Source organism: Pleurodeles waltl, chromosome 1_1 (genome assembly GCF_031143425.1).
Source record: "Pleurodeles waltl isolate 20211129_DDA chromosome 1_1, aPleWal1.hap1.20221129, whole genome shotgun sequence".
Classification (NCBI taxonomy): Eukaryota; Metazoa; Chordata; class Amphibia; order Caudata; family Salamandridae; genus Pleurodeles; species Pleurodeles waltl.
This window is the reverse complement of record NC_090436.1, coordinates 544,091,253-544,163,341: the sequence shown is the minus strand read 5'-3', so window position 1 is coordinate 544,163,341 and position 72,089 is coordinate 544,091,253.

Sequence of the window (72,089 nt, the reverse complement as noted above, 5' to 3'; positions counted from 1 at the left end):
CGATATCTGCACACATGGATGTCACAGGAGCCTTACTAGGTGTAGTTGGCACTGTACCCAGGTGGGATGGGGTGTCACAAGGTCTGCCTGAAAAAGGGGACTTAACTAGCACACTCGCCCTGGCCTAGGGAAACCCACAGCCCACCTCCCCCATCCAGATACCTCCACTGCGCGCTGAATCAGCAGAATGAGAGAGTACTCACCCCCTTGTTGCTGCTGTTATGCCCTCAAGCGCCCATCCAACTCCGGGTACGCCACCGCCAGGATCCTGAACATCAGCGGGGTCATGGTGCAACGGCCACCCCTCCAACGTTGGGAGGCCATCCACAGCTGGGCCTCCCCCGTCTTCTTGCTCCAGCGGCAAATGTCCTCCCATCTTTTCCAGCAGTGGGTGCTCCGTCTGTGGTAGACCCCCAGGGTCCAGACTTCCTTGGTGATGGCACGCCAAATATCCTTCTTCTGGTGGGCGCTGACCTACATGAATTGTACAGGGGAAAAAGAGAAGTTATTACCAACTGCACCGTCACAGTCATTGGCCCGCATCCCTATCCTTGCCATGTGGCACATGCACTCACCATTGTTTCATGCACGCATCATTCCCCCCCCCTATCTTTCATCCACACCACTCCACACAGGCATTGCCCATACAGCATGCTCCCAGTGTACTTACCTGTTTGTCTGGAGGACCGTAGAGCAGTGTGTACTGGGGGAGGACCCCATCCACGAGTTTCTCCAGCTCCTCCGATGTGAAGGCAGGGGCCCTTCCCCAGACGCACGAGCCATTGTCTCTTCCAGAGTGAGGTCACAGCAGCACTTCCAGTGTAGGTCCTCTCCTGTCGAAGATCAGGTATCGAGTGATTGAACAGATAGAAAATGGTGGTCACGTCCACGGCGGTGCGTACCATCACCGCCGGGGTACACCGTCATTGGCTCCTGGGACCCATAGGGTCCAATGTTAACCATTGCAGAATTGCGCCACGGTCTTCGACCGCCTACCGCAACGGTGTACAAAGCCAGCGCAGTTAACTCACATCCCATTGTCCCACTTTACAGGTCAGGCAGCCGCCATTTCAGGGGCCCACATGGCTTTAATTTTTAACTGCGTCACACATACCTAGGCCTTGCCTCAACACTCATACAGGCAAAGTTCGGGTTATGAATGGTTTTCTCAGTAAGCTGTGTTTACGTACCTCTGAGTTGGTTGACTCTGTGCTCGTTGTTGTCCTTCATAGGCACCGTCCGCTGAGACATGTGAGGAGATGGCGGCATCCTCCGGTGTACAGACCACTAGTGGACCTGTGGACAATGGAGGAAAGACATGTAATCATCACCTACAGGCTTGATCGTGCCACAATCCTGGAACTGTGTGCCCAGTTGTAGTCAGACCTGATGTCAGCTATCCGCCATCCCACAGGAATCCCCCCTCAAGTGCAGGTGCTGTCAGTACTCCATTTCCTTGCAAGTGGGTCTTTTCAAACTACAGTGCCCATAGCATCAGGGATGTCCCAGCCTATGTTTTCCAACGTGTTGTCCAGAGTGTTGTCTGCCCTGCTGAAACACATGCGGAGCTACATCGTTTTCCCTCAGGTGAAGGATTTGCCTACAGTGAAAGGTGACTTCTATGCCCTGGGACATATCCCCAACATCATAGGTGCCATTGATGGGACGCATGTGGCCTTGGTCCCCCCGCAGGAGTGAACAGGTGTACAGAAACCGAAAGAGTTACCATTCGATGAATGTGCAGATGATGTGTATGGAAGACCAATACATCTCCCATGTTAATGCCAAATTCCCTGGCTCAGTGCATGACGCTTACATCCTGCGGAATAGCAGCATCCCTTATGTGATGGGGCAACTCCATAGGCACCGTGTGTGGCTATTAGTTGAGCACCTGGAGCCATATCAGTGGGAATAGTTGTCTGGGTCTGGGTATATCCCTACAGGTTAGTGTGTGTCTAACAGTTGTCCCTCGCCATTTGCAGGTGACTCTGGCTACCCCTACCTCTTATGGCTACTGACCCCAGTGAGGAATCCCAGGACAAGGTCAGGGGAACGCTACAATGAGGCCCATGGGCGAACTAGGAGGATTATAGAGCGGACCTTCGGCCTCCTGAAGGCCAGGTTCCGGTGTCTCCATATGACAGGTGGTTCCCTATTCTACTCACCAAAGAAGGTGTGCCAGATCATCGTGGCCTGCTCTATGCTTCACAACTTAGCTTTGCGATGACAGGTGCCTTTTCTGCAGGAGGATGGTCCAGATGGAGGTGTTGTAGCAGCGATGGAGCCTGTGGACAGCGAAGACGAGGAAGCAGAAGAAGAGGACATCGACAACAGGAACTCTGTGATCCTGCAATACTTCCAGTGAGACACAGGTAAGAATACAAACCTGCCTACTACATGTACCTTAACACTACTACCTCTTTACTGTCTGTCCTTTTCACCCAGTGTATGGTCACTGAGTTGTCACTTTCCCTTACGATTTCACAGATGTGGGTCCCACTGTGTGACATCTGCTTTGTTTCCTCATGGACTAGAGCTGTGTGACATAGGTATGTTGACATTACAATTGAAAGAGAATTTTGTCACTGTAATTGCTAATACACTATTTCAAAATCACAGATAGACTCCAGATTGTTTTGTGCTTTAAGGGTGTTTATTTAAGTGCTCAATATTGGAGGGTGTTGTGAAATGGTGAGGGGTGATGGTGGAGGAATGTCTATTAGTCTTACAGGTGCATTGTCCAAAGGGGCATAGGAAGTGGTCTGGGGCAGTTTGAGGATGGACAGGGTGACAAGGTGGGACAATAGGATGACATTCAGGGCGGTCTCATTTCTTGGCGGGGGTCTTGGCATCGTTCTTTGTTTTTGTCCCGGATCTCAGGGACCATTTGTGGGGTGGTTCTCCCTCTGCAGGGGGTGGGGTGCTGGTGTGGTGGTCCTGTGGCAGTGCCTCCTGTCCACTAGCGCCGGCGGAGGTGGTGGGCGGTTCATCGTCCAGGCTAATATCAGGGGCCCCTGGTTGTGCCACAGTGTCCCTCCTGGTGTTGAGGACTTCCTTCAGCACCCTAACGATGTTGCCCAGGGTGGAATTGATGGATCTGAGTTCCTCCCTGAAGCCCAAATACTGTTCCTCCTGCAGCCGCTGGGTCTCCTGAAACTTGGCCAGTACCGTTGCCATCATCTCCTGGGAATGATGGTAGGCTCCCATGATGTTGGAGAGGGCCTCGTGCAGAGTGGGTTACCTGGGCCTGTTCTCCCCCTGTCGCACAGCAGCCCTCCCAGTTCCCCTGTTTCCCTGGGCCTCTGTCACCTGAACGGTGTGCCCACTGCCACTGCCCCCAGGTCCCTGTTGTTGTTGGGGTGGTGGGTTAGCCTGGGTTCCCTTTAGTGGTGGACACACTGCTGGTTGATGTGTCCTGGTGACAGAGGTATGGGCCCGCTGGGTGGGTGCTGTGCTGGTGTTTCCAGAGGGGGCAAGCTCTGTAGTGGCCTGTGCCAGTGTGAGGGGAACCGACTGTCCTGAGGTCCCAGATGGGCCGGGCTGGTCGTCTAGATCCAGTTGGACAGAGCTGCTGTCATCACAGTGGGCCTCTTCTGTTGGTGTTGTGGACATGTGTGAACCGTCCTGTGCGGTGATGTTGGGTAGGGGTCCTGCAGGGGTGTAAAAGCATGATTATTGCATCTGTGTGTACCATGGTGTGCAATGGGTGGGTGACCGTGTACCCCAGTGCTAGCATTCCTGTGTGGGACCTTGTGTGATGATGATTTAGGGGGTGTATGTGTATGTGCAGTGGCCATGCATTGGTGATGGGTGTCCATGCTTTGGTGTTGCATGCAGGGCTTGGTGTTGGAATGTGTGGTTTGTGATATTGGGACATTTGTGAGGAGTAGGAGTGATGGGGTGAGGGTGAGGGTGGGGGTATGTGATGGCATACAGGTAGGGTGGGGGATATAGTAGTTAAGGTTTGACTTACCAGAGTCCATTCCTCCAGCTACTCCTTCGAGGCCCTCAGGATGCAGTATAGCCAAGACTTGCTCCTCCCATGTTGTTAGTTGTGGGGGTCGCCGCCAGTCCTCTGAACCGCAAGTTGGTGTCTTGAGACCACGGAACGCACCTTCCCCCGTAGGTCATTCCACCTCTTCCTGATGTCATTCTTATTTCTTGGGTGCTGTCCCACTGCGTTGACCCTGTCCACTATTCTTCGCCGTAGCCCCATCTTCCTAGCTTATACTCTCCCTCACCAAGGACCCCGCCAGCGCTAAGACCAACCTACAAGATGGCATGAAGGACGTCGCGGATTGGATGAGGCTCAGCCGCCTAAAGCTGAACTCTGACAAAATGGAAGTCCTCATCCTCGGCAACACCCCGACCGCATGGGACGACTCCTGGTGGCCCATGGCCCTTGGCACCGCACCGACCCCCTCAGACCACGCCCGCAACCTCGGCTTCATCTTGGACCCTCTTCTCACCATGACCAAACAAGTCAACGCCGTGTCCTCCGCCTGCTTCCTCACCCTCCGCATGCTCCGCAAGATCTTCCGCTGGATCCCCGCCGACACCAGAAAAACCGCGACCCACGCCCTCGTCACGAGCCGCCTGGACTACGGCAACACCCTCTATGCTGGAACCACCGCTAAACTCCAAAAATGTCTGCAACGTATTCAAAACGCCTCGGCCCACCTCATCTTCGACGTACCCTGCAACAGCCACATCTCCGCACACCTGAGACACCTGCATTGGCTCCCAATCAGCAAAAGGATCACCTTCCGTCTTCTCACCCACGCACACAAAGCCCTCCACAACAAGGGACCGGAATACCTCAACCGTCGCCTCAGCTTCTACGCCCCCACCCATCTCCTCCGTTCCTCTGGCCTTGCGCTTGCTGCCGTCCCTCGCATCCGCCGCTCCACGGCGGGTGGGAGGTCCTTCTCCTACCTGGCAGCCAAGACCTGGAACACCCTCCCCACCAGCCTCAGGACCACCCAGGACCACTCCGCATTCCAGAGACTCCTCAAGACCTGGCTTTTCGAGCAGCAGTAACCCCCCCCTCCCCCTCGCACCTTGAGACCCGCACGGGTGAGTGGCGCGCTTTATAAATGTTAATGATTTGATTTAGCTATGGAGGTGTGCTGCACCTGTGATCCGAATAGCTGTGGCTCTACCCGGATGATTTCCTCCACCATGACCCTGAGCTCCTCCTCAGAGAACGTGGGGTGTCTTTGCTGTGCCATGGGGTGGTGTGGGTGATGTGTGGGGTGGTGTGTGTTGTGATATGTGGGGTGATATTTAGTGGTGTGTTGTGTGAGGTGCGTTGTGTACCTGTGGATGCTTGGTTGTAGATTGTAGTGTCTCTCTCTGGCCTTCTGTCGCAATTGTGGTCGTAAGGGTTTGTGGGTGATGTAGGTGTGTGTTTTATATTGTATTGGGTGTGTGTGAGTGGTGTGTGTATGTGTATCAGGTGTTTGTATTTGGAATTGTCCAATGTGGTAGTGTTTTGTAAGAGTGTGTGTATTTTGAGCGCGGCGGTGTGTACCGCCAATGGAATACCGCGGTTGAAAGATTTGCGGGTCGTGAATGTATTCCTGTTGGCATGACGGTGGAGGTTTTGTTTTCGCCAGTTTATCACTGACCTTTGGTGTGGCGGACTTATGTGGGTGTCTAAATTTTGGCGGATTCTGAGCTGTGGGTCATAATGACCGTGGCGGAATTCCGCTGCTGCGGCGGTGTGTTGGCAGTCTTCTGCACGGCGGTAAGCGGCTTTTACCGCCAATGTTGTAATTAATTGCTCAGACACTTGAATAGAAGTACAAACTAATAGTGATGATGAAGAAGAACAGGTGACTGACGGGGTGATCAACAATGCTAGTGAGGAATACCCATTGATTGAATTCTTCCCATGTTTACTGTGAGAGAATTGCATGCAGACTTACAGGGAATGGTGAAAGAAGAAGTTGGGATCTGGCAGGTAAAGAAGTGGGTTTGATTAAAGGAGTGGAACCGATTAAGATCACTCTGAAGCCAAATGCAGTATTTCCACAACTTCCATAGTATAACATGCCACAAGATGTTCTGATGAACGTAGCACAAATAGTTGGAGATTTTCTAAAACAATGAGTTTTGAAGGAAGTGTTGAGCAGTCCATGTAATTCACCAATAATGGGCTTAAAGAAGCCATAATGGAAAGTGTGCATTGTGCAGGACTTGCGAAAAGTGAACAATTTGGTGGTTAAATGTTGTCCAGTGGTGCTAAATCCAGCAGTGATACTGTTTCAGATTCCTTTCGATGTGGAGTCGTTCACAGTGGTTGACTTGTCACAAGCTTTCTTTTCCGTGCCTCTTCATGAGAATAGTCAGTTTATTTTTAGTTTCAAATTCCTAGACAGAGTCTACAGCTGGTGCAGGCTTCCACAAGGGTACACGGAGTCACCATCACTGTTTAATCAGGTTTTGAAAAAGAATCTGGAGTCATTGGAATTACCATACCAATCAACTCTAGTACAATACATTGATGATTTGCTGATTACATCCAGAACAAGACACAAGTGTAAGTATGACTCGATTGCCATGTTGAACCATTTGGGAAATTTTGGACATAAGGTGTCACCTGTAAAACTGCAGTATTTTAAAAAATCAGTGAAATACTTGGGACATCAGATTGAAAAAGGGTTAAGGAGAATCTCCAGAGAAAGAATTACCATGATATTGCAGAGAAGTCCTTAGACTTCGCAGAGAGATGTCAGAATGTTTCTGGGAATGGTGGGGTACTGTAGACAGTGGATCCCAAACTTTGCTGAGATTGCGAGACCCCTACAGCAGTTGACTCACAAGGAAGTTACAGATCCCATTTCCCTAGATGAAGCCCAGATGAAAGCGTTCACTGAACTGAGAGAGAGTTTGTGCAGGGCTCCAGCGCTGGGAATGCCTGATTACACGAAGCCATTCACATTGTTTTGCCATGAACGTGATGCTTGTTCTTTGTCTGTTTTGACACAGGTCCATGGAGGTGCTTATCGCCCACTAGCCTATTTTTCAGCTACCTAGGGCCCGGTCGCAGAAGCTTTACCAGGTTCTCTATGTGCAGTAGCCGCAGTTGGTCAAAGTCTTTCTCAATATGAGGGGGTAGTCATTGGATACATTTTGACGGTAATGGTACCACACTCTGTTGAAATTTACTGACAAGGATGAAAACACAATATTTGACAGGTGCAAGACTGACAAGGTATGAGACAAGCATATTGGGTGCTCCAAATGTAACATTAAAATGATGTACAGTGCTGAATCCAGCGACATTGCTTCAAGTGATACTGTTGAAAATGAAAAAGAAGAAGAAATTGAGCATGATTGTCTTGAGGTAACTGAGCTGTGTACAAAACCAAGACCTAATATTAGAGACACGCGGTTGGAAGAAAATTATCAAATTGTCTTTGTTGATGGTTCGTGTCTCAGAGATGGAACAGGGACATTGAGAGCAGGATACGCAGTATGCACAATTACAGGCATATTAGAAGCTTCCTGGCTTCCAGGTGTATATTCTGCACAAGTGGCAGAATTGGTAGCTCTTACTTGAGCATGCTATGTTTCTACGAGACTAAGAGTCACAATCTATACAGATAGTCAATACGGATTTGGAATTGTTCATGATTTCAGTCAATTGTGGTTTCTCTACTGGAACACCAATGAGAAATGGCGACAGAATAAAAGAATTGTTGTACGCAATACAGTTACCTGAAGAAATTGCAGTAGTAAAATGCAGTGCAATACAGTTGCCTGAAGAAATTGCAGTAGTAAAATGCAGTGCACATCAAAAGACACACAATTACATTTCATTGGGAAATGGATTTGCGGATCAAGTCGCATGGTTTTGCGCATTGAACTGTATATCGTTTAAAGACAAGTGGGAACTGATGCCCGAGGAACAGAATAATTGCACAAGTTTTGCCTTAAAAGTGATCGATACTCTGGAGAAATTGAAAACATTGCAGGAAAATGCAGATAAGGAGGAGAAACGACTCTGGGTTAGGCTGAAATGCAGCCAAAGACCTGATGAAATTTGGGTTTCTGAGGAGGGTCAGATGGTATTGCCCAATAGTTTATTGTCCCAGATGGCCCGTTATTACCATGGGCAGGCACATATTGGAAGGGATGCCATGGTCAGGTCGTTCAAAGTTGATTGGTTCAATCCTAAGTTCAGACAAGCGGCAGAGGTAGTGTGTTATTGGTGTGTAATTTGTCTGCATCTAAATGTGGGAAAAGGGACAGTGGTGAATATGAGCCACATTGGAAGAGCAGGAGGCCCATTCAGCAGAATGCAACTGGATTTCATTGAGATGCCTGCATGTGGTGGTCTGAAGTTCGTGTTGGTGATTGTGTGTGTCTTTAGCCATTGGATCGAAGCATATCCCACATGAAGAAATGACAGTCTCACATTAGCAAAGCTGTTGCTTAGAGAGTCAATACGACGGTTCGGATTTCCAACATCTTTAGAATCAGATAGGGGAACTCACTTCAATAACGAGGTGATCAAACTCTTATGTGTAGCACTTAACATTGAGCAGAAGTTGCATTATAGCCATCACCCTGAAGCATCAGGACTGGTGGAACAAATGAATGGTACATTGAAATCGAGAATTGCCAAGATGTGTGCTGCTACCAATCTGAAATGGGCAGACGCATTACCTTTGGTGTTGATGTCAATGCAAAACATACCTGACAGGAAGACAGGGCTGTCGCCACATGAGATCCTCATGGGCAGAGCAATGAGATTGCCAGCCATTCCAGTCAATGCACTTGTCAATATTACAGATAATATGGTGTTGGACTACTGCAAAGGTCTGACTGATGTGGTTCACTCTTTCTCTCAGCAGTTGCAGGCCGCTACCCTGCCACCCATCCATGGCCCAGGTCACACTCTGAGAGCTGGTGATTGGGTTGTCATTAAGAAACATGTTCGCAAGACCTGTTTGGAACCGCGTTGGAAAGGTCCCTACCAGGTGGTGCTAACAACTACGACAGCTGTAAAGTGTACGGGACTGCCAAACTGGACACATGAAGACAATTTGATACAATTATGTGTAGAGTAGGCTAAATATACCTTCCCAGGACTTGAACAATGAAGGCACTGACTGAAGAGGAACATGCAACAATTTCGATACCTGAAGAGGACGTCGTATAGCGGACCAATCCACATCTTGTGAATGAACTGATATTGAAATTAGTAGATTATGTAAACAAATACTATAGGTTAAAGTCATATCTGCAGACTGACTGACCAATTAGAAATTAGGGGGATGGACTGGGAGACCCTAATAAAAAGTCATGACAAGGGGCTTAAGATTCAGATGCGGAAGACTTTTGAGAGATGCGAGGGGAGAATTGATGACGTCAGGAGACGCTGTCCGAGGTTCTGTCGGTGGGCTCATACTCTGTGAGCCTGATACGTGGCTGACTAATTGACGGCCTGAAGACGAAGACTGACTTGTTGCTGATCCATCCTGGATAGGTAGCTATGAAAATGTGACTGATGAATTTGTGCCTTTTCTTCTAGGTACCAACTGCGCTGATTATAGAATTCTCATTTAGACAGATTTTTTTCAAATGGATGTTTTTCTCTAAAATGTTTTAGCATGAAGGCCCACATGCTGATGCTAATCTTGGTTAGGTAGGCTGTTAAGGGTGACGTTGACAGTGACAATTGAATGATTAACTATTTGCTGAACTCTGCTATTAATGCTGGTATTCTTGGCTTATGAAGTTGCATTTATGCATATGTTTTCTTCAAGTTATGATGTTTTCCATTAACACATTAATAATTGAGTGGATTGAATAAAGATTTGAACTAATGGATGATTTAGAGTTGTAATCAATAGGGAAATAAAAATTGTTAACTCTTTACCGAGTTGAGGTTATTCATGAGTAGTTGATTTTCATAGAATATTTCGGGGTTATTTATGTTGATTATTGATCCAGTGGGTACTGCATGACTGGGATACTCCATGCGATTCAAAGGGTTCATCGACCTATATGCATCCCCTTGTAAGTTTACTTACTAAGGACCAGGCGCGCTTGCAATGCCATTGGGCTTGAGACAAAGAAGTGCAAACAAGAAAAACACAGAGCAACAGACTTTCTCCATCCATGTAATCAGGGCCTGGAACAAAAAACCTGTATCCATCAGTTCTGCCACAAAGCTACTCCAATTTTGGAAAGAGCTGAAGCTGACCTCCTTGGAAAACACAGCATAAGAATGCATTAGGAGTCGATTTGTAATCTCTGAAACCAGCATCCTTTCCAATCACATAAGTATGTAATGTTATTGTTAGATTAATTAAAATCCTTTTTATATACAATATTAGATCTCAACAATCAATGATATTATTATATTATGTGCATTATTTTATGTAAATGAACCATCAATATAAAAAGCCTCATTGAGATATGTAAATGCTTTGAATAGCACCAGTCCAAAGATAAAGTGCTTTTGGGCCTTGAGGGAACAGCACCCTATCAGTATCAAAGAGTGACTGGGCTGAAATTTTGCCAAGACAAGTGCTAGTGAAAGGAAACCTTCTGATAACAGGTCGATTTTAAAAACCTTGAGGTTCAAATACTGTGATCTTCCTGCATCTTGGAAGCATAGTTGAGAAACATCACCGTCTTGCATGATGTTTACAAAGGATTCCCACTAAGTAGGGCTATTACTGCTGGCTGTCATGACCTGACCTGTAGAGATCCCAAAATCGGACATAAGAGTTTTTGCCTGTATTTTAGCAAAGCTGAAAACACACATAGTAGGGTTATCTGCAGAGGCAGCACTGATTTTTGGGCAGGACATCTTCCAGTGAGGGACAGGGTGCTTGGAAGGAAAGACACCAAAACGAATGAACATCAGATCATGTTTGTTAGCCACAGAGAAATGGGAAGAAAGATATTGCAGTGGGCATCAGAATGTGCACAATGACAAAACTACCCACGCATGCAGTTCATACACAAATGCAGCCTTGTCTAGAATACATGAAGAAATCTTAGCTGTGCTGTTGGCGATCTACTGAAAAGCAGCATATTCCATAGGTATGCACCACGCCTTTTCTAAAAGCAGAGCTTTGATTGAGTGTTGCACAACCAAGAGCAGTAAAGTCTTATTGTGGGCATATTTTTCCATTTCCTCCTAACACTGATGTGAGAGCTAATTCATTGCGGCTAATTTTAGCCTCCAACACAGTTTGACTAAGGCCCCATTCCTTACTGGACCCTGGTAGTACATGCCACACTCAAGCCTGAATTGGGCTTGCAAAACATTGTGCGGCATCTCAAAGAGTTTTTTTAACAGGGTTGATTGTAGTGTGTTTTAGGTTCCCACATCTTACCCTTTTATCAGTTCGCAGCCATAAGATAATGAAGGCATGAATTTTTCACCAATAACCTGGAGGACATGGAGTGTCAAGGTGTTTAATTTCTTTTGTTGTAGAGTTTTAAATGCAAACAGAAGGTTGTTTCCAATCACTTGTTGGCTGTATCTTTACATTTAATGTTGTACAGTGCTCCAGTATCTTTTTTACTAGGTTTGCAAACTACAATTATTATATAAGTACACACATAATTATTTTTACTAACTCATAAATTTCATAAGTGAATCAGTTAAAATATGGTTGTGGTTGTAGTAATCATCAGTTAATAAAGCATTGCATACATAGTGTAATAAATATAGTTCACAACAAGAGGCATACTCTAACAACATTGCAAACAGTGGACATTATGGTCCCAATAATATGTTTCTTACATATACCTTAGGGTATCTTGCCACTGAATAAAAGATTTACATTGTTGCCCAAATCATTGGTACTCCTTTTTTCATCCTTGGAAGAAACGCTGAGTGGGCCTGCTGTGATTTGAACCTGTTACCATGAGGTTGGCACAGATCACAGGAGTGGATTAACCCCTTTGGAGTGTCTGACAACCAACGACCATCACACGCACACCCTCAATGGCGTGTCTGATTGTCATTGTACAGCACCCGGGTGGTCTTTTAAAAATCCTTTGGTGCAAAGAACCGGAGTTAAAAAAATAAAATAAAAAAAAACGTGGAGATGCTTAACGACTCTCCCTGCCCTCTCCTGCCCATTTGGCAGGGTACACTGATGTCACAAACCCTCATTGGAGTGGCCATAGAGAAGCATGTAAGGTTTTGGGGAGTTTTAGATCCCCCCCATGTTTGTTGGAGTAATCGCTGGAAAGGTTAGAATCCCCCCTTTCCAGTGATGCCTCTCAGAAGCAGATTCCTGATTGTGGATCGAGGTGCGCCAAGATCCATGATTAGGAATCTCATTGGACCCCACTAGGCCACCAGGATACCACAAGGGCGAGGTCACCCCTTGTGGAAGCAGGCCGGCCCCCCACCTGGGTCATATTTTTATCTGTACATGGTGTCTTTTGTTTCCTGGGGGTGCGATCTTGCCCACCAGGTGACTATATTAAATACATTTTAAAACATGAAAAACTGGATGTGAGGGACATCGGCCCTCCTATACATGGGCAACGTCCTGTGGGGCCTAATTATTATTATTTTTTTAATAGATGTGTGCTTTCTCTCTGGAAATCAATCAGCCCCCTAGGAAAGCATACTTCTCTAAAAAAAATCACATATGTGCATACGTATATATATATCTCTTCAGAGTGATAAAAGTATAGTGATTAAACAATCCAACAAAGGTGGAAATGTTGTAATTTTATCTAGAGATAATTACCTGAAGGAAGGGTTAAGACAACTACATGATAGAGAAAGCTATTCAGTAGCTGATAGAAGTGAAATGTTAAAAGCTAAGAAGGAAGTGTATGATAGATTGGATGAATGGAGGAATTCAGGATTAATTGAACTAGAGGAGTTCTTGAAGGTTGAATTCCCCAGAATTGCAGCAATTTATTTCTTACCCAAACTACATCAAAATGCAACTGATCCACCCGGAAGACCCATTGTATCATCCATGGGAAGTTTGTTGGAAAATGTTTCTAAATATGTCGATTTTTTCTTGCGCCCTTTTGTTGAGTCTCTACCCTCCTACATTAAAGATACTACAGATTTTTTACGGATTATTGAAGGAATAGGTTGGGAAGAAGACTATCTCCTCTTAAGCTTAGATGTCAATAGCTTATATACATGCATACCACATGAGAAGGGTATTGAAGCAGTGAGACACTTTTTGAGGGCTTAATCATTGTCATACCTCTTACACACCGAAATGTTAATAGACATGATACAAATGTGTTTGACTTACAATTTTTTCATTTATGACAATACATTATACCGACAACGCCAGGGGACTGCAATGGGGACCTGTTTCGCCCCCAGCTATGCAGGTTTATACCTAGGTTGGTGGGAGGAATAGGTGGTCTGGAACATCACTGGTTATGATGACCAAGCAGTCCTCTGGGTGAGGTATATTGATGACATCTTTTGTATTTGGAGAGGAAGTAAAACATCAGCTCTTCGTTTTGTCGAGGAATTGAACAATAATCAGGTAAATTTAAAGTTCAGCTGTACGTTGAATCCAGCTGAGCTAGAATTTTTGGACGTGAAGATTAAAGTAGTAATGGATAAATTAGAATGTGAATCCTCCATGCAACCAGCAGCCATCCAAAGAATTTAATTTATAGTATCCATTATGGGGAACTCTTACGGGCAAGAAGGAATTGCAGTTTAGAAACTACATTTGAAAGTGAGGTTGAAGTAATGATCAATAGATTTTGTGAAAGAGGTTACCCACAGACAGTTATTAACAAAGCATTAAGTAGGGTTCGTAAAATTAAAAGGGAGGACCTTTTGGTAGAAAAGCTGGAGAACACCAATAAAGAGAATACTAAGATAAGATTTATAACCTCTTATCACAATAGGGTAAATTATATCAAAAAGGCCTTTTCGCAATTCTGGCCGGCCCTTAAAACAGATGAACACATAGGCAAATTATTAGATAACTACCCAGCCTTTACTTTCAAAAGAAGCCGCTCTCTGAAAGATGTGCTAAGCCACAGTTTGATATCTAGAGATGAACAAACAAAGCCCATTCAAGGATTTTACACTTGTGGTAAATGCAATGCGTGTAAGTTTAGTTCCAACTGTAAGGAGGTAGAGTTTCCGGGGACGAAAAAGCCTTTTATAAGAAGGAAGCACGTTTCTTGCATATCAGACTATTGTATTTATGCCTTAAAATGTCAGTGCAATAAATTTTATATAGGTAGTACGATACATATGGCTAAGAAACGTATCCTGGAGCATATGAGAGCAATTAAGAACGAAGACAAGTCATACCCTGTGGCAAGGCACTTTAAGGAATATCATGATAAAAATGTAAACAAACTACAGTTCATGGTTCTGGATAGGATCTTAGTGAAAGTAATGGGTGGCAATAGGACTTTGGATTTGAGAAAACTGGAATCCAGGTTGATTATCAAATGCAATACGATGGAGCCTATAGGGATGAACAAGGATGAAGAATTATCTGTACATTTGCATTAACTAGTCGTGGTAACAATATTAGTTTTGTTTGATATGATTTCATTGGAAGATGTGTGATTTGATAATATTAATGTTTTTTCATTTCTATCTCTTGACAGGAATTTAAATCGAGTATATAAAAGCAAAAGAGCTATTATATTGATTTAATTCAAGGACTATATGAATACATGGCCTTGAGAATGTCCACTAACCACAAGAGGTATGATAATTAAGGAATCTGAATTGAGCATATAAAAGCAAAAGAGCTATTATACTTATTCAATTTAATGAATGTATGAATGCAGAGTTTTGAGAATGTCCACTAACCACAAGAGGTATGATAATTAAGTTGAGATTATAGAAATGATGTATTCAGAATAAGAAGTAAGTTTTGGGAATACAAAAATGTTGAATTATTATAATTACAAAGGAAGTGGACAAATGTGAAGTATGTATATAAGTGAGTTACATTCACATAGAGAATTAGGTTAATAAGGCTGACTGTTTGGTTTAAAAGTGTCTAAGTTGGTTAGGTTATGGTAATTGTGGCACATTCTAATATGGCAGCCATGAATGTACAAAGGAAGTTTAGTTCATCTTTTATGTTAATTTTTTTGGTAGTATGTAAAATGGAGATGGAAATGGGCCTGGTGATATCTCTGTGAACAAGGGAGCTTTGTCTCCTGAAACGCGTTAGAGTTTAATTGCTGTTTTGTTTATTCTGCCACATTACATTTTCTTTTTTTAGTGACACGAGTGGCTGTAACTTCATCTTTTTCAAGAAGTGATTTGTTATAGAGTATTTAGGGTTTGCGACCCTGTTACAGCCTGACGCGTTTGGGGCTGACTCATTCACGCTGTTTTTATTAATATATCTATATTTATATATATAAATATATATATAGAGACAGAGAGAGAGAAATCTATCTATCTATCTATCTATCTATCTATCTATCTATCTATCTATCTATCTATCTATGTATCTATCTATATTACCTATTGGCAGCCACTAGTAAGTAGTTATAGTTAGGACCATGTTTCCACAGGAAAAACATTTTTTGATTTCCCTATATCTTCGGCGTCATTTTTTTGACAACTCTTCACAAGATTTTCAAAAAAAAGTGTGCTGGTGATTCTTGTTGTGCCTGGAAAGTTTCCGGATGATCTGTCAAGCAGGGGCTGAGAAAAAAAGGAGGGGGAGGATGTGTGTTTCCCATGTTAATTCCAATAGGAGTTTTGAACATGACTACAGCCCAAACTGCTGGACAGAATTACACCAAATTGTGCAGAAAGCTAGATTTTATTCAGCAAATTGTACTTTATTCATTTGGTGTAAATCCATTCAGTAGTTTAGGAGAAATGAATGGAAATCCAAATGCATATTTCTGGGCGGAGCCTCAGCACACATCTCATGGTGAGATTGATTGGCTGTCAGCACTTTAACCAGGAAATGCTGCAATCATTTTGGGACCAATTAACATAGCACCCGATTGAAATACATTGTAGTGAATGGCAGATTTTGAAGGTCACAAAAAGGAGAACCTATAAAGAGTGATAACCAATTTCAGTTACAATATAAATCATTTGTTGATAGTACCATACTAATATTAGGAATTCAGGTGTGTTCTAAGGAGATTTGACCCTGCTCGGATTTCATGAATTACGATTGAGAGTAAAACAGTTTTCTCATAATTTTCCCATAAAGGTGATGGAAGGTGCACCAGGAGCTGAAATAAAAGCATATTTCTGTAAATTCACGCTATCTTTCTCAGCCATATGAGAATGAAGTTTGACATTGTAAGCAAAACATGTACTTCCAATAGAAACAGGCTGTCAGTTGATTCCCTTGTATTCTACTGCAGCCTCCCAGATTATTCGAAAGAACTAGAGGATTCACAGTCTTACTTATGACAAAAGTGTGGCCTACCTTAAGCCATATTGATTGAGTCAAACTGGTAAAAACTAAAACATTTAATTTAGAAAGGAAAAAGGAAAATGAGAGTCTTAATTTGTCATAGAAATTATGATTGGTGCTCTAGTGGAAACAGCCTTTAAATGAAGGCTGAACCCCACATGCCATTACCAGGCATGCTTAACCACGCATGCAACTTTATCATGCTTGGCATTACCACGTATGACTTTACAAAGAATATGCCTTTACCACCACGTATGCTATTACAATGAATTTCGCTGTAAAGGAATCAATGGTAAAGGCATTTTCATTGTAAAGGTTTTACAGGTAATTATATATATATATATATATATATATATATATATATATATATATATATATATATGGACACTTGAATACGGCGTTTCCTCTCTGCGCCTAAACATCAAAGGTGCTTGCACACTTTCTCCCGTATTTAGGAAAAGACAGCACTCCACAAACACAGCAAGTTCGAATTTTGTATTCGCCTACAGGGACGCGTTTCGGCGTTACCGCCTTCATCAACCTATATATATCGGAAAAGTCATTTTTAGAGTTTAGGGTGGGTATGGATTTTTGTGTGGTAAGTAGCTCTGGGCGGAAGGAACGTAGTCCGGTTTCACGCAATTCCGCAGAGTTGAAAAAAAACTCAGTGGAATTCCTTGAAGCTGGAGTTCTGTCCCCCGCGGAGTCCTCCTGAAAGCGCCCACCTCGGAAGGTGCTAAGCAGGGTCGGGCCTCGTCAGCCAGGCTCGACCCTTCTTAGAGCTTCTGAGATGGGCACATTCAGGAGGGCCGTAGACCGTGAAAGCTACTGTTTCAGGCCTCTTGTACACTGGCCTGTCCCGTTTACAGTGCACAAGGGGCAGGCCGGTGCACAAGAGGCCAGAAACTGCAGCTTTCTTTTGCTGTCGACTCCTTAATCCAGGCCAGGACCACAAGCAGCAAAAGCTGCTAGCCCTGTTGTGCTCCAGTCTGCCCCGTGTGCACTGCAAAAGGGTCAGGCAGGTGAACAAGACACCTCAAATGGCAGCTTTCACTGCCTACGGTCCTGTCCTGAATTCAGGCCAGGGCCGTAGGCAGCAAAAGCTGCTGTTTCAGTCCTTGTTTGTGCACCAGTGTGCACAATCAAGGACAAAACAAAAAAAAAGATGAGGATTTACCTGGCTCTTCGCCGAGGTCCTCCTCTTCAATTCGTCCAACAGTGATGACGAGTCCTCTCCAGTGGCTGCCTCCCTCCTTTGCTCCGGTGCATGCTGCAGCCCAATAATGGACTGCAGACTGTCTGCCCTTGCACTGTGCAGCCCATATTGGGCTACAGCCCGCACCGGGTGAGTTCTGCTCTGCTGACAGGGCTAGCGGAGTTTTTTGGACAACTCTACGCTCCATGCATTAGCTCTGCCAGCGGAGCAGCGCTCCCCACACACCTCTAGTGCTAAGTGTTTTTTTAGGATTTAGGGTGGGTATCGGTTTTTGGGTGGCAAGGATAATTTTAGGGTTAAGGGTGGGTATGCGTTTTTTGGTGGCAAGGGTAATTTTAGGGTTAAGGGTGGGGGGTAATTTTAGGGTCTAGGTTGGGTACGAGTTTCTCAGTGGCATGGGACATTTTCAGGGTTTAGGGTGAGTATGGGTTTTTGGATGACAAGGGTAATTTTAGGGTTTATGGTAGGTATGGGTTTTTTGGTGGCAAGTGTAATTTTTAGAGTTTAGTGTGGGAATGAGTTTGGGGTGACAAGGGTAATTTTAGGGTTTGGGTCAGTATGGATTTTTGGGTGGCAAGGGTACTTTTATGGTTTAGGATGAGTATGGGTTTTTGAGTGCAAGAGTAACCTTATAGTTTAGTTTGGGTGTGTTTTTTTTAAAGTAAGGTCAATTTTAGCACTTAGGGCGGGTATGTGTTTCTGGGTGCCAAGGACATTTTTTGGGTTAAGCTCGGGTACGTGTTTTTGGGTGGCAAAGGTATTTTTTGTGTTGAGAGTGAGTATGGTAAGTATATATATAATATGGGTTTTTGAGTGGCAAGGGTAATTTTAGAGTTTAGGGTGGGTATGTGTTTTTCAATGACAAGGGCAATTTTAGTGTTTATGCTAGGTATGGGTTTTTGAGTGCAAGTGTAATTTTTAGGATTTAGGGTGGGAATGAGTTTTTGGGTGGCAAGGGTAATTTTACGGTCTAGGATGGGTTTTTGGGTGACAAGGGAATTTTGAGGCTTAAGGTGGGTATGGGTTTTTGGATGACAAGGGTAATTTTAGGATTTAGGGTGATTATGGGTTTTTGAGTGACAAGGGTAATTTGATGAATTAAGGTGAGTATGAGTTTTTGGTTGGCAAGAGTAATTTTATGGTTTAGGGTGGGTATGGGTTTTTGGAAAGCAAGGGAAATTTTAGCACTTAGGGTGGGTATGTGTTTTTGGGTGCCAAGGAGTTTTTAAGGTTTAGGGTGGGTACGGGTATTTGGGTAGTTAGGTGTTTTTAGTGTTTAGGGTGGGTATGGGAGGTGGTTGGATTAAGGCATAGTAATTAAAATTATTTTATTTTAAAAGACACAAACATTTTCTACAAAAACAAATGATACAGGGATGTTATAGTTAGGAAATGAATTTTAAAAAGCATAGAAATTCACCAAAAAAACTAAAATTACAGGGACAATATAGTGAGGCTCACATTTTAAACATAAAAAACTATAGAAAGTCAGCTATTATAGTTAAAGGTATTTTAAGTAACTATAACTCGTGCCCTAAGGTAACTATAACTTGTGCCTTCACCATGCAGTACTAATTACCCCATACATTACAGCACTCATGACATCTTTTAGAACATCATTGATAATGTTACTGTAACATTTGCAGTACAATTATTGATGAGATAACTGTGCATGGCTGGGGCACGAGTTATAGTTACCTCAGGGCACGAGTTACAGTTAATTGACATTACTTTAACTGTAATAGCTGACTTTTTCTTTTAAAATTGTGCATAAATATCTCATTCTAAGTATATTGTATATCAAAGCCTAAAAAAACTCTGTCTCCCTCTCACTCTTTTTCTCTCTCTCTCGCTTTCATTCTCTTTCTGCCACTCACAGCCACACCCACTTAATTACGCACCCACTCACAGACCCACTCAGTTATGCACCCACTCACAGACCAACTCAGAGTGTCACACACCCACTCACAGACCCACTGACACCCTCATGCACCCACTCACAGACCTGTGCACACACTGACGCACCCACTAAAACACTGTTGTATGCCTTCTCACACCCACACAGACACTCTCACAGCCACTCTCATCCCCAGATACACCCTCTTACACCTAATCTCACACCTAGAGAGGTTGCAGACAAGTCCCACCCTGCACAGCCAAGGGACAGTGTGCAGAGTAGGGTTGGGTGGCTAGGGGATGGTTGGCTGCAGGGACTGGCTGCAGGCCATCCTTTGCAGGCAACCAATGCTGTGCACTGGCAAAAGCCCTGCACTGTGCAAGGTTGGGTGCTTATTGGGGGTTGGCCACAAGGTCAACAACCACCACATTGCACGACCTTTGGCTGTGTGCGGTGATGGTTAAATTAACGTATAGTAATGAAAATTACTATATGTTGAAAGACATAGAAATTCACTGGAAAAAAAAAGGTTACATGTACATTATAGTTAGGAAATTGAATTAAAAAAACAGAACTTCACTTACAAAACCAAAGGTTACAGGGACGCTATAGTTAGGCTCACATTTTAAACGTACAAAACTATAGCAATTCACAAGTTATATTTAGAGTTATCTCAAGTAACTATAACTTATGCCCTAAAGTAACTAAAGTAACTATAACCCACATTTGTTTTTTTAAGTGAAAAAAGCAACAACAACAAAAAATATATATATATATATTTTTATATATATATATATATATATATATATATATATATATATATATATATATATATATATATATATAACATTCCGGGCAGCAATAAAAATGCAAAAACAAATTGGGCAGTGGGTTAATATCCCTGCTGCAAAAAAACAGATATATGTTTTATGTGGATAGCTGAGTGGATTAGTAAAGGCAGCCATTACCAACGCTTTAGAACAAATCAAATTTATGTGAGAGAGGGGCTATGGAGAGACGAGGGGCACTTTTGCTGGGTGGTAGTGGGGGAATCCAAGGAGGAAGGCATAGGAGGGGGAGCGATAAATATGATTTTCGTACTGGGTGCCACCACCGCTGAAGGCTTTGTATTGGGTATGTGGCAAGATGAAATAATAGTGTGTCTTTTTTGTTTTTTTCATTGTCCTTGGAGAGCCTGATGATTGAGGGAAGAAGAGAAGGTTATTTACTGCTACCCACACCACTCATACACTCACCCACCAACATCTTGCAAACAACATATTAGGATAGTGTTTTAGAGGACAGTGTAGCCAGTAGCAGAGATGTCTCATTGGAGGACTGCTGCTCAAGCCCTGACTCGAGATATGGAGGACAGCTCTGAGGCAGGATCAGAGACTGAGACAGCAGATACTGAGAAAGCATCTGAGGGAGAGGACAATGGAGCAGAATCTGGTAGTGAGAGTCTCATTTCATTCTGAGGAAGACGATGATGACAGTCATGCTGTTCCTTCGCAAGCACAGTCTGTGCAGAGGGACAACAGTAGCAGGTTAGCCTAACCCAGAGAGCAGGTGCGGGCTTTCTTGGCAGCACCCAATTTAGTTCAGCCCCAAATTCCGCCTTTGACTGACGACACTTGATGTAAAGTTGATACGGCCAACTTTTTTGCCAGTTGACTACGTTCATCTCTTTTTGGATGTTGAGTTGCTTCAACAAATTGTGCAGCAAACAAATTTGTGTGCCAAACAATTTCTGAGGGAGGCACTCTATGGCCCCGTTCTAGGGCATGCCAGTGCACTCCCACTTCGCTGGTAAAGTATAAGATATTTTTGGGCCTCAAGCACAAAATGGGGTTGGTGTAGAAACCAACCTTGCAGTCGTACTGGTCAACTTGCACAGTTTGGATAACTCCCATCTTCACATTGGACATGAGCAGAGATTGTTTTTTATTATTACAGCATACGCTGCTTTTCAATTACTATTCTGCTGAATTGTCCCAGGACCATCCAGACCACAACAGGTCATTCGAAATTCAGCCCATTGTTACACATTTGTCTGCAAGCTTTCCAGAGATTTATACACCAGTAAAGAATACAGCAGTTGATGCTGTACAGTCAGTCCATTGCAAGCAAAAGAGTTCACTATGGGGTGGAGTTAGCGAGGCGTAACGAGGAGGAATACTTTTATTCCTCCTCGTTTTTTGCTTTTTCTATGTGTGCTGCATTCTACAAAAACCAACCAGTGTGAGTGGGGGATTAAATTTAATGAATTAATTTATATCTGTGGCGGTAAGATGTTCCTTACTAAGATCTCCTTTTTTTTTTCTTTTGTCATTATGGGTAGCTGTGGACTTTGGGCCCCAGCTCAGCCAGCACCTAGGCAAACCTTCACATTTTTTAAAACTAGACAATCAGGAGAGTTCTGAGGTGCATGATTTGTGTAGCTCTCACCAGTTGTTTGCACCCAGAATCCCCTGCAAAGCTCAAATGTTGACTAAAAACACATTTTCTTTGCATTTCTGCAAGGAACAGTCCTGGAATCTGTGCGTAGCCACAAATTTGCTACCACCCAGCGTTCCCCCGAGAATCCTGAGAAAAACGGTGCTTCACTTTTGTAGGTGGGCAATTGGCCACAATGTGGAAGGGCCAAAAACATATTGTTGAGACATCAAAGTTATCTTTCACAAAACAAACTGGTTTTGTAAGGTGGGCACCTGTGTTTTTAGATTCCTACTCATTTTCACTATTTCTTTATTATAGCAGTTCTTTTCCTTAGCAAAACCTTGAGGGATTTGCAAATATCACCCCTTGCTGAATTCAGAATTCTGTCTACTTGTCAGAAATCTATAGCTTTTCTGGATCACCCTTGGGTTTCACAGTGGTTTCTGCCACAAACTAGAAGTAGGTTGAGAGCACCAAAAATAGACAAAAAGGCTACCTCTTGGAAAAATGCCAAAACTGTGGTACAAAATTAGGTTTTTGGCTTCAGCTCTGCATGTTCCTGAAAGCTGTGAAGGTGGTGACTTTAGTGCAGCAAACTGTTCATGGATGCCAATCTTAAGGGAAAACAGAAACTTTTATCTGGAGCCCTTTTTTCCTTTTTTTTCTCAGAAAACTTAGAATGTTGCTATATTTTGCCTATTTCCTCAGTCCCCTTCAGGGAAATACACAAACCTGGGGTATATTTACAAACTCCAGGATATTGGAAACAAATACCACAATTGGTGTAGATAACGTATGTGGAATAACGTTATTGAGCCCTAAATGTGAAGTGCCCCAAATACACAAGAAAGGGCCCATTGCTGTGGGCGTGGGGGTGGATTTCCAACAGCTAAGGGGTTAATCCACTAATCTGAATCAGAGCAAAACACGGTTATAAAGACCTGATGACCATTGAGAGTTAATCAACAGAGATCATTTTAAAAGTGTGTCATACGACTACCTTATAATCTATCCCAGTGATTCATCAATTGTGACCAACATCAGTTGATAGCAATACAAAGAGAGAGATTTATGCATTCGTAAGAAATAGATCTTACATTTGGATCATGCAAATCAAGTGGGAGCTGCTGTCTCTGCTTTTATCAGGGCTGAAAGATTTGGTAAGGCACTGTTTTGCAGCTTAGGTGTGGGACCTGGTTGGCTGTTATTTGTTAACTGGCAGTATGTTAGCCTGTTAGGTTTTATTTTGCATAGACAAATACACGCATAGCCCACCGCGGTCAGCATTTCCCTGCCTTCATTATGGATTATATGTGTGCAGAGAAAAACTTGATTGGTGAATGCAGTCCACAGGCAGAACTCATCTATGATGAATGACATCAGATACCTATCTGTGTTACTCCACAACATTCTTTATACTCAGAGGATTCACCAGAGGATGCTCTTTATAATGTATCTCCATGCTATCTGAGGACATTACTCGATAGCTGTGATACCAAACTGCTTGCAAGCTTAGAGTCACACATACATTATGTGATGTGTACAGGTAAACTCCCCTTTGAGGCAAAGAGCATCCAGGTGAAATGAATCTGTTCAACATAATACTGTAAATGAGATATTCAATTGTGGCAGTCCTTAAACATTGGCTATGCAAAATATGATCCAATGGCAAAGCTCCACAGCATTTGCTAGAGTTGAATACAATACAAGGCCTTGATTAGAGTGGAAGTATGTCTTGACACAGTATGTGTTCTCACCGACAGGGCTCCTCAGAGCTGCCTGCATTGCCCAGGCATGAGTAGGCCAAACCCTATGAGGAAATTCAACCCACTCCTAAATGGAGGAGTAATTCACAAAAAAAACAAATCAAACATTGAACTTTTAGTAACCTTTCATAAAAGCTTTTCCAGTTCAATATTGAGTGCTGGGAAGTATCGAAAAAAGGAAAGAAAACTTTAAAATAAAATAAGACATAAAGATGAAAAAATATCAATTGCTGCACCAGAACAACATCAATATGGATTACCACGTCCCCTTGTCCATTAAATATTGTTTCTATTCCTCATCTGTTCTAGTCAAGAAATGTTTTCTGGGAACGCATTGTATATTTTCCCATTGATCACATCGCTGCAGCAGCTGCTCCACAGGAAACTTGATAAAATGGCCTGTTACTTCTATTACCTATTCTGAAATCTGGGTACACTGCCAACTTCTCTGACAGCTGCTCCAAGTCGTTGCTTTCTATATTTTGACTGACGGTGGGAGCCAGGCTGAGGAGCTGCTGTGCTGATGTGAGAAAGTCTAGGATGCCTTCGATGAAAGAGAATGATATGCATTACAGTATACACACATACTTCTAAATATTTGCGGTTAAAACTATGAATAACTGATTTAATAGAGAATGATAAATTGATAAATATTCATTATGAAATCTGTTTAGGTGAAAGGCGGCATGAAGAGATTCTCCTGAACTCTTAAAATATATAAATACATCGCACAGGCATCACAAGAGCGCCTCAAAGACAATGAATTTTGCCGCAACACATTGAGTAGGGTCAGAAAACATTTTTGACTGGCGGTATTTCATGTCCTTGATGATGCGTTGAGGCATTGCTTGGTGCAAACATGTTTTACCACAGCATTCTTTCTACTCGCAAAAATGTGGTCACAAATGGTGCTCTGGCTTTTGTGAATGGAAAGGAGTTTTGCGAGTCGACCTATGTACAAAATTCTGAATTGTAGTGGGTAGAATTTTGACCTTTCTATATTAATATGAATGTGGCAGGTCGCAAATTGTGACCCACTATGATTGAGGACAGTCTGAAGCTAGCAGGCCATCATGCCTGTGATTGCTTTTAAACAAATCAACATTTTTTTTTACATGCAGCCTTGTTTCCTAAAAAAAAAGCGGAATGTGTTTAAAACAAATAAAAAGTTAAAAGAATTTTGGGAGTAGGCACTATCTGCCCCTAAACAAACTTTTTGTCAACATTCTCAAAGGGTAGGGGTAACCTAAATTGACTGTTGTAACCTAAAGACCTATTCTTATTAGCAAATGGCACACCATCAATTCTAAACTGGTGGTAAAATATTAACACCTCCCTTAAGGAATCAGTATTTGGAAGGGAGGCCCTTAAGACTCCCTTTCAAGATAGTAATTCCTTAATGTTTACTTGACCTACTTAATAATTCTGAAAACCTTTCCCAAATCATTAATTGGGTTTAGTGCCAGGGGTGGGCAGTAAACTCAGCTTCACTGGCAGAGTTCACAGAGTTTTGACCACCAACCGTTGCATGGCAGAGTTTACTGGCACCTACTCCTTTAATCTAAAGCACCCAGTGCTGGACAGTGTCTTTAATGGGAAAACTCTCTAGCTTTTGTTACACTTTTTGACCGTCATGTTTGTGTTTCTATTTTGTGACTCACTTTACATTTGTGTTTTTTTTGCTTTTGTCGCCATAAGTGCGCAGAGTATGCCCAGACATTGGTCCCGGGCTCATTGTGCCACTGGATTCAAGCTAGGCTGGCTGATGAAGGGTGACACCCTGAAACCGGTCCCAGGATGCTTGTTTCCGGTTCAGGGAGGACCTGGCCAGGCAGTTCGGGCTGGACTGTTCCCCTGAGGAACAGGGTCAAGACTGATTTGCATATGGCTAGGTCCAAACTGGGGTGGCATGGTGAGCAAAGAATTGATGGATTAAACCCAGATATGTGACTGGGGTATACTTTTGATTGGTTCCGCATTCCGTCCATCATTTGTGTTTATTTGCTTTGGTCGCCATAAGTGCGCCGGGTATGCCCAGACGTGGGTCCTGGGCTCATTGTGCCACTGGATTTAAGCTAGCCTGGCTGATGAAGGCTGACATCCTGAAACCGGTCCCAGGACGCTTGTTTCTGTTCCAGGGAGGAACTGGCCTGGCAGTTCGGGCTGGACTGTTCCTATGAGGAACAGGGTCCAGACTCAGTTGCATATGGCTGGGTCCAAACTGGGGTGGCATGGTGAGCAAAAGAAGTGATGGATTAAACCCAGATCTGTGACGGGGTGAATGTTTGATTGGTTCTGCATTCCGTCCATCATTTGTGTTATTTTGGCACTTTCCATGAAAGGCAGCTTCTCTGAGAGTGGACTTTCATTGTGATGCACATACGTCTGTCCCCCTGACAATTGTGCAGGACTGGGCGAGGTCAGAAGGGGAAGTTGCTTCCGGGTACAATGTTTCCTGGGAGCTGGAAGATGGTGTCAGCGGTTGGAGAACACATCCCTTGGGGACACAAAGAGGTAACGAGCTAGACCGGTATGGGCAGGGCTTGTAAAGAGCATGAGAGAGAGGGTCCTGGTAAACACCAGGACTTGTCACAACAAGACCTCCTCACCTCCAAGAATGCATAGTGAATGACACAGGGTAAAGACTGCTGGAGCTTGCAAGGTGCGGGAATGTGACTGAAGGTTTACTACCATTTTGTGGCCCAAAGTAGTGTGTGGGGTCCACTGGGTTATGGTATAAGAGAGTCCTGAGTGTATGGGAACAAAGTTCCATAAATTATCGGTGCTTTAGGGAATCACAAACCAACACATTTGCATGAATCTCAGGATCTGTGACCAATACAAAATTTTGTACATAAGGCCGTATTTCTTCAGAATAGAAAGTGCATGAAACTACTCCCTCTATCACAAATTACATAGTAGATCCTTGTCAATTGTACCTCTGGATTTTGGACACTTTCTTTATATATTTAACAGTGGTCATCATATCTTTGTGGTTCAAATACACTGAGAGGTAAGGTAAGAAAGAAAATCATCCGTTATTTCAATGTGTCACTGTCTATAATCTTGGGAAGGCCAGTAGAAGTGCTTTTGAAAAGTAACCTCTGAATGACGTAAAAAAATCATGTGGTTTGAAGAACCAGCCAGCTGGTGCCGCGTCTGGAGCTCCCGTCATTCTCCAAAGCTGAGGAAACCGAACGTGCAGTGGAGGAAGCAGCGTTTCACTGCATCAGAAGCGCTAACACTCACATTCGTGCTACCCGAGCCGTGTTTCGGATGGTGAGACAGCCCCAATGAACTCAGATCCACAGCTCTGAGCATGCTGATAAAATTTATATACAAGGTACGAGGGAGAGGCGGGGGGACTCCTGAAGGACGAGATAAGACTAAGGGGGTCATTCTGACTTTGGCGGGTGGCGGACGCCGCCCGCCAAAGTAACCCCGTCGGAAGACCGCAGGGGTCATTTCGACTTTCCCGCTGGGCCGGCAGGCGACCGCCAAAAGGGTGCCTGCCGTCCCACCGGGAAAGACCCTGCAACAATGAAGCCGGCTCCGAATGGAGCCAGCGGAGTTGCAGGGGTGCGACGGGTGCAGTTGCACCCGTCGTGATTTTCACTGTCTGCAAAGCAGACAGTGAAAATCTTTAAGGGGCCCTGTTAGGGGGCCCCCCGACACCCGTTCCCGCCAACAGGCTGGCGGGAAGAGGGTCGGAATCCCCATGGCGGCGCGGATTCTCCGGGCCAGGGGAAATCTGGCGGGAAACCGCCGGATCCCCTTTTCTGACCGCGGCTTTACCGCCACGGTCAGAATGGCCCTGGAAGCACCGCCAGCCTGTTGGCGGTGCTTCCGTGTCCCTCCACCCTGGCGGTCCATGACCCCCAGGGTTGGAATGAGGGCCTAAGACTTTCTCCCCCCACCCTCCCATAAGAAGCAGAGAAATTGGCATTTGTGAGGCCAGCTAGGCAGCGCGGGGGGAACTTACAGTGGAATACCCCCCTCTAGGAGCTAATGGGGGCCACTAGGGGCTACCAGTAGTAGATAACTTTCCCTGCCCCCCCTTTTTTATCAACTATAGTTAAACAGAGCTTCAAGTGTCAAGTTTCAAGTTTCTGGTCAAACAGATTTACCTCTCCCAGCAGAAAATGATATTAGGTCCTCCCGCTGGGCTGCTACTGCACATTGAGGAATCACGGAGGCGGCCTGTGGAGTCACAGGTGCAGCTTGTGGCGCTCAGATGCTTCTGGCTACCCAGAAAGAGGTATCACAATACAATACCGACATATACCAGCCTCACCCTCGGTTAGTGATGAGACGCTGTACTAGATATCTACAGAACAAGTGCCGTCCGTCATCAAAATCTTTAAAGACAGCGTGTAGTATCAAAAATAGGCACCCTTTACCCCCGGATAAGATGGCCAATAATGAGCCTACCACAAGCATAATTGCACCTCATTTCACAGCTAAAATTGATTTTCAATCCGCCATGGCCCTCAACTCAATGGGCATAGACCAGCCAAACCTCGGTGATTATTGCACGCTAGCAAAAGCTAATTTGGTAAACCCTGAACCAGGCAATCAATTAAAAACCACTTCAACCCCAACCTCACTAACAGAGAGGGGTAATTCTGATGAGGGTGGCAACTCTCCGAAGCATCTATATCCATTATTCGCCAGGGGTGGCACAAGCTCTAAGGAGACCTGTTTTGGACTGCAATCCTCCAGTCATACCCCAACACCACTGCAAGATACCCTCCCTCCCCCAGTTCTAAATGGCTTGGATATAAGCAAAACAGACTCTTTCAGGAATCCTAAAAACCAAGTGGAATATCTGCTATGCCAGCAGGGCCAACAGGGGGAGGGGCAGATAACGCCACCTACAGGGTTTCAGGAGACCCTACAGTCAAGTTCGCAACCTCAGGACTCCCTGCTCCTCCAAATATTAAACAAACTGAAGTCTTTAAAACTTTCCCAAACGGAAGCAAATTATAAAATTGAGAAACAGTTAAGCTTGATAAGCATTAACATTCAGCAACTTAATTAGCATATAGTGGAGGTAGAACAGCGAGTCTCAGATTTGGAGGATGGCAGTGCCCAGTTAGCACCCACGGTCTCCAAATGTCAAGCCGATCTTCTGGAATTACAGATTCGCCTGGATGATGCGGAAAACCGCACAGCAGAGCAAGTTTAAGATTCACGGGGGTGCCGGAAGGGTGTGAAAATGGGCAGACTACTATAGAACTGATCATGAATCTTATTACCCAACATGTACTCCAGGACCTAGCGGATAATCCATACAGTGATGGCGGCAAAAACTCTGCTATACTCAATAAGTAATGGAAATGGGGCTGGCTGAACTGGATAGTAATCGAGGGGATATGTGTTTCAAGATTTTACAGGAAACACAGAACACTCTACCACTATGTTATTTATCTATATCCTTCACTGCAATAAGGTTTTCAGGGACTCAGTGCCATGCCAAGGCACCAAGTTGGGATTATAAGTGTGGGGATGGAGAGTGATCCCGGCTCGCCCAGACGGGAGGGCCCCAGGTGTGGCCACATTGGAGGAGGGGGTTGGGTTTCATGTAGGGTGGATGGTAAGTTGGGATACAGGAGAGGAAAGAGAATGAGGTCCCTTAAGTTGAGAAAATTCAGGTTTTTAAAAAAGCAGCATATATTGGCTTTGGTTGGAGAAGGATGATTAACGTACTAACCAATAAGATTGGTCAAACTTAAAGTTATTTCCTGCAATGCTAATGACATCTTAAATAGGAAGAAATATCAGGCAATGTTGCAATGGTTAACATCATTCAATCCTGATTTTCTTTACTTTCAAGAAACTTATTTAAAAAGTAATAGTCCCAAACTATATATTCCAAAACAGTTCTCGGCAGCTTTATTTGCATCAATTCGGTTGGCAGTTAGAGGGGTGGCAATATATCTCAGTAACAGACTGGACTGGGCAATAAAAGACGTCATTAGAGACCCCAGGGGGAGGTGGATCTGGCTCAAGGTTTTACAATCAGGAGTTCAAGCTAATCTGGTTAATTACTATGGTCCAGTTACGGATGAAGTAGAGCCACTATTTCAACTTTATAACATAGCAATGAGTGCCACGGACCCTTTCATTATGGGATGTGACTTTAATTATATTCAAGATACAATACTAGATACTTCTAACCAGGCGAAAAGGCAACTTAAACCTAAAACTAAAAGACTTCTGAATGTCATGAAAAGTGATTTTAAGATTACAGACCCTTGGCGAGAAGGGCACCCTGTTGCCCCTCAATATACCTGTTTTTCACATCGTTATAAGACTGCCACCCGGATAGGTTTCTTTTTAGTATTCAGCTCCTTGAAGAAGATAGATTCAGATATTTGGGTGAATGCTTTTTCTGATCATTCCGTGGTCATGACGACGGTAGAATTGTACTGGCCTACCAAAGAGATACCCAGATGGCAGTTTGACAGATCTTTGCTAACTAATCAGCAGTGGGTCTCAGATATGAGAAAATTCATTCAGGAATTCTTCCATTTTAATCAAAATTCTGCATCCCTGTTTAATGTATGGGAGGCATTTAAAGCCACAGCTAGGAGGAAATTATTTTGTTTAAAGCAGCCCAGACATGACAAAGTGAATTACAAAAAAAAACTACAGAAGGCAATATCACACTACCTAAAACTTCGTTAGAGATTCGGAACGATGTAGTACAGAAGATTACGCCATCAGAGATCAAGGGAGTTATTCAGAGAATACCAAGTGCTAAAGCTTGTGGTCGCAATGGCTTTCCAATAGAATTTTGTACAACTTTCTGCAAAGAGCTCACACCATCCTTGAAAGAATTATGTAATGCAATACTTGAGGGAGTAGAAATACCTTTAACGTTTAAAGAAGCAACAATAGTTATCTTTTTGAAGAAAGATAAAAAATCAATTGAAACCTGACGCATATCGCCCAATTAGTCTGCCAAATACGGATTATAAAATCTTAACAAAGGTCTGGGCTATCAGGATCGCACCAGCTGTGCAGCAATTAATACATAAAGATCAGAATGGTTTTGTAGTTAGTAGGTTGATGACATCCAATACACACTTTTTGTTACAGGCAATTGATTACTTTACGGTCAACATAACCCCGGCAGTAGTAATTATGTTAAATGCAGAGAGAGCATTCAACCTAGTTAATTGGGAAGCCTTGGTATACAGCCTAACTAAATTGGCTTCCCTCCACAATTTACTTCAATGATAAAACGGTTGTATCAGGGTGTTCAGGCTAGAATTGTTATCAATTCAAAAGTTAAAGGAACAATTCAGATTAAAAGAGGTACTAGACAGGGATGTCCTCTTACCCCTATACTTTTTGCCTTTTTTATTGATCTTCTTGCACAGATAATATGCATTTCAAAGGAAATTATTGCACCAGTGCCGGATATGCGTAAAATCAAACTTTTTGCCGACTACATAATTTTCTATTTAAAACCAGAGATCGATAATGTACAAAGAGCTCTTGATAAGATTAATGAGTTCACGCAAATAGGGGGATATAAGATTAATGAAAACAAAACAGAGGTTCTCCTATTTAATGCAGGAGCAGAGAATCTTCCCTATGTTTTGCAATCGAAAGCCAATTCATCTGCACCTGGTACTTGGGAATCTACGTCACGAAGAATTATTGATGCTTGTTTAATCTTAATTATGCTAGGATGTTTGCAAAAGTACAAGCACTTCCCGATAGATGGATAGTCCTCCTTAATCAAAATGTCAATTCTCCCACTTTTTCTATTTAATAATGTACTGATAAGAATAAGCAGCTCCTATTTTCATGAACTAGATACCATGATACGACGTTTTATATGGAGGAAAAAAAAACAAGGAGAGACTTTCAGTTATTCAGCTAAATGCAAGCCAAGGGGGTTTGGCACTTCCTAATTTTCACGTTTATTATCAGGCCTCATTGGAGGATATATTGGCACGACATTTAGCTATCGAAGCAACTATGGATGATTTCCTTTGCAAAAGAATGATTGCAGAACCAGCAATAAGTCTCCCAGCATTTATAAAAATGACAAAACTCCCCGAAAAAACTCGATATAAATATATACACGACTCTAGCAAAAGACTTGAAATCTTACGTAAAACATATCACATACCACCAGGTTATGTGTATCTACAAATACAGGAGTGTAAATACTTTGGCTTACATCTTTCAGAAGCAGCGATAGCCCTATAGAAAAGCAAAGGGTTTAAAGAGATAGGGGATTTTATATTAAGAAATAGAGACATCACTTGGGAAGAGGGTGAAACCAAACTTGGGTATATGGCAACTAGACTGTTTCTGAGCTTTTATCAGATCTCCGATTTTCTTAATACTATTTCACCCCTAGAAAGTACTCAAGAATACCCAATATGGAGGGCTCTAATTAGAAGTAAAATACTTGGTACAGGGAATTGGTACAGATTGTTAGTGGAAAGACCCACTTCAGCAATAATTATAGAATTCAGGGATAATATTCTTCGTAAAACACAATGGGGCTCATTCTGAGCCCGGCGGGCGGCGGGTGCCGCCAAATGACCGCACCGCGGTCATAAGACCGCGGCGGCCATTCAGACATTTCCTCTGGGCCGGCGGGCGCTCTCCAAAAGAGCGCCCGCCGGCCCAGAGGAAATGCCCCTGCAACGAGGACGCCGGCTCAGAATTGAGCCGCCGTAGTTGCAGGGGTGCGACGGGTGCAGTTTGCACCCGTCGCGTATTTCAGTGTCTGCATTGCAGACACTGAAATACACAGTGGGGCCCTCTTATGGGAGCCCCTGCAGTGCCCATGCCATTGGCATGGGCACTGCAGGGGCCCCGAGGGGCCCCGCGGCACCCCCTACCGCCATCCTGTTCCTGGCGGGAGACCCGCCAGGAACAGGATGGCGGTAGGGGGTGTCAGAATCCCCATGGCTGCGGAGCGCGCAGCCATGAAGGATTCCCCCGAGCAGCGGGAAGTCGGCGGGAGACCGCCGACTTTCCGCTTCTGACCGCCGCTGAACCGCCGCGGTCAGAATGCTCGTGGGAGCACCGCCAGCCTGTTGGCGGTGCTCCCGTGGTCGGTGGCCCTGGCGGCCACCGGCCGCCAGGGTCAGAATGACCCCCAATGTCTTATATCTGATGAAGAGTGGGGAATGATTTCCGAAATAGGTTATAAATCTTTGAGGGCAGCTAATTATAAAATAATGTCTTTCCTTTCTAGATGGATGGCCTATTACACTCCTGAAAAAATACACAAAATGTTTCCGTCAATTCCTGATCAATGCTTTCACTGCCATCCGGATCGGAGGGGGAATCGGCGTCATGTATTTTTTGACTGCCCCAAATTTAACTACTTTCTGGTTGGGAACAGAGGAGGTAATGAATTACACCTTCACCTCCAGGATTGAGCTAGATTCAAATCTAGTACTGTTTGGAATCTCTGAGAAAACACGTCAACTAGCAACAATATTTTATAGCAATTATCTTTGCAGTAGCTCGATCATTAATACTTCAGTTATGGCGTACTCAGACAATTCCCACTATGCAAAACTGGTGGAATAAAATGTTAACAACTAAGAACTATGAGGAGGCATATTCAAAACGTGCTGGGAGTATGAAAAGGTTCTCAGCTATATGGCAGTATTTAGAGAAGCAATAAGTTATGAATAGGGGAGGCAGAGGAATTGAAACTAATGTTCGTGAATATAGTATATGCAATATATATCAGGACAGAAATCTCAAAGTGACTATAATCGAAAAAGTGATTTGAAATAATATTTCATTGAATGACGACTGATAGCAAGGCCGTCTGGATCTCACCAGCCAAATCAAATTGATTGTTAAGGATGGATGCTACTGAAGATTAATGTATGTTTTATTTTTCTGTGTATGTATACCTGAACAAGAAAAAGAAAAAAAAATCATGTGATTTACATGTTTAGCCATATTGATTCCAGGCTAAATTATATTTTTCAGTTTGCACTTTGCGGTACTATTACTGCCCAAGAGAATAGAAGTGATATTTTAGGTAAGACTGAATATTCTTAATGGATGTGTACCATATTTGAATCAATCGTGCTGCAAACAACATAAACAAAAACACACACCTGCATGTGATTGTGGTACAAATCCTTTTGCAACAATTGACTTTTCTAATAAAACGTAAGTATTTGCAGTGTGGCTGTACATGTGCAAATATATCTTGATTGACAATGCAAAAGGTTTAAAAATGAGACATTTCTTTTTGAATGTTCTGTTTTTTAAAAACCTTTTTTTTTTACTTTTTAAGTATTCTCAAGACGTTCCAGAAGCACTCCTGAAAATCTATGACAGCTGTACTGTTCCAAGGCATGGAGAATTTCATCTAGGTTCATATTTCTGCTTATCAAAATCTAACGCAAATGTGTATCTGCACATGTATTTATTATTTAGTCTGCATAGGAAAATTATTTTTCCCCATGGAGGGAACCTTTCCCCTACAGCTCCATTTAAAATGGGTGCTTCCTTCGCATTCACTCCACATTCCCACAAGACATACACAGTCCTGTCCTGAGTGCAGGAATAGTTGTTGCTTTTCCAGAGTAGGAAGACACAAAACAAAATAATAAAAAGACTAGGGAGTATTTAAATTCTAGCAGCTATGGACTCCCAAAGAAAATGAATCACAGCAATGTAGCTGGGCCTAACATCTAGGTACTGAAAAATTCACTGCAAGTCAATGTGTCTGACAGAAAGAGAAGAAATATACATTCACATCAGAAGATAGAGAGGAAAAATGAAGGGATGCGTAACATATGTCCTTCCAATTGTTAACCACAATTAGTAATGGACATCAAAAGGTAATGTAGAAAAAGAACATGCCTAGGTGAAAGACCAGGTCCAGCAGTTCTGGATAAGGAAGTCTCAACCGTGTAATAGGGCATGCTTCATTATAGGGTTCCTCACCACACCATGATTAGCTGGTAGCACCAGAGTGGACTCAACTTCATGTGTATGAGGAAGTTCTTGAAAAATTATCATTCCTGGATAATTGCAGAGATACAGAATAAAAATTACCCTAGGGTAACCCTTTAGAGTATCCCTTTATTATTAGGCACACTAGCTATAGTCTAAAAAACGACAGGGGATGTTTATGGGTACTATGACCCTCACATCTAGTAATCTGTGAAAGGGGGCATGACTCTTACATTGTTTTTACTGCTTCTGCAGGAACAGAAACCTCACCCCCACTGAGGTGGCATGCTTCATTATAGGGTTTCTCCTCACACCACAGCAGCTTGTTGTGATGTGGGCTAGAACTCTTGGAATTGGTGGAGCTCTTGAATGTTCAAACTGCCTTATGCGAGTCTACTGTGTGGGTGAGCTATTCAGAGTGCAAAAAGTTAGATGTGATAAAAGAAAAAACTACATAGAGGCATGGGGGCATTCACCAGGACCTGTTAAAGTCACTCTGCTATAAAGTGCATTAGTGAAATATAAAATCGTAAAGATACTGGTACAAATGATGGACACCAAAGAGCAGAGGAGATTCACTTCTCAAGGTACCGGACAAGAAACAGCCACACAGGTATTGCAAGTTGCTGCAGCCCTGAACTTCTTTTCAGGGCAGCCTCAAGTGGAAGTAATATACCCGGCTACAGCGCATACCTGGAGAGGAGGATTTCCTGTGTTATGTGCCTATTCTTTTGTATGGGATGTTGATGCCCCTTTCTAAACCCCTCCTTGCCCTTCTCCAAAATCCCAATTTACTCCTTTCTAACCATCTCTCTTTCATTCATAAATATTACCAATTGCCCAGCCACTCCCCTGAGTCCCTCCCACATATACTACTAACATGTATATTTACATGTGCAGAGACTCCACAGACGAGGCAGAAATCTACGCACATATAGGTGTTGACAAAGTGGAAATAGAGGTATAGTAAAATAAAAAATGAGGTAACCCGTGGCAAGTCATCCTGAAACACAAAAGTGATTGGAGAAAATGAATAGTATGTGACATTGACATAATTGAAAGGAATGAGGGAGGAGGTGATAGGCAATTGCCCCTAAGGAAACTGGTATATTCTGAATATTGGGACACTTAACCCAAAAGGGTTTAATCAGGAAGAAGAAACGTACGTCCACCTGCATAAATGAGTGAGTATTACAAATTTTAAAAATAATGATAAGAAGAATATATCTTACTGAGGAATGTAGAGTATGCAACTGGGAGATGTGCTCATTAGAGTGTCCAAATCTGAGAAGCTACAATGAGAACAGGGAAGAGAAAGACGCCAATATAGGGCCCACCAGAGGGCTTGAAAGAAAGAATAAAATATAAACGATAACATGGAAATTAAAACCCAACATTGAAATTGATGGTGAAGGATAACATGAGTAAAAAGTACTGAAATTAACAATTAGAGAGCATGATAACACATTGGACATTATAGATACATTAATTCCAGAAATGCATGCAGACTTTGGATTGACAACTAAAATACTAACATGAAATACTAAAATTAAGGTCATGAATCAATAATTTTGATGAACACAAATGTATCTTAACAACTTTCTATTGATGTAGCATTAACAATAGGGGACCAAACAAATGGGAGGGGAGAACAAAATCCCACAATACATACCAACAGATAAAAACATTACATATATGATTGCATGACTCGATCACTATAGTAAAGGACAGTGTTGATGGATTGCAAGCTAGCAGTGAGCAAGACCAGTGGTGGTCGAAATGTGTTGTTTTTTCCTCTGTGGAATTATTTATTTCATAAATGTTCACACCCTGACATGTGTGCCCTGTTTGCTTCTGTACTACAACCACTGAATCTTGTCAAATATTGATTTGGATGCTCGCTGCTAGCAGAACACACCTTTCCTGGAGCACCTGTGTACTGGTGATGAAACGCCGATCGTGAGAAGCGTTTGTGGTCTTGTAGATCAAACGTCTCTCACTTTAATTTCTCTACCATGTGGCTCCAGATGTGTCTTCATCATCAAAATCATCTTTGGCTTATGCAGCTTTCATCGTGGTTGATGACATGGACACAGTGGATATGGTTGAAGAGATTTAGACAGATACAAACCTAGAGATGTCTGGACTGTTAGTACGCACATGGTCCATGAAACCATTGTCACTGACAATCTAAATTTAAAAAAAATCTAATATGAAGAGCTTGATTTTTTCTCCTGATTTATTTTGGTCTCTGAACCCACAGCTAGGACTGTTGATTTGGTTTTGGTTGGTTACCTACAACATTGAAAAATCTGTGCCAGACCCCATTACAGTTTAGGTCATTGTGACCTAAAAAAAAGGAAAGAGGCCACAAGGGGAGCAGGTGTAACATTCCTTGCCCCCTAGCTAAGTTGAGGGAATTTCTAAGGAATCTTCCCTAAATTAAAATTATTAAAACTCAAATTTCCTGCAGGATTTGTAGAGCCTCAAAATTGTGTTCACACACCACTGTGTGGTTCCAAGGTCTTCAACCTTCCCTTAGGCTCAGTGAACCCTTCGCAACAGATCTTAAAGCTTTAATGGATGCTACTCTCTGTTTCATGCACATTGGATCTGGCCCATGAGGTAGGCCAGAATTTGCGATCCATTAGGAATGATACCCATTACGGGGATGATGGCCTGCTGGTGTCAGCAGACCACCATGTCTGTAATTGCTTTTAAATATCACAATATTTTCTTTAAAAGCAGTCTTGAAGGAAAATGTGATGCCTTTCAAAAACAAAAAATTAAATGTTTAAGCTTCATTTGTTAAGAGTAGGTAGTGGTCTGTGGGACGACTGCCTGTTCCTAAAACATATTTTGTTTAACATTCTCAAAAGAGAAGGGGTCCACAGGGAATTATTACCATTAGCGAATGATTACCACTATCTTTCAATAGGCATAAAAAAGTAATGTTTTGTGACCATAATTAAGAGAACCTTGGATATGCAAGGTGGATTGGGCCCAGTCCCTGCTTACCTTCAGACTTAAAAAATGTTTTGAAGAAAAAATGTCTGAGAAGATAAAGTTCAGAGGTCAAGGCAGCCAGTGGTGTCCAAGGAGGAGGCATCATCATTGAGGAACCGCTGGACAAAGTTACAGTAAAGACTTCTACATTTGGACATAGTCTTTTTTTTTAAAGCCAAAAATCTTCAGCTGGAAGAAGCTGCAATCTGGTGCAGACGAGGGCTCCACTAGGGTGGATACCCCTTCCGCAGGTGGCAATGAACAGACTGGCGATGCACCTTAGGTGGATCTGCAAGCATTTAGGCCCTGGTCAACTCTCAGTTCTCAAGGCACTTTTTTTACTGAAAAATGTCTAAGTCCTTAGTTTTGCTTTTGGGCTGTTTTGACACCTCTGGCACCACTTCCAAGGGTTGAGGGCTGGTTGGACACAATTTCGAGGATAAGATTCACTTCAGGCAAGGCCTAGGTGCAGAGTTCAAGTTGTTGGAGTGGTTTGTGTCTCTGTAGCTCAGAAAAGCAGGCCAGCCAATTAGCCCTGGGAGGCTCTTCAATAGTCCTGGGATCAAGCATCAAGGCAGTTCTCCAGCAGTAGGGTACTTCTCTGAGGGTTCGAGGCAGGCTTTCAACAGCAGTCCTCTGAAGTACAAAGCAGGCATTGGCTGCAGGACACAGTCCTCTGAAAGGCCTTATGAGTGTCCTTTGCATGTCCAAGAGTGACCAGAAGAGTGTGTCTGTGGGTCCTATTTTTACCTGGTACTAGCTTTGAAGTGGAAGAAGAAACAAGAGTTTTCTACCAGCTCCAGCCCAGGCTCCAAAGGGAATGGGATGACAAATACCTAGTGTCAAGTTCTTTGTGAGTGTGCTAAGGCAGCTCCCTTGAAATGTAAGTGGGATAGGAAACAGCTCTGCCCCACACAACCTGGCAAGATGACCATCCTTTTCGTTGTAACACAACCAGAGAGTTTAAGGGAGATAAGAAACATGTATTTGGTGGGAATCAACCCATACTAGCTCCCTACCTCTAAAACCAGTCAACACAGAAATGTAGGGGGTTCACCAATGATATGGAGCTACAGTCACGAGAAATTCTCCGTGGGCTCCTAGACCTCGATGGGTGTAGAAAACAGGTGGTGTGGGTGCTGTGTGGGGTGAGTGAGGGGAGGGGGTATTTCCTTTACGGACTAGGTGGTCTCACACACTATATAGTGTCATGCTTCATCATGTGACCACCTAGCCCCACCCAGGTAGGACAGTGCCACCTGGGCGGACCCGACCTCACCGTTAAAAGAACAGGATGGAGTGCGTAAATATATTTTTATCTGGAGATAGTGGGATCCACCTAAGCTAAGGGAATATAAAAACACCTAGGCAGTTACCTGTGTGTGATGTACACTTTTAATAGTGGTGTCTGCTGGTGTATTAAAAACAAGGACGGGACACTTCGTGAGAGTGAGGACTCACTGGGTCGCCTATCTAAAAAACGGCCGACATGTTTCTGCCCTCTACTATGAGCCATGGAAGGTCTGGGGGCATTCTTCAGGGCCTAGGATCCCTAAACATCATGCAAAGTGCAGATAGACAAACCACCCCTAATACAAGGGGGGGAAGAAGTAATTTGAACAAATGAAAGTGCCTACCTGTGGCAAGGAACTACCTCGGGGAGGCCTGAAGGAGTAAAAAACATGGGTGACGTTAACTCAACAGCACAACACAGCAAAACACACAATAAGGGGTGCCACAGCAAGCCAAAGTCATGCAGTAAAAGCAGTGAAAACAGATATCTACCGATAAAGTAATACCTTGCTCCAATATCTAAGGCTACTGGCCTCAGATTCCAGGAGGGGGAGTGTCCCCTTATAGTCACACTCTGGGGAGGGAGGGAAATAGAGACATAGACAGCGTTGGGGGTTACTTATCAGAAAATAAAATCTCAGTCCGAGGGGAGAACCCCTTAGGCAGAGATTAATACAGTCCAAAATGCCTGGGGGAAACAATTAGTGCCCTCCTAGCTAAAAAGGGTACGGTGGGTACAGAAATCCTGACCCTGGGTGAAGCTGGGCTCAAAGGTTAGTATCTATAGTAAAATACACGAAGGGAATGAACTGCAGGGAGGAGGAATAAATACAACCTGGTTGCAGGAAAAAACAAAAAATGCCAGAAAGTGCAAAAATGCACAAATGCACATACTACTGATAGCAACACACACACTCTCAATTCCAGTCAACCAAACAGTCTTATCTGTGACGTGACTGGAGGTCTAGTGGAAGTCCACACAAAAGAATTAAGAGTGGCCGTAGAGTAAGTGCTCCTGCACTTACTATGTCAAAGGAGGCGCTCGCTGTGTGCCTAAACCGACCCCTCGCTGGACCGCTTGAGGTATGTGGTCCAGCGCGGGAGGGTATAAGTAGTATGCCGCTAATTGCATGCCCCTGTGTGTCCTTTGCCGAAACAGCTGCAGCCGGGAGGCCAGAATCGGCAGACTGAGCGCAGCTTGGGTGACGCGGCTTAGCATATCAGACACTGGGAAAATGAGTTCCCAGCGTCCCTGTGGCTGCCGCGAGCGATGCAGCGTCGAGCCAGCGCTAAGAAGGCTGGGGAATGTAGTCCCCAGTCTCTGGTAGGCTTCCAGACCATCCTGCTAACCACTAGTCACCCTTTGTCTCACTGTCTGGAAGGAATACACAGCGGCCAACTGTCAAGCTGATCACAGTCTTGTGACAGACGATCTAGACTGTAGGCACCAAATGGACACGAAAATGACATCTCAAATGCTTGAATTAATCTCCACCACTGGCTATCTCTCGGTCTGCATCTCAATCCATCATGATTTAGCTCCCATACCTCAATTTGGACCCAGCTATTTGCAAATCAGTCTTGACCCTCCTCCCATGGGAACAGCTCAGTCCAAACTGCCAAGTGTGAGGTATATGCCCAGATGTGGGTCCCGTGCTCACTGTGATACTGGAATCAATCTATATCTGGCTGATGAGCCCTTATATGGTGAAACCAGCCCTAGGTTGTTTGTGTTCTGGTTTAGGGAGAACCTCGCTTGGCAGTTCGGGCTGGACTGTTCCCATTGGAGCAGGGTCAAGACTGATTTGCATTTAGCTGGTTTCAAACTGAGGTGGCATGGTAGACAAAAAATAATAGAGTGGAATGTAACCCAAGTGATTGCAATTATTTCAAGCATTCCATCCATCACCTTGTCATTGTTGCAGGATCTGGTTATGCCCAGATGTGAGTCCTGTGCTCAGTGTGCCACTGGAATCAAGCTATGCCTGGCTGATGAGCCCTTATCAGAACAAAACATATCTTAGGTTGCTTGTGTTCCAGTTGAGGGAGCCCCTGTCCTGGTAGTTTGGGCTGAACTGTTCCCATTGGAGCAGAGTCAAGAATGATTTACATATAGCTAGGTCCAAAGTGAGGTGGCATAGTGGGCGAAAAACGACGGCACAGGATGCAGCCTTGAGTGATTACCAGTGGCTGAGTTTAATACAAGCCTCTGATCCATCAACTTGTTGTTGCAACTTTCTAAAAGTTCAGTTTTCAGAATTGTGACTTAATATCCAACGTTACTGTTAAAGACGATTTTAAATTACAATTCTTTAGAGACATGTACCTGTTCCCAAACAAAAGTTATCACTTATTAAATGTAATAAGGTAACCCAGAGCTACCCTATTAGGGAGATAGGCCCCACAGTAGTTAATGGAGGAGTTTTTCACTACCAGGACACATATTTTTACATGTCCAAAACAAGAGACAAAAGGCATCTGGCAAAACAGGAAACAATTAGTTTAAATAAACATTACAGCCGGGAGAGCAGTTACAGAACTAGGGTCTGAGGACTGTCTCTCAGTGCACATTGTATTTGAAGCAAGCTTTATGCATTTCTCTGGGTGCAACAAAACCCAAAAACGTGAACAGTTGTCACAGAGTCATAGATACATATTCCAGATAGGGAATACTGGTGGCCCTCAACTTCGCAGGGAAACAATGTGGCCAGTGAGTATGTGTCTAGATGTCTGACCTTAGGGGCATGTGGTCAGTGCGTGTGCTGTGTCCTGATTGGCTACATGTACTTAATTACACGTGGCATCTACCTTTATGGTGTTTTGGGAATGCACACGTCCCTCTGGCCATGTCTGCTTTGTTGGGGCTAATCTCCAGGGACCACATTGTAGCATTGCGGCCTATCTGCGGGATCTGATCTAAGTTTTCCTGTTTGTGCATTTGGCTGGTGGCTAAGAGTTACCTATGACCTGTCAGGCATTAACCTTCAGGTCTTGGTCTGAAAGCCTTCCTGACCTCATACCTACGTGCTGGGCTTGAAGGAGAGTTCACATCGTGGAATCCAACAGTGGTGAGGCAACTTTGTTCATGTATGAAAATGTATCACTGTGTATAAAAATGTCTTGTCATACTCATCGTCACTGATCAATCCAATATCAACAGTCCCCCCTCTAGTTAAATTTTCAGCTATACCATCAAACTCACAAGTTGTCACATTATCAGTACAGTGTTGTCCCATCTCTCTTGCTACTTGTACTCTTCCAAATTAGGGACTGCATTTTTGCAGCAAGAAACACACAATTGTAGGAAATTATGCAAAACAGTAGCACAATGAAAACAGGCAACAATGACATGCACAAGCCCATCAGCCACCAAGGGAGCCAGGAGAACCAGTTTGTGAATCACTTCTGCTCAGGGGCACCTCCCTCTTCATGCATGTCCTTCTGTAGTTGGTGCAATGCTCGAATGGTAAGTGTCAGAGTTCCATTGTCCATATCATTGCCAAGTATGAAAGTACAGCAGGATGCAATGATCTTGGTGCACACCCTACCCTCCATTGTGGTCATCAAGGGTTATTTACAACCAGTGGGCATTTGCTTTTGTCTGCAAGGTGAATGACCCAGTGTAAACTCCTCAGGAATGTTCAGTCAAAATAGTCATCACCTTTTTCACCTTCGTGCCTGATGCAGCAGTGTTGTTGTCTTTCTCAGCAGGTGTTGGTATAGTTCAGAAAGATCTTCTCTTGAGATGACCAGTGTTGGGGTGTGTTTGATAATGAGGGAGCGGAGGCCACACCATCCAGGGATGAGATGGGTGTAAGCGGACTCACTGCACTGCCAGTAAGTGGCCATCAGTGTGGAGGTGCCCGATTACATGTCCGAAATGTGCAGTATTGTGCCACAGTTCTCGCTTGTGCCCAGTGGAATGGTTATCTTGCCGCTGAAACATAGGGAATACAGCGTGAGTTTCTATAAAATTAGGGGTTGCCCCTTCCCTTCTATCCATGTGTACCTGTCTATTCCTATGTCCCAGATCCCCTGACATGTGGTATCTATGCTGTTGTTCAACCCTACCCTACGAGACCTATTTTCCGTCACCTCATCGAGGTGGATGGCCCTGCACTGAAACTCCATGTTTTTGGTCCATTTATTATTAACAAAGACAGCCCTAGACACACAAAGGGACACCCGGGGGCCACAGATGGAAGCAAGAGGGAATGTGTTTGAGCACTAGTTAGGTGTTGTAGCTACCTCCAAGAATCTCTTCTCATGAATGTCTCAGGGTCAAACAGTGTCCTTTTATAGCACCCTTCCTCTGCATCCTGTCAAGCTCAGTTTGGATGTCGCTAGGCTGGGTAAGAAGGTACAGTTCAGTTTAACTGGTCTCATAGCGTGTCAGGTGTACTACTACCTTTTGGGGTTCTACTCTATCAGGTTGTATTGTGGCCCTAATTCTGCACAGGTACAGAAGGAGAAGGGATTTTGCCTTTTCAGGGGCTACCTCTTATGATAAGTAAAGCCTATCTGCTCCTACTGCATGTGGTATTTGCAAACAGACATAACAATACCCTGTTGATGTCTTGGAACCCACAGTGGTCATGTGCTGATACCGCATTTTCTGTATATGGTGCTAGGTAGTGCATGAGGGATGCTAGTGTTGGGCGCGGTGTAGTTAAAGGTGATATGAGAGAAGTGGTGACATTTTTCAAAGAGACTCTATGAGACCAAACTATTCTTTGGAAATGCATGGATGTTGTAGAATCCCTAGGAAACAGAGTTTGTAAAAATGCATGAAGACACATAACTTAGGAAACATTGCAGGTCTTGAGGTGATTCCGGTTGTAATGTCTGTGGTCATCCTTGTGACATGAGTTTTCTGGGTCGAGAAGAACGGGTTCAGAAAAAGTATTTGAAGCAAGGTGTGGTACGGGATCTCAGTTAGGGAATGGATGTGTAAAAGTCATTGGGGCATGTTGTGGCTCTTGATCCTGCTGGGGGATACTGGTACAGCCACTGGGAGGGCACTGGTGCACAGTAGAGGTGGTGCACTTAACGTCTAAAATGCAGAATTGTTGGGCAACAGCCATATTTGGTCATTATAAAAGAAGAGAGCATTGTATAATTTGTATATCGCCAATTAATCCATACGAATTTCTGTATTTTTCATGATTTCGTTGAAGCAGTGGAAGGTAGACTCCAATCGGGATAACTGGTTCTGAAAAAAATAGGTTATATTTTGTGAACTTTTTATTTTTAAGCGTTGATGGGTTTTTCTCCCCCACCTTTTTCGTGCTTAACCAAGTATATATTTGAATTGTATGCTTTACGGGATGATTCTCATGCATGTGGGTAGTTTTTAACTCTAGCTGGTACTTTGTTGATGTAACACCCCTTCCGTGTCCTAGTGTATGCGTGAGGGTGACATCAGTGCTGGGCGGTGTTTGCAGCCTAAACATGTGATGAGGGATGTAAAGGAAGAGGCGTGTTGTGCTGAGCATTGGTCGCCAATCATAGTGATCTCAGCACCTAGCATTCTATGTGACCCTCCCAAGTGGCACCAGGTGTGCTAACTATGCCCTTCTCTTGAGGCTTCCTTTGGGCTAGTTTTTGGCTTTGTTTGGCTCTTGAGTGTTTCCCAAGACCTCTGATCTTTTCTGTAGGGGGTAGGAGAGCTGTTCCATGGCCCCATTGTGCCTCTGATTTGTGGAGTTTGAAACTGGGATTGTTGCTCCCTTTAAACCGTGTGAGGCTTTGCGTGTCGCCTTATTGCTAGACCTGCTGTGGGGTTGAGCATACTCCTGCTTTCTACTGTGCTTGGAGCAGTGATGGATGTTTTTTGGACTCCCTTCCCTGGCATCCCCCGCTTCCTGGGACCATACATTTTTGGGCCTATGGTTCCCACCTGCTTTTGGGAAGCCCCACGGGTAAGGAGGAGGCAAAAGACATCACTGCATGAAAATCCTGGAGCAAAGCTGGAACCTTGCTGGAATGATGAGAACTCATTGGAATGTGCCCAGGTTATGGAAAAACCCCTTTCCAATGACTCAATGCCATGCGATGCTTCGATGGGACTCATGTGAGCTGAGAGGGTTATGTGATCTTGCATGGGAAGGCTGGTTACTGACACTAAAGGATAGTTTCGCTTTGGAACAAAAAATGGGGTCCCCCGTTTGGCTAGGGGCTGCTGGGGTACTATTGCTGCTGGGGCTACATGACAAAGACATTTCAGTCCCGGCTGGATTCCCAGGAATGGGAACCTTTTGGCTTGGTAATAAGAACTGTTCCCATTTTGCTTGTGAGTTCGAGCACCTGGGGTGCCTGCCTTTTAAGCAGCAGTTAGGGAGCCGCCGTGCCCCTCTTCATCAGACTGCCTTCCCCCTGGGGTGTGGCTTGCTAGCCCCACCCTGGGAGACCAGTAGCAGAGTCTGGCAGGCAGCCTAAATGACGATCTTCAGTGAGGATTTCCGATTGACTGCCACACAGCAGCCCTGGATGGCGGACTCTAGCGAGGACACCCAGTCGACAGCCACTCGACAACCCTGAATTTCCCCGAAATGCAAGTAAAGGTTTTGTATCTCTAATATTTCCTCGTTTGTCTTTGATTTTTACTGTAATTAATTTTTAAGGTAAGTGTAAAATGTGTGTTTTGTAGTGAGGGTACTGAGGCGTCCTGCAGATTTGGGTTCCGAGTCTGCGTGTAGGCATTGCTTCACCAAATGGCTACCCCGTCCTGCTTCAGCTGTGGCCCCAGTCCTTGTTGGGCCACGTTCCCTGTCTGCGATTGCTAATGCAATGTGCTGGTCCAACTACCTGAACCCTACCGCAGTGGTGCGGCAGTGGACTGACTTCCTTGCAGTTGAATATAAGGTCAATTAGTTTTCCCTGGGCTTGATTTTGTGGATGGGAGTTCTGCGGTGCCTGGCCTTGGCTCATTGACTTCTCTACGTAGTAGGCTTTTAGTCAACATCTGTCGGCCATGTGGCCCATTCTATGACAATAATAGTATTATATAGGGTTTGTCTGGTGCCAACCACCCAGGTTTCAATCACTGTAGCCATTCCTCAGGGATCCTGTGATGGAGTTCCGTTCATAACTGGTGCCATTTGCATGCTTGCGGCTATCGTGGCCCCCTCAAGGGAGGTCTTCTTCAGCTTATGCTGGATCAGCTTAGCTTTGTCCCTCTCAGCCTGCTCCTGTTTCTCCTTATCCTTTTCCTGTTCTTTTTGTGGAAATGCAATATGTGCACTTATACCTCTCGCCAGGTTTTAGGCCCATATTTATACTTTTTGACACAAACCAGCGCCGGCACTGGTTTGCGTAAAAAATGTTACCGCCGGCTAACGCCATTCCTACGCACCATGCGGGTACCTTATTTAAGGAATGATGTTAGCCGGCGCTGCGGACTGGTCAAAGTAAAAAAAAAATGACTCAAACCAGGCAGTGCCGGCGTAGGGGAAAATGGGGGTTGTGCGTCAAAAAATGGTGTAAGTCCGGTTTGAGGCATAAATCATGCCTCAAACCGGACTTGCGACATTTTTTGACGCACAACCCCCATTGAAATGACTCCAGTCTTAGCAAAGACAGGAGTCATGCCCCCTTGCCCAATGGCCATGCCCAGTAAACTTCTGTCCCCTGGGCCTGGTCATTGGGCACAGTGACATGTAGAGGGGCCAAATTAGGCCCCCCTATGCCACTTAAAAAAAATATATACTTACCTCAACTCACCTGTTCTTACCTGGGATGGGTCCCCCAGCCATGGGTGTCCACTAGGGGTGGGCAAGGGTGGCAGGGGGTGTCCCTGGGGTCAGGGCAGGGTGCCTCTGGACTCCTTCCATGGTCAGAGACCATGGAAGTGAGCCCACAGGTCCCTTAACGGCTGCTCTCACCCAGGCGTTAAAAAACAGCACACATCAGGCTGTGTGCTGTTTTTTAAGGCCCACCCCTCCTATGCATCAAAATGACGCAGGAGTATAAATAAGGCGCACAGGCATTAAGGTCATTTTTTGGGCGGGAACGCCTACCTTGCATGTCATTAACGCAAAGCAGTTTCCTGCATCCAAAAAATTACGAACACGGAGGAATTTTGACGTCCGCGGGCTCGGGCGTCAAAGTTTAAATATGGTGCATGGTTTGCGCCGAATGTCCGTCAAAATTTTTGACGCACATTCAGCGCAAAAAGAGTATTAATATGCCCCTTAGTGTCTAAACCTACAATGCTGTCCCAACCATTTTGTATTTTGGTGGGCAGTCCCTTCTTGGGACAACTTGAGGGCCTGTTTCTGTCCATGGCTGTGCTGTCTCCTGTCCCCACCATTCCCTCATCCTGTCTAAGATGTCTGTTATAGTCTCCCCAGGCTCCAACAACCCACCTACATCTGGGCTGTCAGGGAACATTTCCCTCAGGGCCGTCCAGATGTGGTGCCTGTAGGAATTAAATGCGGCCTGTTGTGCTCCGAGTTGGTCAGCATGACCGTTGGGATGCGAACGTGGGCAAACACCGTGTTGGTCTGTGTGCTGATAAAGCTGCTTAGAAGACTCTTAACTTTGCTTATCGCTAGGATGATCCCACAGTGTTCTTCTCAATGCATGATATCCATTTCCCGGCCCCATCCAACAACGGAGGCAGCTTGGCTCTTAGCCCTCCCCTGTCCATCTGAGCCCATGGCATGACACATTGATGGTCCCTGATGTGCTGTTCTATAGTAATGGACAGAGCCTCGTTTTGGACACCTCCACTGGTTTCCCCTCTACATAGCGTTCCCATCTCCTCAGACACTCCTGCATGTAAGGGAAGTTCCACTTGGGGTCTCCCCCTCTGTGCCGAATGCATTCTCCCGCAGTCGGTATGCTCTCCGGTTCGAAGGGTCGGGCCAGGGCTTATCGTATTCATCACTTCTCACATCCCAGCAGGTTAGCAGGTGGCAAGAGGGTTAGGCAAACATTTAGCTTCCTCCTAAGCTACGTTTTCCCTTGTGATTAGTCTACCTGTCCTGTGCACTGCGGAGAGCAGAGAACTTCCTCGTCACTGCTTTCCTTGTGCACACACAGAGGTGCCATCTTAGTCCTCCTGGGTCTAAGCTGGGTTTGCATCAGGCTGCCTTGGTCCCTAATTTCCTGGTCAGCTCTTCTCTTTCACTGGTGCTTTGGCAAGGCGCAGAGCCCAGTCAAAAGCTTCCCTTATGACTCTATCTCAGATTCCTCCATGACTGGGGCTGCGTACCTACTCACACTCCTCAGGTGGAGGGCGCGCTACTCTACTCTCTCGTTAGGCTTGCAGGTGCAAGCTCTCTCTCTCTCTCTCCTTCCTCAGTACGCGCCTTTTCTCTGATTCACATCTAGATTACCTTCTTTGTTCAGAGCTATGCGCTCTCCTTCTACATCAAGGCCTGCTCTCATACTCCCTCTCCATGGTTTCTTCAGCTACCTGAGCTTACCCATTGGCTCCCTCCTCACCTCCAGATCTTGGAGGACATGGACCTCTTCCCTCCCTCTCACTAACAGTCTCACTATCCAAGACTGCTATGAATCTCCCTTTCACTCAGGTTCTCTCCCTGGAACCAGTTAGGGTGCATACTCTCTGTGCCGCTGAAGATCAGTCCGGTGACCATGATGGACAAGGGGCTCGAGCTTTGGGGTGCTCTAGTGGTGGAGTGTCAGGGCTTGTTGGCTTGTTGGTCGCTAGGGGCCCCTTGAGTTCCCTTGTCTTGGGGGGTAGTGTAACACAGGGATAGCAGGCATTGGGGAGAGCACCTCCATGCCTCCATGTGGTGGGGAGGTGCAGAGGCCTTGCTTGCTGACGGAGAGTCAAGGTTATTGACCTGGATTTCCTAAAAGATGGCCCATAGTTCTAGTTACACATCCTTTTTGTTATTCTTTTGCCCTATATATTTTGTTTGTACCTAAGTCCTTGTGAGTTCAGTTATATTAGTGATGAAGGTTCCGTCTCTTGGTGTGTAGGTGTAACTCATGCAGAACGTTTTAAGCTTTTTGGCCTGAGTGGGGAACTTACACTGCGTGTGCTCTAATGGGGATTCAATGGTGGAATTTGGGTGATCTTTTTAGAGGATAGGTATTCTTTTAGTTTTACTTTTTTTAGAAGATTTTTAAGTTATACGTGCTCTAACTTTCTATTACTTCAATGACCATAGGCCCTCCCTGGCAAAAACCTATGCCCAATCTTCTGGTTCCCAATTGTTCTAGTACTCAAACATTCAAATTCACCTCCATGTCACACTCACTTCTTTCAAATGCCACCAGAGTTAAGAGACTGGTGCCAAGGAGAAAGCCAGGATATCCCAATAAGATTGGGATGCAGGCTCTATGTCACACCCAGAGCCTATGCATTCCGTCTGCATCACACCCACTTGCCCAAGTGAAGGCACATCTTAAAACAGAGAGCTAGCCCTAGGTCACACCCTGAGCCTTATATGTACCATCTGTGTCATGCCCAGCAGTCCAAGCAGCAGGCAACCCTAAAACCCTGTATCACAAACAGGGGTCGAGTGCACTGTCTGTGTTACGACCAATGGACCAAACAATCACCCTTCCAGACGGGGACAATCAACAAAGTGACTTCCAAGGACTATGCTTTTTCCTAGTTTACCACATCCCAATTGCTAGTACTATGGTAGTCATTATGGCAGTAAATACAGCACCGCCTGCGGTGGCAATAACTACTGCCAACAGGCTGGCAGTCTGGACCGCCAAATAATGAAGCACATGAGAAACAAGTAGCGGTCCATCCACACACCACCATCTTTGTAGTCCCAACGAGGACGGAGGAGGCCGACCACAGGCTTGCGGAAAGGCCTTACCCGCCCACTAAATAATGAAAAACCAGACCGCCATAAGTTTCAGGGCGGGAACCACATCCAGGCAAAGTGTGGCAGAAACAAACAATATAAAAGGAAACAGTTACTGGAGGTACATAGAACACACCGACGCAGACATGGAGTGAGAGTTGGAAACAATGGCACTGCTTCTCCTTGCAATATTCCTCCAGGACTGTGACCGACGACAATGATGACGGTAAGTACTGCAGCCTAGTACACATGGGAAGAAACGGCACAGTTACACACCCACCCCACCCACCCAGCAATGCACTCCCAACCCCTCCCACATCCCAAGCCATACACATCATAACAAGATGTACTTACCAGACACAAGCCAACAAAGCCCTGCACAAATGTACACACATGAGCACACCACACCCCCACAGTGAAACGCTGAACAACGTCACAATATTGTGCCAACAGCACTGCCGGGCAATTAAAATTTACTTTACATAACAGAACTAAAGTCCAAATAAGGCTATTGGCCAGTCCACTGTGAAGTCCCTGAAGGTCCAATATAGGCCAAACTTGACTCCCATGTGTACAAAGGGTTCTCCACTGGAAAGGGGTATCAATGGGGCAGCCAGGCACCTCAGGGTACAGGGGCAGGTGGTGGGGGGGTGGGGACTTAGTTCTGGAAGGGTGGGTCTTGGGCTTAGGTGTGGGAGGTGGAGGGGGTTTGGGCTTGCCCTTGGAAGGAGGGGGATTGTGCCTGGACCAGGGGGTGGCAGAGGGACCTGGGGCAACACACAACCTCTTCCTCCCTGGGCAAGGGGCACAGGAATGGGAAGGGCAGACTGAGGCAGACTTAGACGAGGAAGAAGTGGACTGGGCAAGGACATGGGCACGTTTAGGGACAAAATGGGGTGGGCCAGTGGGTTCAAACAGGTCAACACTGGATCGCAAAGGCTTCTTAGCTGCAGTTGGACCAGGTGTAGGTGTGTCGGATGTGGATGCAGGTGCCTGTATATTATGCTGATGTGTGGTTGATGTGTGTGGTGTGGATGTGTGCGAATTTTGAGTGTTTTAGGAGAAGAGGGGTGGACACAGTGGGAGAAGACAGACTGCCACTGTAGATGGATGTTGTCTGGGTGTCTGCAGGTCTGCTGAGTGTGCTGCAAGTGTCTGTAAATGTAGTAGTGGTGAGTGCAGGTGTGGTGTCAGGGGTTCATGTCTGGATGTCAGATGTTGTGGTGACTGCATGAATGGGGGCAGCAGCAGTGACTGAGGGTGCAGTGAGTGTGGGTGTGCATGGTGAGGTGGGGGGAGGTTGGGGGGAGGTTGACACACTGGGGGAAGTGGATGTTGTTGTGTTTTCTTTGGTATGTGTGGTGCTTGTGTTTGTGTGCTACGTCTGTTTTGATCTGTGTGCATGGCTGTCTGCATGTGTGTTTGGGGTGGGTGAAAGGAGTGGGGTGCTGGAAGGGGAAGAGGTGGTGGGAGGGGGTACGGTAAGACCAGGAACACTGGCTGCCATCAAAGAGAAGGCCAGAGCCTGAAAAGATCTCTGTAGGCCAGACATGGCACTGTGAATGCCTTCCAGGTAAGCATTGCATTGCTGCATCTGGCATGCGAGCCCCTTGATGGCATTCACAATGATTGTCTGCCCGACTTAGATGGTTCTCAGAAGTTCAATAGCCTCCTCCGTGAGGGCAGCTGGGCTGACTGGGGCAGGGGATGAGGTGCCTGGGACAAAGGAGATGCCCACCCTCCTGGGTGAGCGGGCATGGGCTATTCAGTAGGGAAAAACTGGGAGGGCGGTGATGGTATGGGGTGGCGGAAGATGACAAAGAATGGGTGGGCCCAGTAGCGTCCACCACCACCAGGAAGCTCCCATCAGAGGAGGTATCAGAGTCACTACCTCCAGTGGTAGTTGCCTCCCCGTGGTACTCCCCTCACCCTCCAACCCACTGGTCCCCTTGGCGTCGGTCGACTCTGCCTCCTTGGAACTGTGGGCTACTGCATCCCCACTCGCTGGTGCCTCAGCTCCCTCACCAGATGATGCTAATGCACACAAAGGACACAAGAGCACCGGGGTGGGGAAATAAAACAAGAAAGAACTATGTCAAATCCTGAATATATATACATTTTGGGTCACACACACTCCCACCCAGGTCAGGCACGCACCCTCAGCAGAGACAACATATATTATGAATGTGCCCCTGACTAGTGGGCATGACCCCAGAATACACAAATAACCCTCTTGAAACACAACCCTGATACATTGTGTGAAGTACACCCATGAGAGACCATGCCCAGCCAATGCACTTACAAGTCCAAAGGCCACAATGAATACCAGATGACAGGAAGGGGACCCCTCATATGCCTATACAGCCTGCCAAAACTAGCTCTTACAACATCCAAAGGACTTGGAGGGGGCTGGGATGCAGGGACACACCTGTCTAAGTGCCTGGCACTACAATGCATACATCCCACAGCACCCTAATTCAACCATCAAAGTGGTATCACAACAGTGTTGCTACTCACCCCATAGTGGTTGCTGTGCTGTCTTCAAGCGCCCATCCAAATCTGGATAGGCCACTGCCAGAATACAGGTCATTAGGGGGGGTCAGGGTTCGACAGGCCCCCCTTCCTCATTGGAAGGCCTTCCCCAGCTGGGCCTCTACGGTCTTCCTGGCCCAGCACCTCAGGTCCTCCCATGGCTTCCTGCAGTGGGTGCTCTGCCTGTTGTAGACCCCGAGGGTCCGCACTTCCTTGGTGATGGCTTGCCACATGCCTTTCTTTTGCTGGGTGCTGACCTGCGTGGGACACACAAAGCAAAGAAACAGACGTCAGTATGGGTGCCCCGTATACAAATGCCATGCCGTTCCATATTGAATGGCCATTGTTGACATGCATTTGAACAAATTACAGGCAGAATGTGCGAGACAAACTATGGCTAGGCAGTCACACATGGAACACACATCAAAACAGGCATCTGCCACAATCAGACACACTTATGGATGACAGATGGCAACTCACCTGCTCCTCTGGTCGCCCATACAACTTCACATTCAGGGGTAGGACCCCATCCACCAGCTTCTCAAGCTCCTCCGTAGTGAAGGCTGGGGCCCGTTCCCCTGTCAAATGCGCCATCTCAGGGACCAGAGTCAGGACACAGCAAAACACGCAGTGGATTACTACCCTTCATGTGATTCAGGAGTCAAGTTTCTGACAAAATGGCATAGGTACCGCAGCCGTGTGCTCTGTCACCGCCGGCGGTGATTATGATTGGCCAATGTTCTCCATTGACAACCATGTAATCCAGTGATCAGGTGCACAGCGGTGAACACCAACTTTCGCCATGAACACTAAAGCCAGCGTAATTAAGGGCCAGATGTAGGAAGTTCCGATTTTGCGAATCGGAAATTGCGAGGCAGTGCAACTCGCAATTTCTAATTCTCAAAATCGGATGCAGAACGGTGTCTCGGACACCGTCTGCGATTCACTATGGGGTCGCAAAGACCCACATCATTAATATTAATGAGGTGGGTCGCATTTTGCGACCCCATAGCGAGTCCCTGCACTCACAGGGATGGTGGCCTGCTGAAGACAGCAGACCTCCATGTCTGTGACTGCTTTTTAAATAAAGCAGTTGTTTATTTTTATTTTGCAGCCCGTTTTCCTTAAAGGAAAACGAGTTGCAAACTAAAAAAAATAACAAAACCATTTGGTTTCATTTTTTCAGAGTAGGCAGTGGTCCATTGCACCACTGCCTGCTCTGAAATAACATTTTGGGCAACATTCACAAAGGGGAAGGGGTCCCATGGGGACCCCTTCACTTGTGCGAATGGGTTACCACCAGTGTGACACTGGTGGTAACTGCGAATTGCTTTGCGACCGCATTCGCAGTCACAAAGCAATTTAGCATTGCGATGCGAGTCGCAAATAGGAAGGGAACACCCCTTCCTATTTGCGAGTCGCATTCACAATTTGCGAGTCGGTACCGACTCGCAAATTGTGAATGAGCATCATGATGAGCATTTTGCATGGCGCAAACTGCGATTTTTGCGCCATGCAAAATGCTTCCTATGTCTGGCCCTAAGTCACTTCCACTCTATCATACCTGGATGGCAGGAGGCTGCCATTTTGCTTCCACCATGTCTCCATAGCCTGGCCAGGGGCCCCCTCCGTGGCCCCATTCTCTCTCCTCTTTGTCGCTTGCTGACATGATTCTATGATCCCCACATGTACCCATAGTTAGAAGTGTGTCCACACTGTGATGCCATTATGACAGAGAAACCTCAGCACACATTTGCCTGATGATGTACCTCATTCTTTCCGTTTGTGTGCGTTACCTTTGTGACGCATTTTGAAAAGTACAGTGACATCATGTGATGCAAGTGTATTTTGGCACTCAGAATGTGTTCTTCCCTCCCATATAGGTACAGACCCTTGTGGCGAGGGAGGGCCCCATCTGTTTACAGACCACTGGCAGATCTGGACACTATGGAGGAATGTCACATCATTATGACCTACCAACTCAATAGAGCTACAATCCATGACCTCTGTGCACTAATGGATCCTGTTCTGAAGCCGGCCAATCAGAATCAGCATGCCATCCCTACAACTGTGCAAGTGCTATCTGTGCTCCATTTTTTGGCCACGGGCTCATTTCAGGTGACAGTGAGCATGGCTGCAGGGCTCTGACAGGCAATGTTCAGCCTCATCCTGTCCAAATTCCTGGATGCTTTTGTTCACCACTTGCAAACTCATGTACACCATTAAATCTGGATTTTATGCCTTCACTAATATTCCCCATGTGATAGGTGCCATTGATGGAACCCACATAGCTCTCATACCCCCAAGAGTGAGTGAACAGGTTAATAGGAATCGTAAGAACTATCACTCCATGAATGTACAATTGGTGTGTACTGCTGAGCAGTACAAATCATATGTCAATGCCAGTTTCCCAGGATCAGTCCATGATTCTTTTGTCCTGAGAAACAGCAGTGTGCCACACATGATAAGACAACTACAAGGGGACAGAGGTTGGCTCATAGGTGAGTGTGTATGACACTGGATCAGTTACATAGCTGACAGCCAGGCTGTATGCAAGTAAAGGCAGTTTGTTCCAGTCCTCTTTCGCCCACCTTTACAGGTGAGTCTGGCTACCCCAACTTGCAATGGTTCCTGACACCTGTGAGGAATCCCAGGACAGATGCAGAGAGGAATTATACTGAGGACCATAGAAGAACTAGGAGGGTGATAGAGCGCACTAGAGGGCTTCTGAAGGCAAGATTTTGTTGTCTCCATCTCTCTGGGGGATCCTTGTGCTATGTCCCTGATAAGGTGTAAGATAGTGGTGGCCTGCTGCATGGTGCACAACTTGGCTGTGAGGAAAGCTATCCCACTTCTGGAAGAGGAGGGTGCTGTTCAACCAGCCCTGTAACATCAGAGAGAGATGAGAGTGATGATGAGGAATAAGAGGGGGAAGATCTCAACTCCAGGACCCAGCTAATCCGGCTATACTTCCAGTGACTCTAAGGTACTATTCAATGATGCTGCTGTTTTCACTGCATAGTTACAGTCTGTCTCATGTAATAAGTACTGTGGTGTCTTTTGTCAGTGGCAATGCTAAATGATGACTGAAGTGGCATGTGCCAGGGAACCCAATATTAGTTACAGTGTGACATACTTCAGACACTACAGTGCGTTGGATCCCATCCTTCAATAAAAGTGTGATTATGATAATAACTGGCTAATGAATACACAATCACAATTGATATCTCATATTGATGAGGGACATTCGATTTGAGTAAATAGGTGTATTTATTAAATAGCAATGTATACAAGTGTTGGGACAGTGAAAGGGAATGGGCATATAGTGAAAAAACGTACTCAGGTACATATGCTCAGCTGTTGGTAACACTGGGTTTCAGTCCATGTGGCCATTGGAAGATGGTGTGATGGCAGTGGTATGTCAACAAGGTTGCTCAGTGGCACACTGTCAGCGTCGTCTGCTCAGTGGCAAAGCTCATAGAGCTGCAGGTTCAGGACATTGGTGGACAAGATGCACTTATCAGTGCTATTCCATGAAGGGACTACAATTCCCATGTTTTTAGAGGCAGCAGCCATCTTGGGGTGTGGCAGGTGTATAAAGCCCAGCCACACCCAAGCACGTTGCTCACTATTTTGAAGACTTCGATGCAGTCAAACCTCATGGGGGTTCCTCTGAAGAAGAGCAGATTTCCTGCATGGCAGATGGACGGCAAATCTGAGTACCCTTGTTTCCATGGTGAATTCAGATACGAGTAGGTCGTATTCGTAGTGGTAAGGTCTTGTTGAGCCAAATCTTGAAGGGAGTTGTTACTTCCAAAAGGTAAAGCGCCCCTTAGAACAACGAGCAAAGTGTTTTCGGTTTTCAGAGTAATACCGTCTTGGCGTGATGATTAAAGCGCTTCAGAGCACAGAAGTAAAGCACCCCTTAGTACAACGAGCAAAGCGCTTCAGGACACACGTAAAGCGGCCTTGGCACGGTAATTAAAGCGCTTCAGTCCACATGAGGAAAGCAGTCTTGTCACGGTAATTAAAGCGCTTCAGTCCACATGAGGAAAGAGGCCTTGGCACGGTAATTAAAGCGCTTCAGTCCACATGAGGAAACGGCCTTGGCACGGTAATTAAAGTGCTTCAGTCCACATGAGTAAAGCGTCCTTGGCACGGAAATTAAAGCGCTTCAGTCCACATGAAGAAAGCGGCCTTGGTACGATAATTAAAGCGATTCAGTCCACATGAGTAAAGCGCCCTTGGCACAACAATCAAAGCGCTTCAGTCCACAAGAGTAAAGTGCCTTTGGCACAACAATCAAAGCGCTTCAGTCCACATGAGTAAAGCGCCCTTCGCACAGCAATCAAATCGCTTCAGTCCACATGAGGAAAGCGCCCTTGGCACAGCAATCAAAGCGCTTCAATCCACATGCATAAAAAGCCCTTGGCACAACAATCAAAGTGATTCAGGCCACATGAGTAAGGCGCCCCTTAGCATAACGAGCGTAGCGCTTCAGATGAAACAAATGAAAGCGCTATCTGGCATAAGGAGCAAAGCATTTCAAGTTCAATGAGTAAAGACTTTCCGGTCTTTTAGCTGTGAATGTGAAAGCATTTTTGGAGATAAGCAAATTATAGTTTTCAGAGTTTTTTGGAAAGCATAATACGTGAAAAGCACATTTAATTATTTGAGATTTTCTTTGCCATGATCAAAGGTTTATGTTATGAATGCATAGATGTTACAGGATTAATATTCCAAGAATGATCAAAGTCCAAAGCTCTTGCCATCTCTTGGTTCTAAGGCTGTAGTTTGTTCTTGTTCCATGATTCAAAGAAGGGGCTTTGCCCTCAATTCAAAAGGGGTCTCCATCTGATATCCCGGAGATGCATTTAGTCAAGAGTCTATTGATGGGTTATATTGCTATAAATGAGGAAGTGCGTATTTGTTCTAACCTTTTCTTTTCAGATCTCTCTCCCTGCTGTTCCATACCCTAATTCCCTTCCCCCTGACTGGCTTCATCATAACTCTGTTCTATAATAGTTTTCTAAGTTGGTGACGCTCGGAGGTGGGCCTTTTGTTTAGCGGCGTGCAGATCCCGAGGAAAGGACACTGTGACACACACAAGGGAGACAGTTCAGAGGAGAGTCACTTCCTGGCACTGGGATTAGTCTTGACTGGTGTTTCAGTGGCATATCTGGGTCTGAGGGCATGTTTGCGAAGGTGCAGCTGGGCTACAGGGGTAAGGGTGCTGGTTTCCTGTGTATCCTCTGGCAGTGCCACCAGTCCAGTGGATGCTGCAGATGTAGATGGCATGGCAGTGTCCTAGCTAGTGGTAGGGACTTGCAGGTGAGTGGAGGACTCAGGCTGGCTGTGGTACTGGTGCTGCAGCACCCTTGCAATGGAAGTCATGGTGGCATTGAGCTGTTTCCATTGCTCAATGGCCTCCTGGTCGTGTGCTATCTGCATTCTCTGATTCTGCTCCAGGGTGGCCAGGATCTGGCCGATCCTGTCCTGGGTATGGTGGTATGCTCCCAAGACCTCAAATAAAACCTCCTGGGCTGCTCCATCCATCCTTTGGCCACCCCCCTGGGCCACTGATGCTCTCCCACTGGTCCTAGCCTCCTGTGCCTGTGTCCCCTGCACAGGTCCGGCAGTCCCACTTGTAGTTTGCCCTTCATCATCCTGCCTGTTGGTGGGTGGAGACCCTGGCCTCATGTGGGCACCCAGTCCATGGCCAGGAGACACTTGTGTGGGGTCGTTTGGCCAGAGCTGATGATGATGGCTGAGTGGTAGGGGTGCCAGTGGTATCCTGGGTCGGGCTTCTGGAGGGTGACAGTCCAGGACTGTGTGATAGGCCAGGGATTTCTTCTGTGTCCGGACATCCCTCTGCACTCTCCTGAGTGGGGCATTCATCTTTAGGTGGAGGGCTGGCACTCCTTGACATCTCCATCTGGGTGGCATGGGTGGTGGTGCCTGTGTGTGGGAAAATAGACATGGCTGGATGGAGATTTGTTTGTGGGATTCTGGGCATGCAGGGAACTTGGATGTGGGTGTTGTAAACTGGGTAGCGGATGGGGTCCTGGTGGTAGTGAGGCAATGGGATGATACATGCATTACAGGTGTGGTGAATATGAAGATATTGTAGTTGACTTACCTGAGTCCAGTCCTCCAGTGAGTCTGGTGAGGCCCTAAGGGTGCAAGATAGCCAGGACCTTCTCCTCCCAGTCAGTGTCTTCAAGGGGAGGAGGTGGGGAACCACCACCAGTCTCCTGTACGTCGATGTTGTGCCTGGATGCCAGAGACTGAACCTTCCTGCACAGGTTGTTACATCTCTTCTGGATGTCGTCCCTTGTACGTGGATGGTTTTCCACTGCATTGACTTTGTTGACTATCTGCTGCCATAGCTCCATCTTCCTGGTCGTGGGTGTCTGCTGTACCTGTGCTATGAATAGTTGTGGCTCGACCCTGAGTATTTAGTCCACCATGGTCCCTAACGCCCTGTCGGTGAAGCGGGGGTGCTTAGGGGTGCCATGGTGTGTGTTGTGGGTGGTGTGTTGTAGGTGTTTTGGTGAGGGTGCTGTTGTGTGGTTGGGTGTGTGACTGGTGTGATGTTGATTTCAGTGTATGCGTGTTATGGCGTTGCAAAGGATTGTGGGGTGTGTATGTGAGTGTTTTATAGTGTTGTTTATGTGTGTCAGGTGTGTTGGTTACAAACTTGTCAATGAGTGCATTTTTTGTTTGTGGGTCAAAGTGCTGGTCGTGGCGATCCATAACTGCCAATGGTCGTTTGGCATTCACTGTCTGCCAATCTGGTTTGTGCATTATTATTTGGTGGGCGGAGAATTTGTCTGCATGGCAGTGGCGGGGTGGGGTGTACTGCCTTTCCACCGTCGTTTACCCTGGCGTAGGTGGAGGTTGCAGGAGTTTTGGAGGTTTGTTTTTTTGGCATCATTATTCCGGGGTGTGCAGTCCACCACCACTCGCAGTCTACTGTTCACCATTGGCACATCGGTCTGCGGTGATTACCGCCAAGTTCATAATGAGGGCTTAAGGCTCTTATTTAGGCGGTCATTACAACATTGGAGGTAAAAGCCGCTTACCGCCGTGCAGAAGACCGCCAACACACCACCGCGGCAGCGGAATTCCGCCACAGCTATTATGACCCACATCTCGGAATCCGACAAAATTCAGACACCCACACAAGTCCGCCACACCAAAGGTCAGTGATAAACTGGTGGAAAAAAAAACTCCACCGTCACGCCAACAGAAATACGCCCACACTATCACGACACACGAATACACGCGGTGGTCTTTCAACCGCGGTATTCCATTGGCGGTACACACCGTCGCGCTCAAAATACACACATATCTCCAAAACACCACCACATTGGACAATTCGAAATACACACACCTGATACACATACACACACCACTCCCACACATCCAATACAATATAAAACACACACCCACATCACCCACAAACCCCTACGACCACAATTACAGAGAGAAGGCCAGAGAGAGACACCACCATCAACAAACTAGCATCCACAGGCACACAACACCATCACCCACACAACTTCCACGCACAAAACACCACTCACCACTACATATCACCACACTTATCACCACACACACCACCCCACACATCACCTACACCACCCCATGGCACGGCAAAGACACCCCAGGTTCTCGGAGGAGGAGCTCAGGGTCATGGTGGAGGAAATCATCCAGGTAGAGCCACAGCTATTTGGATCACAGGTGCAGCACACCTCAATTGCAAGGAAGATGGAGCTATGGCGAAGAATAGTCGACAGGGTCAACGCAGTGGGACAACACCCAAGAAATCGGGGGGACATCAGGAAGAGGTGGAACGACCTACGGGGGAAGGTGCGTTCTGTGGTCTCAAGACACCACCAGGCGGTTCAGTGGACTGGCGGCGGACCCCCACCTCCCCACCCACAACTAACAACATGGGAGGACCAGGACTTGGCAAATCTGCATCCTGAGGGCCTCGCAGGAGTCGGTGGAGGAATGGACTCTGGTAAGTCAAATCTTAACTATTACATCCCCCACCCTACCTGCATGCTATCACATACCCCCACCCTCGCCCCCACCCCTATCACTCCAACTCCTCACAAATGTACCAATATCACAAACCACACATCCCAACGCCAAGCCCTGCATGCAACAACAACACATGGACACCCATCACTAAAGCATGCCCACTGCACATACCCATACACCCCCTAAACCATCATCACAGAAGCTCACACATAGGAATGCCAGCACTGGGGTACACAGTCACCCACCCATTGCACACCATGCCACACACAGATGCAATAATCATGCCTTTCCACCCCTGCAGGACCACTACCCAACTTCACCATACAGGAGGGTCCAGACATGTCCACTCCACCCACAGAAGAGGCCCACAGTGATGACAGCACCTCTGTCCACCTGGATCTAGATGACCAGCCCAGACCATCGGGGGCCTCGGGACAGTCGGTTCCCCTCACACAGGCACAGGCCACCACAGACCTTCCCCCCTCAGGAAACACCAGCACAGCACCCACCCAGCGGGCTCATACCTCCGTCCCCAGGACATGTCAAGCAGCAGTGTGTTCACCACTAAAGGGGACCCAGGCTAACCCATCAACCCAACAACAGCAGGGACCTGGGGGCAGTGGCAGTGGGCACACGGTCCAGGGGACGGAGGCACAGGAACACAGGGGAACTGGGAGGGCTGCTGTGCGACAGGGGGCGGACCAGCCAAGGGAACCCACTCTCCACAAGGCCCTCTCCTCCATCATGGGAGCCTACCACCACTCCCAGGAGACGATGGCAACGGTACTGGCCAAGTTTCAGGAGACCCAGCGGATGCAGGAGGAACAGTATTTGGGGTTCAGGGAGGAACTCAGAACCATCAGCGCCACCCTGTGCACCATTGTAGGGGTGCTGAAGGAAGTACTCAAACCAGGAGGGACACTGTGGCACTACAAGGGGCCCCTGACACTAGCATGGACGATGAGCTGCCCACCACCTCTGCCGGCGCTGGTGGACAGGAGGCACCACCACAGGACCCCCACACCAGCACCCCACCCCCTGCAGAGGGAGAACCACCCCGAGATCCAGGAACAAGACAGAGCACGATGCCAAGACCCCTGCCAAGAAATGAGACCACCCTGATTGTCATCCCACTGTCCCACTTTGTCACTCTGTCCATATTGAAACTGCCCCAGCTCCACTTCCTATGCCCTGTGAGACTAATAGACTGGACTCTGCCATGGACACTCCTCCACCATCACCCATCACCATTTAACTTCCCCCTCCAATATTTTGTATGTGAATAAACACAGCTAAAGCACCAAAAGATCTGGAGTCTGTCTGTGATTTCAAAATAGTGTATTTGCAATTACAGTGACAAAATGTTCTTGAAATAGTAATGTCAACATACCTATGTCACACAGCTCTAGTCCATGAGGAATCTAAGCAGATGACACACGTTGGGACCCACACCTGTGAAAATGTAAGGGAAAGTGACAACTCAGTGACCATACCCTGGGTGAGAACGACAGGGAGGATAGAGGTAGAGGTGTAGAAGTACATGTAGTAGGCAGGAATGTATTCTCACCTGTGTTTCACTGGAAATATTGCTGGATCACTGAGTCCCTGTTCTTCATGTCTTCTTCCTCTGCTTCCTCCTCATCACTGTCCACAGGCTCCACAGCTGCCACAACACCGCCATCTGGACCATCCTCCTGCAGAAAAGGCACCTGTTGTCGCAAAGCCAAGTTGTGAAACATACAGCAGGCCACGATGATCTGGCACACCTTCTTTGGTGAGTAGAATAGGGATCCACCTGTCATATGCAGACACCTGAACCTGGCCTTCAGAAGGCCGAAGGTCCTCCCTATCACCCTCCTAGTTCGCCCATGGGCCTCATTGTAGCGTTCCTCTGCCCTTGTCCTGGGATTCCTCACTGGGGTCAGTAGCCATGACAGGGTGGGGTAACCAGAGTCACCTAATAGCCACACACGGTGCCTCTGGAGTTGACCCATCACATAAGGGATGCTGCTATTCCACAGGATGTAGGCGTCATGCACTGAGCCAGGGAACATGGGATTCACATGGGAGATGTACTGGTCTGACAAACATACCATCTGTACATTCATCGAATGATAACTCTTCTGGTTCCTGTACACCTGTTCACTCCTGTGGGGCAGGGACCAAAGCCACATCGGTCCCATCAATGGCACCTATGATGTTGGGGATATGCCCAAGGGCATAGAAGTCACCTTTCACTGTAGGCAAATCCTCCACTTGATGGAAAACGATGTAGCTCCGCATGTGTTTCAGCAGGGCAGACAACACTCTGGACAATACGTTGGAAAACATAGGCTGGGACATCCCTGATGCCATGGCCACAGTTGTTTGAAATGACCCACTTGCAAGGAAATGGAGCACTGGTAGCACCTGCACTTGAGGGGGGATTCCTGTGGGATGGGGGATTGCTGACATCAGGTCAGGCTCCAACTGGGTACACAGTTCCTGGATTGTGGCACGGTCAGACCTGTAGGTATTAATCAAATTTCTTTCCTCCATTGTCGACAGGTCCACCAGCGGTCGGTACACCGGAGGATTCTGCCATCTCCTCACATGTCCCAGCGGACGGTGCCTATGAAGGACAACAGCGACCACAGAGGCAAACAACTCAGAGGTATGTATCCACAGTCTACACAGAACACCAATCATACACAAAAGGTGGCCTGTATGTGTGTTGAGACTAGGCCTAGGTATGTGTGACGCAGTTGGAAATTAGGCCATGTGGGCCCCTGAAATGGCAGCTGCCTGACCTGTAAAGTGGGACAATGGGATGTGAGGTAACTGCGCTGGCATTGTACATCGTCGCGGTAGGCGGTCAAAGACCGCAGCGCAATGCTGCATTGGTTAACATTGGACCCAATGGGTCCCAGGAGCCAATGACGATGTACGCCGGCGGTGATGGTATGCACCACCGCGGACGTGACCGCCGCAGACGTGTCCGCCATTTTCTATCTGTATAATCACTCAATATCTTCGACAGGAGAGGACCTACACTGCAAGTGCTGCTGTGACCTCGGTCTGGAAGAGACAATGGCTTGTGCGTCTGGGGAAAGGGCCCCTGCCTTCACATTGGAGGAGTTGAAGAAGCTCGTCGATGGGGTCCTCCCCCAGTACACGCTACTCTACGGTCCTCCAGAACAACAGGTAAGTACACAGGGAGCATGTTGTATGGGCTATGCCTGTGTGGAGAGGGCTGGTTGTAAGAAGGAAGGGGGCAGAGTTCTGCATGCACGAAAGACGGTGGCTGCATGTGCCACATGGCAAGAGTAGGGATGGGGGCCACTCACTTTGACGGCACAGTTGGTAATGACTTCTCTTCTTCCCCTGTACATTTCATGTAGGTCAGCGCCCACCAGAAGAAGGATATTTGGCGTGTCATCGCCAAGGACGTCCGGACCCTGTGGGTCCACCACAGACGGAGCACCCACTGCCAGAAAAGATGGGAGGACATTCGCCGCTGAAGCAAGAAGACGGCGGAGGCTCAGCTGGGGACCCCCTGATGTTCCGGATCTGGCGGTGGCCTACCCGGAGTTGGATGGGCGCTTGAGGGCATCACAGCAAGCACAAGGGGATGAGTACACTCTCATTCAGCTGACTTTGCGCGCAGTGGAGGTGTCTGGATGGGGGAGGAGGCCTGTGGGTTTCCCTAGGCCAGGGCGAGTTCCATAGGCTAGGCCCCTCCGTAAGGCATGGCCCTGTGGCCCCCCATCCCACCTCTGTAGAGTGCCAAGTACAGCTATTCATGCACCTGTGTCATCTATGTGTGCAGATGTCGTCCATAGCCTTGTAGGCCACTTCCTATGAATTGCACTGAAGAGCCCAACAGCGCGACGTAGTGCAGGGGGCTTCTGTGTCTGTCTTGTCCGCCAACGGTAGCGGTAATCCATGCATTCAACATGTCTTCCTTCTGTCCCCCCCCTTTTTTGTGGTCTCCCTGTTCTTCTGTGCATTAGCATCATCAGGCAGAGGAGCAGTGGCACCGGAGCACGAGGGAGCTGCATCCCACATGGCCATGGAGGGCCACACTACGGACTCAGAATACACCAGTGGGACGGAGGGCGAGGGGAGCACCACAGCGGGGACAGGAGCTGAAAGCAGCGACACGGACTCATCCTCCGATGGGAGCTCCCTTGTGGTGGCAGTAAACATCTGTTCCCCCCGCATCTACAGGTACAGCCGCCACCCCCCCTACCAGCACCACCCTCCCAGCAGCCCCTCAGCCTTCGCCCCGTGCCCGCTCACCTAGGAGGGTGGGCATCACCTTCGCCCCAGGCACCTCAGCCCCTGTCACCGCTGCTGCCCTCAGTGAGGAGGCCATTGACCTCCCCAGGTCCCTCACTGTTGGGCAGTCTACCATTTTGAATGCCATCCAGGTTGTAGAAAGGCAGTTGCAACAAACCAATGCATTCCTGGAGGACATTCATTCTGGTCAGGCGGCCCTTCACCCAGCCTTTCAAACTCTGGCCTCAGCACTGATGGCAGCCATTGTCCCTGTGTCTAGCCTCCCCCCTCCAACTTCCTCCACCCAGACCCAATCCCCTGTACCTCTGCCTATCCCAAGCACACCATCAGACCAGCCTGCACAGACCTCACCACACAAGGGAAAAGCTCAGGCAAACATAAGCACCACACATCCCACAGGCACTCACGCAAGCCTCACACACATACAGACACACCAACATCCACTGCCTCTACTGTGTCCCCCTCCTCTTCGTCTCCCTCCTCCCTCCCAGTCTCGTCTACACCCACACCTGCATGCACTACCTCTACAGCCACTACGTCCTGCACCAGCACACTCCGCTCACGTGCAGTCACCACCCCCACTACCATACACACATCCCCTGTGTCCTCTCCCGTTGTGTCTGTGACGCCCCCTCTGAAGATACACAAACGCAGGCACACACCCACCCAACAGCCATCCACCTCACGACAGCCTCCAGCGCATGCACCTGCACCCAAAGCCACAAAACGTACAGCTCCTAAAATCACTACCTCTTCCTCCACTCCCAAACCCCCTCCAGCTACCCATCCCAGTGTGTCCAAACAACCTTTCCTGTCCAGCCTTAACGTATTTCCCACCGCCCCGTCCAACTCATAGGTCCCGAACTTGCACCTCAGCCACAAAATATCCGGGACCAGTGGTGCCTGTGGTCACAGGTATGTGGAGTGCACCGGCCACCAGGACAGCCAGTGTGGCACGGAGCCACAGCACAGCCAGTCCCCGCCCTGTGAAGCACCAGAAGTTTGCCAGTGCCCGGCGGGAGAGGGGGAAGACTCCAGCCACCCAAGCCGCTCCCAGGGGTCCCGGTGGGAGTGTGGACTCAGCTGTGACTCCTCCCAAGGTGGGGAAGGGCCACAAGAAACCCTGCAAGTCTGGGAGGAGCAGCACGGCGGAGAAGATCGCCATCATCCCCGCTGCCCAGGAAGGCCCCACCAGTCCCATCCTCGCTGCACAGGCGGCCACCTCCAGCCCCATCCTCGCTGCCCAGGAGGGCGCCACCAGCCACAGCCCAGCTGCCCAGGAGGTCACCGCCAGTCCCATCCTCGCTGCACAGGAGGCCACCGCCAGCCCCATCCTCGCTGCACAGGAGGCCAGCGCCAGCCCCATCCTCGCTGGCCAGGAGGGCCCCGCCAGCCCAGCTGCCCAGGAGGGCTGCCAGCCACAGCCCAGCTGCCCAGGAGCGCCCCGCCAGCCACAGCCCAGCTGCCCAGGAGGGCCCCGCCAGCCACAGCCCAGCTGCCCAATGAAGGACCGCCAGCCCCAGCCCAGCTGGGCAATGAAGGACAGCCAACTCAGGCACCACTGAACAGGGCACCGCCAACTCAGGCACCGCTGAACAGGGCACTGCCAACTCAAGCACCACTGAACATGGCACCGCCAACTCAAGCACCGCTAGCCCATGAGTGGCAGGGACACTGACGCAACTGGGACCGTCACGGGGTGCGTGATGCACTCTAGGCACCAGTCCCCCTCCAGAACCAGTGGAGACATGCATCCACTATCTCTGTCCTTCACAGGTTGAAGCACTCTGGGCACCAGTCCCCCTCCAGAACCAGTGGAGACATGCATCCACTACCTCTGTCCTTCACAGTATGAAGCACTCTGGGCACCAGTCCCCCTCCAGAACCAGTTGAGACATGCATCCACTACCTCTGTCCTTCACAGGATTAAGCATTCTGGGCACCAGTCCCCCTCCAGAACCAGTGGAGACTGTTATACACTACCTCTGTCCTTAGCAGGATGAAGCACTCTGGGCACCAAGCCCCCTCCAGAACCAGTGGAGACTGTTATCCACTTGAGAGACTGTGGCTTTGCACTCCCCAGGATGAAGCAGTGGGCAAACAACCCACTGTAGATACTTGAGAGACTGTGGCTTTGCACTCCCCAGGATGAAGCAGTGGGCAAACCACCCACTGTAGAGACTTGAGAGACTGTGGCTTTGCACTCCCAGGATTGAACAGTGGGCAAACCACACAGTTTAGAGACTTGAGAGACTGTGGCTTTGCACTCCCCACGATTGAACAGTGGGAAAACCACCCGCTGTAGAGACTTGAGAGACTGTGGCTTTGCACTCCCCAGGATTAAACAGTGGGCAAACCACCCACTGTAGAGACTTGAGAGATTGTGGCTTTGCACTCCCCAGGATTGAACAGTGGACAAACCACCCACTGTATAGACTTGAGAGACTGTGGCTTTGCACTCCCAGGATACATCATTGGGCATGGTGCCACCTTTTGGATCTGGAGTCGTGCAATCATACGGCTTAGGTGCCTCCCCTTGCCTTCCCCCTGAGGTGCCTGTTGTATTTCTATCTGATGCCCCTGCAGTGTTCTCTCTGTTTTGATCTGGTATCATGTGTGGGCCTCGCCCATGCATTTTGGGCCCCACGGACTATAAGTGGTGCAATACCTGGACTAATTTTCTCGGTGTATATTTTGTAAATAGTGTTTATATGTATATTTTTGTGTACTGCATTTTGATATATTACAATGATTACACTCATTTCCTTTTGTCTTTGCATTCTTCCGGGGGAGATTGGGGGTGTTACTATGATGTATATATATGTATTAGTGTGTATGTTGTAGTGGGTGAGGGTGGGGGTGGGGGTGTTGCGTGTGTGTCCCCCTGTTTTTTGCCTCCCCTGTGTCGTAGGTGCAGTACTCACCGTGGTCTTCGCCGCCGGCGTTGGTGCTCCTGGTACAGGAGCAGGAAGAGTATCGCGGGTAGGATTTGGAGTTCCGGGTCCATGGTGTCCTCCTTCCTCGTGAAGTGTGTAGAGGTGAGCGTTTTCCCTTCGAAATTCCTGTTTCCGCCATGTTTTTATCCGCAGTGAATCCGCCCCGGAAAAGGTGGCGGATTGGTAGGTTGTGATACTGTGGTGGGTACATTGTCTTCCGCCTGTCTGTTGGCGGTGACCGCCACAGTCGTAATTCCAAATGTTTTACCGCCGGCCTGTTGGCGGTCTTACCGCCGATTTAACACAGACCGCCAGGGTTGTAATGACCACCTTAGTCTCTTACCCTTGTGATGGTGGCTTCAGGATGGACCTCTGCCCCCTGGATTCAGCAGAACTTTAAATAAAATGCGACATGTGCTCACCCTTCTTGTTGAGCAAATGTGAATCTATCTGGGCAGGGTCCCCTTCCTTTGGTCGCAGTTGGGTCTGAAGAACCAATCAGCTCCTGGCTGGTTCACCAAAATGTTGTTTGAAATGAGAATTTACCTTAAAAAACAAGAGACAAGAAGCGACTGGGAAAAACGGGTTTAATTAAACATTATGGCTGGGAGAGCCAGTTACAGTTACAGAACTGGGATCTGAGCAATGTCTCTCTGCACACATTGGATTTGAAGTGAGTTTTATGCATTTCTCTGGGTGAAATAAAACCAAAAAATGCAAACAGTTGTCATGTAGTCATAGATACAAAATCCAGATAGGGAATGCAGGTGGACCTCGACCCGGCGTGAAAACAACGTGGGCCAGCGAGTAAAGCCCAGATTTATACTTTTTGACACAAAACCCAGTTTTGTGTCAAAAAGTATAGCACCGGCACAAAGGGTGGGCTAACATCATGGAAAATGATGTTAGCCGGGTGGGGGTGGTGGTATGGGACAATGGTGTTTTGCACCAAAACATGACGTTAGGCTGGCTAGAGTAAAAAAAGATGACTCTAACCAGCCTAGCATCATTTCTTGATGCAAAGCCAGCCATACCACATGACTCCTGTCTTATAAAAGACAGGAGTCATGCCCGCACCCCAATGGCCAGGACAGGGAATAGGGGTCCCCTGGGCATGGTCATTGCACCCAGGTAGGGGGGCCCATTTCAGGCCCCCCAGTGGCATTTAAAAAAAATAAAAATACTTACCTCTACTTACCTTTTCTTACCAGGGATGGGGTTCCCATCCTGTGGTGTCCCTCTGGTGTGGGTGGGGGTCTTCCTGGGTCTTGAGGGGAGTACATGTGCGCTCTTTCCATGGTGTTTGGCCAGGGAAATGTGTCCACAGGTCCCCTAACGCCTTCCCTGACTGAGATGTTAATTATTGGAGCTAAGCAGGCTTAACGCCATGATTTAGGCCCACATCCCTCCCGTGCACCATTTTTGCACGGGAGATTAAATAAGGCACTAGGGCCTTAGAGTCATTTTTTGGATGGGAACGCCCACCCTGCATCTCATTGATGCAACGTGGGTTCACGCACCCAAAAAATGACTTTAACACCAATATTCTGACTTTAGACTAGTCTAGCGTCAAAATATAAATATGGAGTTAAGTTTGCGCTGAATTAGCATTAAAAAATGACACTAATTCAGCACAAACAGGGTATAAATCTGGGCCTAAGTGTCCAGATGTCTGGGGGTGCGTGGTCACACATGAGCTGTGTCCTGATTGGGTATGTGTACCTAACTACATGTGGCATCTAACTTTATGGTGTTTTGGGAATGCACTCGTACCTCTGGCCATGTGTAATTTATGGGGGCCAATCTCCGGGAACCAATGTAGTCTTGCTGCCTATCTGCGGAGTCTCATCTAAGTTTTTCTGTTTGTGCGTTTGGCTGCCAGCTAAGTATTACCCCATCTGTCAATCATTAACCTTCAGGCCTGGGTCTTGACCACGTACTTATGAGCTGGGGTTGTTAGAGAGTTCACAGTGGGGGAATCTAACAGTGGTGATGCAACTTCGTTTGTGTATGAAAATGTATTGTTCATGTCTAAAAATTTCTTGATGTTGTGCACATCATCATTGATCAATCCAATATCAACACCAACAAAACAAATTTTAGAAAACAGGAAGAGAGTAGGAAAAAACGTTTGAAAGAAGACAACCTTACAGCTCTAACACCAAGGTAGAGTCCTAGGCAGATTGTTGAACAAAGTTAAAACATGGCTCAAGGCTAGCTTGATCCCGTTTTAGGTAGCCATTTCTTTAAACAGTAAAACTATGATGTCACTGGTTCCCAAGGTCAAGTAATGTGGGTGATGTCACACTGACACACAGAATAATCTGTGTACTCTCTGAAGTTCCTTTATAGGTATTTTCCATATATCTTTGGGATTGCTTAAATTACCTGATCATCACTGGAGAGTGCAGAAACCCTTTAAGCACAGCTATAGAGATTTTTGATAGAATTAGCTAGGGCCTTACTGCTGTGTTACTTCTGTATGCCTAAAACTGCTCTCACTTTGCTGCCACATTGCAGAATCTTGTGCTGGATTAGAGTGGCCATATTTATCTGAAATAACACATTGACTACTGAAAATGTATTCAGTTGAGAGGCTACTGACCAGTCTATAATCCCATCTAGCCTGCAAGACTGTTGCTTGCTGTCCTCTAATCCATGTGCCTTGCCTACAAATGTTGCTCAGATAAACTGCAAGCTTGTTCAGTTCTTTCTTTTTGCGGGACAAGACTAGGTTGTCTAGAGAGGCTAAGAGGTTCAGAACTCTTGGCAGGAGGGCTCATCTGCCTTTTCTGATTCCAGATTAAAGTTTAAACTGTTTGTATCTTTACCAATCGATATTTGATATGGGTTCTAAATAGTGTCCAGATTGATGAATAGACGGTTAAATTGTTCAGGGTTAAGACTAATTGTGTAGTCTCTGCAATGCCTTTTGGCTCGGTTTACACTGTACAAATACCACATACATACAAACATAATCATATACATGCACACATAAATTAATAGAGCTCTTATGAATGTACCAAGTCTTTGCTGTGGTGTTATGCCCAGTTATACAACTATAAAACAAACTTTAAGCTGAGAAACTATTTCAATCCAAAGCATCACCTAACTTCTGTGTAAGAAACACATACTTACATATGAACAAAGGGCACAGGAATCTTTATTTTCATAAATGATCTCAATGGACCTTTAATCAGCTCCATATTTACGATCATATAAAGTCAGATTACTCACTGTGTTTTTATAGTTTGGCAGTTGGCCTACCAGTATCACAGGAGACAGTTCGCAATGTTGGTGGATGATCACTTAGAAAACCCCAACATTTTTGGTAGATGTCATTTTGGTGAATGTGCTCCTAACACTAAGGTGGGAACGTTCTTATCTAAACTGTAATGCCAGCCAGATGCCATGTTTTGGCAGGCAGTTGTAATTTTTTTTCTTTTGCATACACAAGTCCCCAATGTGAGGGGTTATTGTTGCAAATGATAACAATTCTGGTCCTGAGAAGAGTTCTCATGTGTGGGTACAATTGTTATGTTTCTTCATTGAGTCAGCAATGTCTATTATGCCTTGCAGGGTGTTCAATAGGATACAAAATAAGCATTGGAAAACCTACCCTTTAAATGGCGTACCTCCTGATGTCTTGACCTGGTGACCCAGTGCACATGGCCTGTCTGGTCAGAGTTGAGGCTCTGTGCTTGACTTTCAAGTTGGAAATCTACTGGTTCCTTCACCTATAAATGAGATGGAGAACTGTGAATTTATCAGGACTTAAGCCACAAGAATTTACAGAAGGGCTTCTGCTTCTCCAAACCTCTCTTGAACAATCATCCCCAGAGACCTTGGCACCAAGTGGCCTCTGTCACTTGTTAGGACACATAGGAGCACCAAATACTCTCAAGCACACATATGACCCTTCAAGCAAACCTTGATGTTGTGTCAGTAACAGTGCACATGGTCTGAATGGCAAAAGCAAAACTGCAGGTCTATGAATGCAAGATGCTGCTAGATAAAAATTGAGGACTGGTTCACGTTTGTGTGGTTTGTGTTGCCAAGGTTCATGAGACCACTTGGTAGTACTTTGTTTCCTTTTTTCTGACATTAAGGGCCCCAGTATGAGTTTGGCTGACAGAAAACTCTGTCTGCCAAAATACCGACAGGGTGGCCGCTGCTTATGTGGCGACCTCCCTGCTGGACCTATTATGGGTTTCCTGCTAGGTGGGCAGGTGGAAATCTAAGTGTATGCCTGCTGGCCTTATGGGAAACAGGCTGCAGCATTGTCTCTGGCTCGTAATCAAGTTGGTGGCAATGCTATCACCTGCAGGGTGCACCAGCACCCTCACAATGTTCACTGCCTGCACAGCAGTGCTGCTGGCTAAGTGTTGCCCTGGCAGATTAGGACCTCTGCCACCTGGTCCGACTGCCAGGGTTGTATTGTTGCAGTCAGACTGCTGCATTGGCGGCGGTCCAGACCTCCACTGCGAGTGTGGCGATCCATAGACACACT